This window comes from Saccopteryx bilineata, chromosome 3 (genome assembly GCF_036850765.1).
Source record: "Saccopteryx bilineata isolate mSacBil1 chromosome 3, mSacBil1_pri_phased_curated, whole genome shotgun sequence".
Lineage (NCBI taxonomy): Eukaryota > Metazoa > Chordata > Mammalia > Chiroptera > Emballonuridae > Saccopteryx > Saccopteryx bilineata.
Genome location: NC_089492.1, coordinates 295064768 through 295126310, shown reverse-complemented (window position 1 = coordinate 295126310; position 61543 = coordinate 295064768). Strand labels below are relative to the sequence as shown.

Below are 61543 nucleotides of genomic sequence, written 5' to 3'. Positions count from 1 at the left end.
AAAAACCTTTCAGCTTTTCACTGTTGAGTATGATGTGAGCTGTAGACTTGTCATATTTGGCCTTTATTATGTTGCAGTTGAACTATCCTTGCATTCCAGAAGTAACTCCCACTCAGTCATGGTGTATGATTTTTTGTTGTTGATAGCTTGAGAAAGACAGGAAGGGAGAGATGAGTCAACTCCTAATTGTGGCACCTTAGCTGTTCAGTTGTTCATGAACTGCTTTCTAATATGTGCCTTGATCGGAGGGGTTGGGGGGCTCTCAGCCAAGCCAGTGACCCCTTGCTCAAGCCGGTGACCTTAGGCTCAAGCCAGCGACCATGGGGTCATGTCTATGAACCTATGCTCAAGCTGGCAACCCCCCACTCAAGCTGCTGATCTTGGGAGTTTGAAACCTAGATCCTCAGGGTCACAGGCCGATGCTCTATCCACTGTGCCACCCCCCGGTCAAGCAGAATATGCAATACTTAAAACTAAAATAAGAGCTGTGCAGCAAACTAAGGCCTAAGAAGGCACTAAGTTTTTGGATTAATAATTTTAACAACAACAAAAAAAACCCCACTATATTTAATAATCCCAAACACTGAAAATGGACAAAAGAGGAGACAGGGCCCTGGCCAGTTGGCTCAGCAGTAGAGCGTTGGGCCAGTGTGAGGAAGTCCTGGGTTCGATTCCCAGTCAGGGCACACAGGAGAAGCACCCATCTGCTTCTCCACCCTTCTCCCTCTCCTTTCTATCTCCCTCTTCCTCTCCTGCAGCCAAGGCTTCATTGGAGCAAAGTTGGACCAGGCGCTGAGGACGGCTCCATGGCCTCCACCTCAGGCACTCTAATGACTTGGGTTGCCACCAAGCAATGCCCCAGATGGGCAGAGCATCGCCCCCTGGTGGGCATGCCAGGTGGATACCAGTTGGGTGCATGCGGGAGTCTGTCTCTCTGCCTCTCCGCTTCTCACTGAATTTAAAATAAAGAGACTGAAAAATACCTTATTTTTAACTTTATTTTTATTGTTGACACTATTACAGATAGATATAATGACCACAACCATATTAACAAACCAAAAACCTGTGCACAGAAACAAGATGAACACCATGATAAAGATCATTCAAGGAAACCAAGACGAAATATTTAACCGTAATCCCACAACCACATAACTATTTCTTAATTTTTTTCCGTATTTCTTCCCACCTTTGACTTGACTTATCATTAATGCCCTAACAATCACAGGCTGGTTGTAGACAGATGTTAACAGTTGTTGTTAGGTGCAAGGAATACGGATAATTTTCTTCTACTTGACTGAATTTCCCAAAATTTGCTACGAGTATGTATTAAATTTGTAATGGAAAAATACATACTTAAGATTCAGTTACCAAAACACTCACAATCATTCAAGAAATTTGAGACAAAATATTTCATCATGATCCCACAATGACATGATTTAATGATTTTTCCCTATGTTTTTCACCATAGACTTTATGCATACACATCTAACTCTCCTAATCACAAGCTTGCGCACTGAAACAGGACAGAAGAAACACAATCAAGATGTTAACAGTTGATGGGTGTTGGGAATACGAGTGATCTTTTCTTTCCTAATTTTCTGTATTTTCCAATTCTTTTCCTCTGGGTATATGTTATCCTTATAATTGAAACACAGATCATCAACTCTGTCATCAGAACACCATTAGGAAATGTTTGAAAACCTTAAGATGAAAGCACTGAACTGCAATTCCACAAGGATAACCTAACAACTGCTTTGAATAAATGTTTTGACAGTTATAATCATGAACCTGTGCACAGAAACAAGAAACTATATACTGAAGAAGGTTATCTATTTTTGGAGGTGGAAATATGGAGTATTTTTTTTCCTCCACTTTTATTTTCCAAGTGTCTGATACATGAGTTCATATTATGTTCACAATGGAGACGTGGCTATCAACTTTTTTAGTAACACTACTATAAAGAACAGCAGAGAATTTAAGAAAATAATGCTCAACTATAAGCCTACAACAACAACAACACAACAGCTGTTGACTATAAGCATACATTTTTAAACAGTTATAATTGTAGTATAAATATAATTCTGTGTCCTGCTTTTTCCACTTAATATTCTGTAAATATATTTCCATGTTACTACATAACTCTTCACGATTATCTTTTTTTTTTTTTAAACAGCTGCGTAAGAATCACGAATATGTCCACTTAATTGTTCGTTCTCCTATCGTTTGGCATTGAAATTGTTCCTAATTTCTCGCTAAATTGGGATGGACACCCTTATGTTTGGCAAAACGCTTTCCGAAAAAGTTCTACTGATTGGTACTGCCGACGGTGAGGAACCCAAGTTGACCCCGAGGTCAGCAATGGCTCCCGTCTCAGGGCCTGCCTCTGAGACGGGGCCTCACTGCTCCCGTTATCCTGGGTGTCCATCCCAACCTCTGGGCATTCCCACCGACGCTATGCCATCAAGATGACCCCTTCTAAACTGCCCAGGACACATTCTCACCAACCTGGCCTTATGACTGTTTCTGATGTGTCCTTCTGTGTGTCTCCCCACTCCCCTAAATCTGCTGCTATGTTGAGGCTCCCTTCCTTGGCTCCCTCCTCTCTCTGCCCAACAACCTCCCTTGGATGTGGGCATTCCCGGCAGCTCTGAGCCCAGTCATGCAGGATCTAGGGAGAGTGAGATGTGGTCATGTTCCTCAAGCATTTTAATTTCCTCGCTCTACGTCTCCGCTCTTATCCTTTGAACACTCCTTCAACAGATCCACTTTTTAAATTTTTTTTTTAATTTTTACTTTTTTTTTTTACCCCAGCGAACTCAAAGCCAACAACAACAAAAATGTCTCAAAAGTCACTAGGCGAGAGGAGGAGAGAAGAAAAAGGAAGAGAACAGGCATCAGTTATGAGGTCCCATTTGGGATTCACGGCCAACAGAGGCCATCAAACCAACGCGGCACTGATGGAGAGCTCAGAAATTCTCAAAACTGGTGAAAGAGGAAGGGATCAATAGTACCAACACAAAGTAAGACTGCTGGGGAGCCTGAGTCCTCCATGTCAAGCTTGGGTTGACGGTAAAGAAAGCTTTTTTAAAAAAAAATTTTTCTTTAATGCAAATGAGACTTGGGATTGAGGGTCAGACAGGTGAAGGCGAGAATTAAGTTCAGCAGTAGAAAGCGCTAATTAGGAGGCTTGTTCCTGGGCACCCAGGGGCAAACTAATGTATGCGGCGGCCAAGACGAATAAAGTCACGTTGCTACTTGTCACTTAAGGCAGGAAGCGCACAAAGAAGGGGTGACAGTTATATCTACATCCTTATGTACAAGATGAGAGCCTCTCCCTCTGGTTCTCAACCCTCATTAGGCACCGTCGTGATCTAGTGATGGTTGCAACCCAGTCTTTTTTTAAAGGCCAAGAAGATTTACAGGGAAAAGCTTTGGGTTTTGTGAAGTCACTACTAAATGCACATGAAGCTCATTCAAAGAAAAAAAAAACCTGTCATCTCTTCGCATTAGAATCACTGCAAGGTACAACGCGGCAATGGATCCACTCGGGTCACAGAAGGTCGATCCACATACTGAGGTTCCCGAGTCTTGGTGTTAGACAGCGTGGCTGAAAAGGAAGCTCAAAACTTCACTTTTCCAATAGCACAGAGTAAAAAGACAGTTTATCTTTCACGACTACACCTTTGTAGGAATATTTAAAGAGCAAGGAACAATACACGATCACTCAAAAAAGAAAAAGACACGAAGGGGCTAAAACAACGCACAGTAAATCAGGGGACCCAAGAGGCTTACAAATACATATATATATACTGGTTTGGTGCTCCTATCCTTTTCCATTAATAAAAAAAGTCAAAGTCAAAGCTTACCAGGTGAAGGTAGCTCTGCATAGTAAACTGTGACTGTTACTGTATTAATTCCCAATACTTGTAATGACCAGTATTGGCTATGATTTGCTATGTGACACACATCTCAGGAAAATGATATATATATATCATGTATGTGAATGGAAATGTCATTTACAGGTGGTTGGGGCTGTTTCTGTAGTCTCAGAATCTCCTAGGATTTTTCCCCATGTGCACACACCGGTGTTTGGCGGGGGGTTGGGGTGGTGGTGAGAGTTAAGAACCCAGGGAACCACCATTGTGCTCTACGTTCGGTTAGGTCCTTTCCGGTTCAAGCTGTCTGATGTTAAAAGTCGGTGTGTATGTACCTGCCACGCTAGGTGTCCCTGTGGCATTGTTATTAGGGGTTAGTCTGAATTCTCTGAGAGGGTCCAGTTCTCAGTCCAGGCGTTCCCGCCTTGACGCTTGTTCATCTCAGCCGGTGTGGGTATTCTGGTGTCTGGCCAGGGACAGGCGGTCACCAAAGACTTGCCCGCAGACATCGCATCTGAAGTACTTGTCGTCCTCTTCAGCCCTGCTGTCGGCGGCGCCTGTGCTGGTGCCGGCATGTGCGGGGTAATGCAAGCCCTCCCCGTGGACGTTGCCAGACTCGAAGATGATCACCCTGGCGTGGGTCTTCAGGTGCTCGCCGTAGGCCGAATTGGAGGTGAAGGTCCCGCCGCACTCCCTGCACTCGTAGTACGGCTCCTCCACCTGGATCTCCTCCTGGTCACCTTCCTCTTCAGGGTCTTCGATCCCAGCGCCGTCGGGCTCATCCGCGTCTCCCTCCTCCGGCTCCCCAGCTCTTTCTTCGGGGTCTTCGACCCCCGCGCCGTCGGGCTCCTCCGCATCCTGGTCGGGCTGCGCAGCCTCCCCATCGGGCTCTGCGGCCTCTCCGCTGGGCTCGCCGACCTCCACTTCTGGCTGGGCAGCCTCTGCGTGGGACCCCTGGATCCTCAGGACCTCCCGTGGGAGAAGGACATTGGCTTCCACGGCCTGGGCGGCAGCGGCTTCTTCCTCTTCAAAATGAAACGTCTGGTGTTTAGTGAGAACCCTGTTATGCACAAAGGACTTCCCACAGTCCTTGCACTCAAAGAAGGACGAATCTCTCTTGGGGGGGTCAGTGAGAAAGGAGGTGTGGACGAAGGCAGCCCCGTAATCATAGGGCTCCTCCTTCTTATGGACCTTCCTGTGGTCCTTGAGGTCTGACTGACTAAGGAAGGATTCTCCGCAGGTTTCACATTCATACTGCTTCTCTTCCGCCTGACTTCTCTGCAACTCAGCGAGGGCTAAGCCGGGGCTGACCACATCGTCACCTCCTCCCGGGCCCCGTTCCTGCGGACCCTCTCTCATGTGAAGGGCCAGATGTTCGTTAAAGACAGAGCCATGAATGTAATCCAGCCCACAGATGTGGCACTGGAGGAACAGCCCTGTCAGAGGAGGACTCTTCTGTGGGGCGAGGAACCTCGGGGGGTTAACAGCCCAAGGCTGCATAAAGGGCTCGTCATACCTCCTATGGCCATAAAACGGATCCTGCTCATGGACCTTCTGGTGCTCAAAGAGGAAGGAGCTATGGATGAACGAATCCCCGCATGCCCGGCATTCAAAGACCTGCTCTCCGGTGGCCTCCCTCAGATACTCACTGACCGAATGGGTGTGAATGACAGAACATGTGTACTCACGGGTGTAAAGGGGATACTCTCTGCTGTGAACTTTCTGGTGGTCCTTGAGGTCTGCACGGTAAGCAAAGCCCAGCCCGCAGTCCTCACATCCATAGATGGTGTCCTCAGGGTCGTCCTGCTTCGCCTCCTTGTCTGGCTCCTGTTGCTCATACTCTTCCTGCTCTGGCCTGCCCAGGCCTACCACCCTCTGAATAACGGAGTCTCCAGACAGCTTCACCCCGTGGAACTCCTCCTGGGCATAGATTTTCTGATGGGTGCTCAGGTCTTCAATGGTGGCGAAGCATTGCCCGCAGTCCTTGCATTCTTGCTGGACCGGCGGCAGCTGCTGGGCATAACTTGTGTGCGTGGCCTGGTCGGCGTAGCTCGATCCCTCTGGCTGCTGGGTGTAACTCGCCTGGCCTGGCTGTTCCGCGTGACCCATTTGGGCTATCTGTCCCGAGGAACTCATCTGCATTGGCTGCTGGGTGTGACTAATCACCCCTGACTGTTCCGCATAGTTGGTCTGCGCTGGTTGGTGTTGGGTGTAACTGGCCTGCGCAGGCTGTTCAGTGTTCTTGGTCTTGGCCGTCTGCTGAGCGTAACGCATCACCCCAGGCCAGGGGGCATTGCGCGCCTGAGGCTCGGTGGAAGCTAAGCTGCGAATCACGGATTGCTCGTAGATCCTGGTTCCGGAAGGCTTCTTCCGGTGGTGAATCTTCTGATGCTCCGTGAGGTCGGAGCTCCGGACAAAGGACTCACCGCACTCCGGACACTCATAGAGTTTCTCTCTTGGGCGAAAGGTCTGAGGCTCACCGAAACGCAGGGCATGGATGACTGAGGTCTCACTGTTCCTCTGCTCGATGTTCTTCTTCTTGGCACGTGCCTTCTGGTGCTCGCGGGCGTTGGCACTGGGAATTGACAGTTGGCCATCCTTCTTCAAGTCCCTAGTCGTGTCTTCCTCTCCAGTAGTACTTTTGGGGGGTTCAGGACAGGATACACTGCGTATCACGGAGTCCTTGTAGTTGCCGTTCTTCCGCGCATCGTGAGGGTTGGCTCTGGTGGGAGTTTTCTGTTGCTTATCACGAAGGTTTAAGGTGTACCGGGAAGGTTCCCCTTTTTGATCCCCCGGATTTCCACCGCGACTTTTGGGGACTTTGAAAGTGGCGACACTGTGGATAACAGACCTCTTGGTTTCCTTTCCTTCGGAGGTCTTCTCTCCGGCATGGGCTTTCTGGTGCTCCATGGCACGCGCGCTCTGAATGGTGGACACGGCCACCGCTTGAGGCTGAGTGAACCCCCCCGCGCTGTGACTTTTCTGAGCTTCTGCCCAGGCTAAGCTGTGAATGACTGACCTCTCATTTGGTTTCCTCACACAGACTTTTTCCTGAGTGGGAGATTTCCGGTTGTCATCGGGGTTCGAGTCGACAGTGAAGGCCTTCCCGTCCTCACCTTCAGGGGGTCTTGTGATCGTATGACTCTTCTGAGACTCCATGCGGGATACACTATGAATGACGGACTTGCTGGACCCCTGGCTCTCACAGGGGCTCTTCCGAGAGTTAACTTTGCGATGCTCACCGAGGGGCAAGCTTAGCTGAAAGGCATCCCCGCCTTCTTTAAAATCCAAAGGCTTCTCCTTCAAGTACATCTTCTGCCACTTCTTAAGGGACTGACTGGGCACAGAGGTCTCCTCGCACACCTGACCTTCGTGCATCTTCTCCTTAGCAAACGTTTTCTGAGGCTTGCCGAAGGTTGGGCTGGGTTGGGAGGCTTCCTCCCCCTGCTCCCCATCTCTGTTGTCACCCCCATGAGTGTTCTGGTGTTCAACCAGGGCCGAGCTGTGCAGGAAGGTCTCCTTGCACACCTTACACTCATAGAATTTATCTTTCCCGTAGATTTTCTGAAGCTCGCTGTAGGTGGGGCTGGGCATGAAGAGCTCCTCACACTCCTCCTCCTCTTCTTCCTCCTCCTCCTCTTCCTTACATTCCGAGAGACTCTCTCTTGAGTGGACTTTCTGATGCTCAGCAAGGGTGGTCCCGCTAGGAAAGGTCTCCCCGCACTTCTTACATTCCAGGCGTCTCCCACGGGCCTGGCTTTTCCGGACCTCACTGACGGCCACAGTGTGAATGAAGGACTCACCATACTCAAAGAGGTCCTCCCGTGTGTGCAAAATCTGATGCTCGACAAACTGAGAAATCATACCGAAATCCCGCCCACACTCATCACACACATAGGGCATCTCACTGAAATAGAGTGGCTGGGACTCGGCGCAGGGGGCGGCGCTGACGCTGCACATGCTCTCTGCTTTTCCCATGTCACTACATTCAAAGGGTCTCTTCTTTGGACAGCTTCTCTGGTCGTGAATGGAGGAGCCCTGACTATCGGCATCAAACTGATAGTGCCTCTTTCTCTCAAGGACTTTCTTTTTGGACACCAGGTTGGAGTGATGACTATTCCCCCCACCTCCGAACGCATTCCCCTCGCAACCCCTGTCCTGAATCAGAGATTCCCTCTTGTGGAAGGAAACTTCTTTCCAATCATTGTCCAGCCTTCTGGGGAACCTCAGGAACCGGTCATTCAATTCCCTGGCCCTTCCAGATTTGGAGTTGGGCGCAACATCCTTGGTGAATTTTTCCATGATCGCCCCATGGGAAGACTCCTCTTCACAGATGCCCCGGCGGTGAGTTGACTTTTTGCTTTCAGGCATAGCTTTCAGACCTGCAATGAAACATCAATGATAAACACTCCTTAGTACCCCAACATGGGCAAAGTGAATGGGGGGACTTCCATGATGGTGGTGTGAGTATCAACTATTCAAGGGTTATCAAGACAGCAGGTCCTCAAGTAACATTGTTTGGTTCGGCGCTGTTTCATTTCAATATTGAGGAGAGGCCATAGGAAGGTGTCTCTGTGCATGCCGATTAGCCTACGGTAAAACTGGTTTTGTTATGTCGCGGAACCTCTGAACAATGTTAGATGAGAACGGACTCCATGTATTTATAGAGCCCATCTCATTGATTCAAGCGGCCAGCGTACATCGTCTGCCTAGTGCTTACCTCGACTGGTGCTTGGATAGGCACTTCTCTTTGACCTTGAATGGCCTTGTGTGAGGTGGGAGTGGCCATCGTCTTCCGCAAGCTGAACCCCTGTTCACAATAATACGACAGCTCATACTCAAGTTGGGGACCGAGACTCCTCACTCTAAACTGATGTCTGCCTTCCTCCGAGCCACAGAACAAGCAGCTGCCCAGAGCCAGTCCTCTGGATATCTTCTGTCTGCAGTCTCCTTCCTCTCCTCTCATTCCTTAACCCATCCTAATCTGCATTTTAAACGATCTTCTTGATGCTGCCTACACATCTGTCCCGAGACCTGCACGTGTCCCCAAATCCAGAGCCTCCTTGCTGGCTTTGCCCTCTCATAACTACCTCCTCAATGGCTTGATACCCTTTTTCACTGGCCCCCACAGCCTCCCTCCTTTCCCCGCTTCTCTGAACACATGGCCTCCTCGGGCCCTGCTGCCTTATGGAGCATTGTTGGTACCATTCTGCATCCCCAGCACTGGACCCGCAGAGCCCATGGCCAGCTAGGACCAAACCAGTGATCTTGTAGGAGAGCCACACTGGAACTGAGGATCCCACTTTAAGTGTGTACTTAAAAATCTCTGCTGTCACCATGCTATAAAGAGCATCAACTCTTGTGGCAAGAGTCATCTCCCCGTCCCCCACACCCCTGTCCCACAGGGTCTCCACCCAGAGCCAGAGCAATTTCTTAAAAACCAAGTGTCTTTGTTGATTCTTCTGCTGGAAATCTTTCAAAGGCTTCTTATTGCCCTTGAAGCCCAGATTAACATGGACTCTCATATCCTGCAGTTGAAAAAGAGTAAGGTGGAGCCCTGGCTGGTTGGCTCAGTAGTAGAGCGTCAGCCAGGCATGAGGAAGTCCTAGGTTCAATTCCCAGCCAGGGCACACAGGAGAAGCGCCCATCTGCTTTTCCTCCCTCTCCCTCTTTCTCTCTGTCTCTCTATTCCCCTCTCTCAGCCAAGGCTCCATTGGAGCAAAGTTGGCCTGGGCGCTGAGGACAGCTTCATGGCCTCCACCACAGGTGCTAGAATGGCTCTGGTTCCAGATGGGCAGAGCATCACCCCCTGGTGGGCATGCCGGGTGGATCCCGGTCAGGCGCATGTGGGAGTCTGCTGCCTCCCTGCTTCTTTGGAAAAAAAAAAAAAAATAGAGCAAGGTGGCAAAACACTCTGATGATCAGAGAAGCAGCAGCTTACCCAGTGACAGCAGCTTCAGGTAGTTCTCCATGTTGTCCTGAATGGAGTTCTGAGCCTTCCTGTTCTCGGTGAGGTCCACGAAGTCCTGGTAGGTCAATGTATCCTGAAACAGCAAATGCAGACCTCTCAATGGAGTCTGCTCCCGGGGGCATCCACAGAGGAGAAGGCTGGCAGTGTGGGAGCTACACATACAAAGGCATGAGGAAAGTGCTCACAGCATTGGAGGATTTTGAATGGTCCAAATCAGGTTTTACCAGGGGCCTACTGTGTACCTACCTTAGCACTACTCTTTGAGGAAGGTCCAGAAAACGTATGACACATATTCCTTGCCCTCATGCCGCTTATAATTTGGTTGGAGAGAAAACACTCATGAAACAATTAGAGAACAGTCAACAACAAAGTGGGGTACAGATAAATCAGCACTCAACAGGTTTAGTAGAGGGACTGTTCAGGGTGGGCCAGGCTAGTCAGCAAAGGCTTTGGAAAGGGTCTTGGGTGGGGCTGCCTTTAAGTAGCAGGTAAGATTCTGATGTGGAGAGGGGTCCGTTCAGAGGGGGCTGGTGGGAAAGCTCCCACAGCCTAAATATCAACTGTATGTGGAACCCACGGGGAACAGAAGACACCCAGTCAGGAAGAGTGACCTAAGCCTCCTTCCTCGGTCCGTCTTCCCCCGCCCTGTGGTTTGCACACACATCCTTTGTGCCGCATGGCTACCCTGTGAGCTCCCCTCCACGGTTGTGGAAGTTCCACGTAACCTAGGAGAAACTTGAGGCACTGAGCACCTCCATTTTCTAGCTGCCTTTTCTGTGGGAATGGGTCCTTTCCTAAAAAGAACTTCTTCAACCCCTACATATAAGGTATTACAGAACCTTCTCTGACGGCTGCGATAGAATGATACTGCTTTCGGAGGGCAGTGGTCCTGGGGGGTATGGCACCAAGGCTGGGAGACAGACCATGGTGGGTGGGAAGCCCACAGGCTTCGGAGCCAGAGAAAGGGACCGTGCCACTTCTGAGCCACGCGGCCTCGGCAACAGAAGTCTTCCTGAGCCTACGGTCCATTTGTACAACAGAGAGAAGGGCCTCAGCCCACCATGCAGGACTGTGGGCGTGGCTGTTCCACCATGTGATGTGTGTTTTAAATACTGGGACACATTACAGAAAGAAAACAGGTATTTATTATTATGGCTCTTGGCAACATCATCAGGACTCTTGGATAACTTATTACAGTTCCATTGCTGGGATGTGACGTGGACAGGATAGCCCTGTGGACATGCAGCAAAAGCTGTGTCTGCACAACCAGGTGCGTGTCCTACTGAGAGTGACCGACCAATGAGCCTGCGGCCGGCCACCGAATGGCAAAAAACCACCAGAACTAAAGCAGGGCTTCAAAAACAGAACTCTAGGTGAGGGCTGGGAGTTTCTAGGACAACCAGCAATCTTCAACAGAAGCTTGGAAGGCCCCTTCCAGATTGGTGCGATTTTACTGCCTCGCCTGGCTAAACTGCATCACTTTTGCAGCTCAGACAGCAAGTTTGAGAGCAAGAAGTCCCCAGTGCGCTCAGGTGTGCAGCAGAGCTCTTCCCTGGCTGCTGTGCTGCCTTCCTCAGAAAAGACGCATTTGTGGGAGCGAGCAACAGGAGACCAGGGCTCCTCCCTTGAGGGCTGGCAGAGAGCCGCTGAGGTCATGAACTGGGGGGGGGGGGGGGCTGAGGGAGTCAGAAGGGTTACCATCTCTGGTGGTGACAGACCCCCAGGGGCAAAGGCAAAAGGGAAGAGGCATTTTTTCCATCTTTGTCTCCGTTTGCCTCGTCAAAGTAAAATAAAAGTATATTAAATTTGTTTTGTATTTTTCCAAAGTGAGATACAGGGAGGCAGAGAGACAGACTCCTGCATGCCCCAACCAGGGTCCACCTGGCATGCCCACCAGGGGGTGATGTTCTGCCCATCTGGGCTGTTGCTTTGTTGCAACCAGAGCCATTCTAGCGCCTGTGGCAGAGGCCACGGGGCCATCCTCAGCACCTGGCCAACTTTGCTCCAATGGAGCCTTGGCTGCGGGAGGGGAAGAGAGAGATAGAAAGAAGGGGGAAGAGTGGAGAAGCAGATAGGCACATCTCCTGTGTGCCCTGGCCGGAAATCAAACCCAGGACTTCCACATGCCGAGCCGATGCTCTACTGCTGAGCCAACTGGCCAGGGCTCATTAAATTTTGAATATTGTTTGAATGAAAAAATAAAAGGAAGCTGATGTAACACTATTCATCTGTTGCACACAGAGGGCTCTAAATCAGTGGTTCACACTTTGTAATCTATAATGGTACCTAAGTCCGCAGGAGCTAGGATCAAGTTCCAGGGGAATAGAGGTGATCCTGAGACCAGTGCCAGCACCTCCTCAGTGTCACATGACCTACATGCATGTACCATTACGAGATGTCCACCTCATGCTACAGGAGGATGAGAACTTCTTGTGTTGTACACCCCCTCCCCCAAAATGTAGTTTATATTTCAGCTGCTATTTCTACCTCACTGAGCTAACAGAAATCGTGGCTTCCAGACATGGGGCCAAACAACTCTGCCGTGTCAAACCAGGGCATTTGAGATGCAACACAAGAGAAAATCCAACTACCAATCTTCTATCACCTTCTTTTCATAAGAGTATTTTAACAACCCCTTCCCCCCAGTAAAGACATTTGTGTTCCCCGTTTCCCCACAGATCACCGAAAACGCAGTCATGGCTCACAGAACAGCATGCAGAATCCACCGGCCGGCCCTCACAGGGGGCACATGAACACACCAGGGAGCCTTTTTTTTCAAAATCATGTTTAGGAAAGTTTCTACCATTAATCTTTTTATGGAGACTCCTAACATGGTGATCAGTTTGGTTCCTCCAAATAAGAAAATCCATGACCAAGTGTGCTACAAACTGAGGGTAACGCCCCGAGACAACCAGAAAGGACATAATGCCCCCCTCCACTAGGGCTGGACGACCTGGGTTACCTCCTGCTCTGAACCCCTCCCCACCATGTGTCGCTGCTGCAGAAGCCCGGATGTCACCATCTGGACACCCCGGGCCACCCACGCGTGCACACACCTCTACAGGTAGGTCCCTGCCTGCCTCCTGGACAAAGAACAAATGACTGAGTTTTCAGAGTAGAATTCAAAGCCCTGCACATCTGACCCCACCAAACACATCCCACCGCTGGCACCGTTATGAATACATACATCTCAGTGTACTGCAGACAGACCTGAGCACGTTGCTGGGCGGCCAGGCGGCAGGGTACAGGCCCAACGTGCTTCCTGGCCAGCTCTAAGCTCGTACCCTCCATGTGTGAGCCAGTCCAGCGTACGTTCAGTTCCTGCTTCACGCCTTTACCAGGGCTCTCTCTCCATCTTTCATGTGTCAAGTGCTCCTGCCTTTAACCCTTTGAGCAGTGAGTTTTCTTTTTCATGCTTGCTGACCCCTGGGAGTGAGTATTTTTTCAAAACATGAAATTAGGGGCCCCGGCCAGTTGGCTCAGCAGTACAGCATCGGCCCAGCTTGTGGAAGTCCCGGGTTCAATTCCCACCTCAGGCGCTAGAATGGCTCCGGCCACAAGGGAGCAATGCCCCAGATGGGAAGAGCTCGCCCCCTGGTGGGCATGCCGGGTGGATCCCGGTCAGGCGCATGTGGGAATCTGTCTCTGCCTCCTGCTTCTCACATCAGAAAAATACAAAAAATTAGTTCTAGTTACAGTTTTATTAATTTAAAATCACGTTTGCTTGCTAACCAACTTATAGAAACAAGAAGTATATTTGCCTTTTTTTAATGTTGCCTTACACATTGTTAAAATAAAAATTTTTGTTATGGTCGTACTCTGGACAGTCAGGAGGCATGAGGACTTACATGAACATTCATACTATTCAAAGGGTTAAGATATTCCCTTTCAAATCCAAGTCAAGACCGCTGTGCCAATTCCTCCTTAGCCTTCTCTTTTTCTTTAAGAGCCTTCTGACCAGTCAGCAATCATATACACTATTTATATGGAGATTTATTCCTGCTGACTGGTGTAAGACAAGGCCTCCAGGGCAAGGACCCTGTCTTGGCCACTCCTATACTCCCCAGGGCCTGATGGAGGCAGGTACTTAAATGTGAAAAGAGAGATGGGTCAAGTGCACTGGGCTTGCTGTGACCTTCCTCCACAATGCCCTGCCACAAGTCACCTTCTCTTCTCCTGGAGGATCAGCTCAAATCTCATGTCCTTTTCCCTTCACCAAGTTCCCTAGCACATGCTTCTTTTTTTTTAAAGGTGAGAGGAGGGGAGGTATTGAGGCAGACTCCTGCAGGTGCCCCGACTGGTATTCACCTCACAAACCCCTTCTGGGGCCAATGCTCGAACACCAAGCTATATTTAGGGCCTGAGGCTGATGTGCTCAGACCAACCAAGCCATTTTCAGTGCCTGGGAAGACACAAGAATCAGTTGAGCCATTGGATAAGGAAAAGATGGGGGATTCAGAGGGAGAGAGGGAGTGGTAGAAAAGTGGAGAGGGAGGGGGAGGGAGAGAGGTGGGGGAGAGAAGGGAGAAAAGGAGAGGGGTGGAGAAGCAGATGGTCACTTCTGTGTGCTCTGATGGGAAACTGAACCTGGGACATTCACATGCCAAGCTGATGCTTTATCCACTGAGCCACCAGCCAGGGCCATCACATGCTTCTTAAAATGACTGCCATAAATAACTGCTGACATTCAGCATGTGCCAACCACGTGCTGAGCACTATAATACTCACTTCACACACATGTATGAATCTCACTCTTCACAGCAGCCCTGTGAGGCAATCACCGCACCCATTCTACAGATGAAGGTACTGAGAGGATCAGCTTAGCTACATCAGTGGTCCGAGGACACACTGCTAGCAAGTGGAAGAGAGAGCAGGACTTCAAACCCAGCCCCTACCAGCTCCTGAGCCTTTGCTCTCTCTTGCCAGGCTGCTCTGTAGGTGTGCACCTCTCCCAGTTCCGTGTACTAGAAAGTCTCCAGAACCGCTCTGCTTCCCTGGCCCATGGGGGGACAGCCACTTTGACCAAGCACAACGAGTAACACAAATGCCGAGTGGAAGAGTCACTCCAATGATGTGGACGAATCAGTAAACAGGTAGCGGTCATCCTGGCCACAGGTCGCCCCCCCCAAAGACAGGCCTGGAACCCTTTCAGGGAATGGAGTGGGGTCCCCCCATCCACCCAGGTGGGGTTTTAGGGATGGACGAGCGCCTGCAATCGGGAAAGCAAGGCATCTCAGCCGTGAAGTGGAGGCAACCTTACCAGGAAGAGAGGAAAGTTCGGCATACCTGGCATTGCAACTCGTAGTCCATCATGAGGTTCCTGCGTCTGCGCCCTCGCTCTCTCGGAAAGGTTTTGTCCATCAGAGGAAGGGACAGATCCCGCGGCGGGAATCCTGGGAAGAGAAAGGCACCATGAAGGAAAAGGCCCCGGGGAACCGGGCAGGCGCATCAGGGAACAAGCAGATAAGAGCGGGGAACTTACTCCTTCTGGGGCTCCTGCTGTACGGCCAGCGCTCCCGAAACTCCAGGTCCCTGCTCCGGCCCCGCCGGTCTCGCTCCCGCATCCAGTCCCGCCGCCAGGCCCGGTCCCGGATCCAGTCCCGGTCCCGGCGACGGTCTCGATCCCAGTCCCAGTCCCAGTCCCGGTCTCGAGCCCGGTCCCAGTCCCAGTCACGGTCCCAGGCCCGATCTCGATCACGATCCCAGTCCCGGTCTCGGTCACAATCCCAGTCCCGGTCACGATCCCAGTACTGGTACCAGTCCCGGTCCCCTGAGAAAAAAAGCCAGACATTCAAAGAGTGAATAAAGCACTCTGACATGCGTGTTCCACCTCCACGCACACCTCCCCCACTTGGGAAGACAACAACCATCCTTGCTCCTGCTTCTTTTTGAGGAAAAAAAGACCCCAGCCCTGGCCGGCTAGTTCAGTGTAGAGTGTCGGCTTGGTGTGTGGAAGTCCCGGGTTCAATTACTGGTCAGGGCACACAGGAGAAGCACCCATCTGCTTCTCCACCCTTCCCCCCCTCCTTCTTCTCTTCCCCTCCCACAGCAAGGCTCCATTGAAGCAAAGTTGGCCCAGGCGCTGAGAACGGTTCCATGGCCTCCGCCTCAGGTGCTAGAATGGCTCCAGCTGCAACAGAGCAATGCCCCAGATGGGCAGAGCATGACCCCTGGTGGGCATGCCAGGTAGATCACAGTCAGGTGCATGTGGGAGTCTGTTTTTCTGCCTCCCCACTTCTAATTTCAGAAAAATACAAAAAAAATAAAAACAAACAGAACCCACATCAAGGTCTCCAGATGCCCAAGAACGATCAGGACTCTTCCTGTTACCCTGTGCCTGGCACACTGTTTCCGGAGGCTCAGCCTAAGTGGGGCTTTGCCTTAAAGCCAGATCCAGAACTTTGTGGAGAAGAAGCCTGTTCCCCCTTCAGACCCTTCGGCTGGTTCCCCAGTTCCCACACGGTCAGGTCCAAGTCCAGGACAATGGCCATCAGCCCCTCTGCTGTCCAGCTCACCTCAGCCACTCTCACCTGCACATTCCTCTGCTTACAAAGCACATTCCCTTCCCAAAAGCAATGCTCCTTTTAGGAGTTCACTTAAGAACCCTCAACAAACGGATGCAAACAGCTCCGGAGGCAAAGGAGGAATGGACCCCGCCCCTCCTGGGAAGCTATGGGCATAGCTTGAAAAATACGCTGGGAATTGAACCCGGGACATCCACACAGCAGGCCGACTATGTGACTCCCATAACCTAACACACCTGAAAGGCCTCACTTACTCGAGCACATAACCAACAGCGTTAAATACTTCCACCACTCTCTCTCTCTCTCTCTCTCTCTCTCTCTCTAGTATTGTTTCCTCAGTGTCTGCTTTGATATAAAAACGTCTCATTTTGTAGTGAACTGGCACACTCCCCTGGTACAGCCCTCACTGAGGTCGTTGCCCACGGTCCCCGCACACCACATGTAAAGTGGGCTCAAGTCTGGACACGTGCCCCATGGCGGCGCACCCTGACTGGTTACTCACGGCAGATGTAGACAGAGCGTGGCGGGGGGGACTCCGCCCCCTTCAGGCTCAGGCTGTCTTCACTCAGGACGTCACTGCCATTATCTGCGAGGACACCAGACACCCACACTTAGTGCTGGACCGTCCCCTGTGTACACTTGCACAAGTTTCCCCCAGTGTCGACCTGCCACTGCACCCCACCTCTGTGAGAAGGAACACAGCTGTGACCACGGCTACCTGACCTCCAAGAAGGGCAGCCATGTACGGCTGCCCAGGGGACGCCGCACTTTTAGGTCTACAGAGGGGAACCAGGCCACACATGAGGCACGTGCGGGCTCCTCATGGGACCCCATGACTTCACACCTCAAGGCGGTGGGTGGGTGAGTGGTTGGTTCTTAATCAGGGTGGGCGATGCTGCTCTTCAGGGGACACTGGTCACACCACACATCTGGTTGTCATCGCTGGAGTGCCAAGACACCTCCTACAATAGGGTAGCCCTCCCACCGAGAGGAGGGTCTGGCCCAGAACACCTGCAGCGCTGAGGCCCCCAGCCTCACCTTCCGGCTCGTACATCTCCTTGTAACTCTCCAGCAGTGTAACGAGCTTCTCGCAGCTCTGGGGCCGATTGGCCCGCACCCAGGGCTTGATCCGCTCAGGGAGGATGGTCAGGTACTGCTCAAGGACCAGGAGCTCAACGATCTCTTCCTTGGTGTGCGTCTCGGGTTGCAGCCAGTCGAGGCAGAGGTTTCGGAGTTTGATCAGGGTCTTCCGGGGCCCGACAAACTCCACATAGATGAAGTTCCGGAACCTCTGATGAAAGAATTCCGAGTCGGCAGCGGCGGCACTGGCGACAATGGCATCCGGCTCCTTAGTCAGGTCACTATCAAGCTCGTACAGGTTGGGGGCCCAGTACTTCTTGGGTGTGCTGGTGTACAAGCACTTTGGAGGCAGCATTTCTCTAGGTAGAGTTTTCCGTGGAACAACCAAACATGAGTCAACAGGGAAGACGTGGCCGCCTGGGACAGTCAGTACTCAGGGACCTGTAGGTTATAAGGAGATACACAAGTGTCCTAGAAGTGGAACACCAGGCAGTAGGGTGAGGATGCCCAACAAGGGGTATCAACAATGCTTCTGTGAACAGGTCAAGAGGAAGTGGGGTCAAGGGGAAGAGATGTGTCCTATCCAATACACAGACACAGGACCCCAAGGGATAGGTATGATCTCTGGGCACCACGCAGACTAAACGAGTTAGCTCTGCTATTAACTGGTTTTGAGACCCTGGGCAACATTCAATGTCCTGGAGTCTGTCCCTACCCCCTGTACATGCAAGTAAGGAACCACACAGGCCCTGGCTGGTTGGCTCAGCGGTAGAATGTCAGCCCAGCATGTGGAAGTCCCAAGTTCGATTCCCAGCCAGGGCACACAGGAGGAGCATCCATCTACTTCTCCACCCTTCCTCCTCTCCTTCCTCTCTCTCTCTCTCTCTCTTCCCCTCCTGCAGCCAAGGCTTCATTGGAGCAAAGTTAGCCTGGGTGCTGAGGATGGCTCCATGGCCTCTGCCTCAGGCACTATAATGGCTCTGGCTGCAAGAAAGCAATGTCCCAGATGGGCAGAGCATGGCCCCCTGGTGGGCATGTCGGTGGATCCCAGTGGGGCACATGCAGGGGTCTCTCTGCCTTCCCATTTCCCACTTCAGAAAAATACCAAAAAAATAAATAAATAAATAATAAAGAACCACAGACCCACCTCCCATTCAGAACTATGAAGCTCCCATAATCTAACATACCTAAAAGGCCTCACTCACCCAATGCTCAGCAGGCACAGGAGGCTGGTTCAGCAGCTGGCTGTTACTAAACTGGGTGTCAATTTTTTTTCTTAGCAAAAATGGACAGAGGACATCAGGTGACAGGGGCCCATGCTGCCATCTCTGAGCATTTCTCCCCGTAACATAATGGCTAAGGCAGTAGGCATAGGAGGTCACACGACACATTACATGTGCTCAGCTCCGGGTAACGTGATGGCAGGTGCTCTCATTTTCTCTTTCTCTGCACCCGTGTTGCTGTGCAAACTGCAGCCAAATGAAAATTCAATAAAAATTTTTTTCTTTTTTTTTTTTAATTTTTAAAGTCCAGTTCCTCAGGACATGAACCACACTTCCAATGGTCTGTGGCTCTTCTACTGGATGACACATGACATCTCCACCATCACAGGAAGCTGCAGTGGCCGGAGCAAGACTGTCCAGTGTCTAAATGCACAGGTGTGCTCAGGACTCGCCCTCAACAGGGTGTACCCTTCTCAAAAGTGTGTCCGTCCGTCCCCAGACCCAGCCACAGGTTGGTGCTGACCACTCCCTAGGGTGTCTTTCACCTGCTGGGTGTTCCAAGCACCAATCACATTTAAATATCTGAGCCAACCTGCCTGTCTCCCCTCAGGAACTGTAACCCCACGAAGGGATGACAGGTGACCTTGTCCATCACTGTGTCCTCCAGTGCCTGACACGAGGCCAGGCGTCTACAGCAAGCTGAAAGCAACGAGCGCATACCCAACTTAAATCTGGTTTCAGACACCAACCTGCAGAACCAGAGCAGCGTCTGGGGAGAGGGGACATCCTGGCCAACTCTCTACGCCACTGTTTGCAGAGTGTACTGGGTCACCCTCACCGGCCCACCCTTCTGCCCGTACTTTCCTGGACACCTGTGCACAAGGCGCTCATAGGTCTGACGATGGGACTTCACCCCAGGGGAGGGGTGAGGTTGGGGGGTGGAATTAAAATGAAATACTGGCACTGACCTGGAAATGCTGAGGTCGCCGGATTGAAACCCTGGGCTTGCCTGGTCAAGGCACATATGGGAGTTGATGCTTCTTGCTCCTCCCCCTGTTCTCTCTTTATCTCTCCCTCTCTCCCTCTCCCCTCTCTCTCACTAATAAAAATGAATAATAAAAAATCTAAAAAAAGTTTTAAAATGAAATACTGGCGTCCAGAGAAGCCCTAGAGAAGTGGCAAACTTTGCTACGTCATTCACAGAAACAGTGGGAATATGATGAAGTGACCGTTGGGCCCCTTCATACCCCATACATGCCTCTGCCTGGGTCAGTCTTCCAAAGATCTGCTTTATCCATCTCCAAAATCCCTGGCTCTCTACTTTGATAATATTTTGTGTTATTTATTTGCTTAGCTTAATTTATTTATGTGGGTTTTTTTATTAAGTGAGAAGCGGGGAGGCAGAGAAACAGACTCCCACATGTGCCCCAATTGGGATCCACCCAGCATGCCCACCAGCGGGCAATGCTCTGTCCAACTGGGGTGTTGCTCCATTACTACGTTGCTCAGCAACCGAGCTGTTAGCAAGAGGCCATGGAGCCATCCTCACTGCCCTGGGTTGACTGGTTCCGAGCCATAGCTGCGGGAGGGGAAGAGAGAGATAGAGAGAAAGGAGAGGGGGGAGGGGGGAGAAGCAGATGGGTGCTTCTCCTGTGTGCCCTGACCGGGAATCAAACCCAGGACATTCACATGCCAGGCCGAGGCTCTACCACTGAGCCAACTGGCCAGGGCCTATATTTATTTTTAATTATCTGCTTCCTTCCTTTAAAATAAGGAACGTTTTAGGCATTATAGAAGCTGATTTTCAAACTTTCTTTTCTTCTCATGTAACCAGAAGGGCCATATATTTCCCTTCACTTATGTTACTTTTCCTACACACATGTTTTATCCTGTAGCCTTTCTACGACTGGTCAACCATAACTGGTGTAAAGAAACCAGACCAATCGGGGGAAAGTCTCGGTTAGGGAGGCTGAATCACCTTACCTGGCTTTTTGTCCTTGTTGCTTTACTTCTACAGAAAAAGAAAACTACATGCCGCAAAACTCTCTGCTTTTGTTTTCCAAGGAAAGCTAGAAGTTTAACATGAAGTTGTTTTTCTCTTTAATGGCTAAAGAGAAAATGAGTCTCAATGATTCCGTTTCAAAGTGGACTTTACCACTCAGGAGGAAAGGTAGGAAACTCAGTCCCGTGCCCTCCTTGCTGTGACTGGACTCCCACTGTCACCCCCTGGAGCTTTAGCCCCTGACCCTGCCCTCCCTGCCTGCCCTGTCTCCTTTAAGGAGGATATATGACAACCAAGAGGAGGGCACTGGATGACACCATGCTGGGGAAAGAACTCCAGAGCAGAGGAAAGGGCAAGTGTCCCCACTCTAGACCACTGGTTTGACATTTTGGACAATAGCACAGTTTTACCCAGGACCTGGCTAAGAGGGGCTGCCCTGAAAAGGGGAGTCCTCATCAGCCTATGCGCCTAAATGAGAGGGAGGGGGGCCACAGAGCTCATGCCTGCACTGTGGCATCCAGACTCATTAGAAAAATGTGGGTCCTCCCTACATGACACCAGCCCAACCTCTCACGGGCAACAGGACAGGCTCAGTCAGGTCATGGGAATCACCTGTTGGGCACAGGATCCTTTCTGAAACTTCAGAACAAGCCACTAGCCGCAGGAACAGAGTCAAAATGCCAGAGACTTGCAGATGTTTTAAAGAGAGAAATACATGGACAGATAAACACAGAAGGAATGTAAAAAGAGCATCAGAGAATTAGTTCTCCCGATGGCCGTGGACTCAGATATAGTAAGGGGTGTGGCCTTTTATGTCCTCTACAAGAGAATGCCAATTTCCATGTCAGAAAAACCAACCAGAGGAAAAAAAAACAGAAAGCTTTCAAGTTTTCTTTATGAAACCAGAATTCAAAACCCAAAGGCCAGCCCTGGCTGGTTGGCTCAGCGGTAGAGCGTCGGCCTGGCGTGCGGGGAACCCCGGTTCGATTCCCGGCCAGGGCACATAGGAGAAGCGCCCATTTGCTTCTCCACCCCCACCACCCCCTTCCTCTCTGTCTCTCTCTTCCCCTCCCACAGCCAAGGCTCCATTGGAGCAAGGATAGCCCGGGCGCTGGGGATGGCTCCTTGGCCTCTGCCCCAGGTGCTAGAGTGGCTATGGTCGCTGCAGAGCGACGCCCTGGAGAGGCAGAGCATCGCCCCTGGTGGGCGTGCCAGGTGGATCCCGGTTGGGCGCATGCGGGAGTCTGTCTGACTGTGTCTCCCCGTTTCCAGCTTCAGAAAAAAAAAACAAAAAAAAAAAACCAAAAAAAAACCCCAAAGGCCAACAACATGAGCACTAACAAACAGCCAACCAAACTCATTTATGAAAGTAGATATGTCTTAAACAGTATCATTACTGAAAACCATTCTAGTGTTCTAGTCAATTACAAAATGAGAAAAAACTAACCTGAGGCATAAAGAAACGTATAAAACTATCCTTCCTCTTATGTAAAGACTGTCCAATCAGATATTATGAATCAATGGAAACAGATCTTATAATTTAATAAAAAAATCACCTCTAACAAACTTCCTTAAATATGCATTAACAAGAATTTTTTTTAAACAGGAAGAACTCCATTATAAAGATAGAAAAAATTTTAAGAAAATTGCACCTACATTGAATAAAGTGATAAATTATATTGCAATAAAAAGGCAGTAACTAGAGGCATAGGATAGTCATGTAGGGATCCAGGACACTGAAGTTCTAAATCCTCCCTGAAATTAATCTCTATTAATCTAATGGAATTTCAAAGGGTATTAATGGGAACTTGACAATGGTTCTGAGTTGGCATGGAAGAATTTCATTTGGTTCAGTATCTTTTGAAAGTTCATATGTCAATAGGCCAACAAGCCAAATACAAAATTTAAGAAATATTTAAATATAATCATGGGGTAATAAAGTTGTTTCATAGTATGATGCTTAAAGGCAGAAAGATGAAATAAAATTAACAGATGATGGTCTTGTCTATACCACCACAGCCAAAGGAATAAAACAACAAAACATCACTTGCGATTTATGACCAAGATTAATTCATTTAAAATCGTAACATGAGCATTACCAGGCAGTGGCGAAGTGGATAGAGCATCACCATGGGACACTGAGGACCCAGGTTCAAAACCCCAAAGTCACTGGCTTGAGCTCGGGCTCACTGGCTTGAGTTGCGGGGTCACTGCCCTGAGCACAGGATCACAGACATGACCCCATGGTTGCTGGCTTGAGCCTGAGGTCACTGGCTTGAGCAAGGGGTCACTCGGTCTGCTGTAGCCCCCCGGTCAAGGCACATATAAGAAATCAATCAATGAACAACTAAGGAACCGCAACAAAGAACTGATGTTTCTTCATCTCTCTCCCTTCCTGTCTGTCTGTCCCTCTTTGACTCTGTCTCTGCCTTAAAAAAAAAAAAAAAAAAAAAAGCATTAACTGTTTAATGACAAACTCGGAACTTTCTTAGGGCTAAATGATAAAGGGTGATTTTAACAAACATGGACAACCTACATTTCAATTTCTGACTATTCAAGAGTGTATTTCCAAGGATGAGGCCGGCCTTGGACATTAGGAAGGACCACTAAAACCAGTGCTGTATGTCAACTACGCGTTACTAAAAGAGTAAGGACAATGATGTACACACTTTGTTTTCACTAATATAAATCAACGCAGTTCAACAAAATGAAAATAAAAAAATTTTCTTTTTTAAAGTGAGAAGAGAGGAGATATAGAGACAGACTCCCACATGCGCCCTGAGCGGGATCCACCCGGCAACCCCCCCTCTGGGGCCAATGCTCAGACCAACCGAGCCACTGGCTCTGAGAGAAGAGAGAAGCTAGAGAGGAAGGAGAGGGGGGAGGGGGGAGAAGCAGATGGGCACTTCTCCTGTGTGCCCTGGCCGGGAATCAAACCCGGGACTTCCGGGGCAGGCAGACGCTCTATCTACTGAGCCAACAGTCCAGGGCCAAAAACACAAAATTTTTAATAGAACCTTATGTTTGATGTTTCCAAGAAGTTTTGTGGCTTTATTCTCTGATTGTTACAAACATAAAATGTTCAAATATTATAGAATATTTAATGCAGAAACCCAAAGCACACCCACCCATCATATTGTTTTCACTAAAGTGAGACCAACAGGAGTTCTGCATGAGTATGTGTTTTTAAGCCTGGTAACCTATGATAACCACCCTTCCATACCAGCACATACAGATTTTTTTTTCTTTTTTGGTGACAGAGAAGACAGGAAGGGAGAGAGAGAAGTATTAATTCTTCGTTGCAGCACTTCAGTTGTTCATTGATTGCTCTCTCATATTTGCCTTTACCAGGGGGCTACAGCAGAGCCAGTAACTCCTTGCTCAAGCCAGCAACCTTGGGCTCAAGCTGGTGACCTCAGGGTTTCAAACCTGGGTCCTCTGCGTCCCAGTCCGACACTCTATCCACTGCGCCACCGCTTGGTCAGCCCCAGCACATACAGATTCACATCATTCTTTCTAAAGGCCTCTTGGTATCCCAGTCTATGGATATACACCAATTTATTTCAATGTAATGATGGAAATGACTAAAGTTAAAAAAATAAATAAAAAACTTGTTAAAGCATCAAATAGGGTATAACATCGTACAACACGTGTTGTGTTCTTACTGTAAATATACCCATTCATGTGTGCACAGAAAACACTGAGAAGGCCCAGACGGTGAATATAATATAATGCAGTTTTTAGAAAACAAAGCTACAGATGGAGATGTAGGTCTATGGAAATTCTTGCAGGTAATGTAAATACAAGCACACACAGACACACATAAATGGAGATGTAGACTAGAAAGTGGACACATGATATGAGCTCTCCAGATGGTACTGTCTGACCCCTTCATCCGGCCCTTGGCCACCCTGCGGTACTCCCAGAAATCTTACCCTCGGGAGCCAGTGCACCACCAACAGGGCTACACACTAGGCCCTGACCTCCCTGACAGCTGTCCCCTCTTGTCTCAACTCAAGGAGAGTTCTGCGCACATAGCAAACCCATCACCTTCATATCTTAGGTTGGAGGTGGGTTCTCACACCCCAAGTTCACTAAAACCCTCTACTGCTCCCTTTGGGGGAGAAATCCTAGGGTGAGTCAAGTAGTAGCCAAGGGCAGGATTCTTAAAAATCTGACCACGATTGGGGGACAAAGGTGGGAGACACACAGGGACCAGGTCCTAGAGGCCAAGAGAGAGGCCATCAATTCCAGGGGGAGGGACAAGTGATGGGAACCAGTGGTCAAGTCACTCTCTACGGGGGCGGGGTTACAGGTTTCCAGCTATTCTTCCATCAGAGGCACCTGTTCTTTTTTTTTTTTTTTTTTTTAATTTTTTTTTAAATTTTTTCATTTTTCTGAAGCTGGAAACGGGGAGAGACAGTCAGACAGACTCCCGCATGCGCCCGACCGGGATCCACCCGGCACACCCACCAGGGGCGATGCTCTGCCCATCCTGGGCGTCGCCATATTGCGACCAGAGCCACTCTAGCGCCTGAGGCAGAGGCCACAGAGCCATCCCCAGCGCCCGGGCCATCTCTGCTCCAATGGAGCCTTGGCTGCGGGAGGGGAAGAGAGAGACAGAGAGGAAAGCGCGGCGGAGGGGTGGAGAAGCAAATGGGCGCTTCTCCTGTGTACCCTGGCCGGGAATCGAACCCGGGTCCTCCGCACGCTAGGCCGACGCTCTACCGCTGAGCCAACCGGCCAGGGCGAGACACCTGTTCTTATATACATGGGACAGCCACGCAGGAAACCTGCTGTGCAGTTTAAGCACTATATGCAGAGCGGCAGGCATGAGTTGGCCAGTCGAAAAACACAGGACAGTGGCATTGCCTGTTGGACATAACACAGTGGCCCCTGTGGTGTGTGTGCAGTGGTATTGGGCCCATTGGAATATTTTCCAACACTCTGCTTCCATTTCATGAAAATTAGCAGAACACAAAAGCAGGGGTCACACGATGAATATAACTGAGACAAAGATGGAGGTCGTCAAGCACCCCTGCCATCATGGCGGGGGGGGGGTGTTAACGGCTCAAGCTTTCAACAACACCGGGAAGAATTCAATGAAGGACACGTATCAGAGGCTGCAGATATAGCTGGGAAACGTGAGAGACAAAGGAAGTCCATGACCCCCTGCTAACGGGCCCCAGGTTTCCCACATCCCATCGGTGCTGAGAAAAGCCCCCCACGTCCTATTGGTGCTGAGAGGCCCCCCACATCCAATCGGTGCTGAGAGAAGCCCCCCATGTCCCATTGGTGCTGAGAGAAGCTCCACACGTCCCATGAGTGCTGAGAGAAGCCTCGTGGTATGTCCTGCAACCCTCTCTACTTACTTACTCTAGTCCCTCACCACCGTGCACCTGGACTCAGCCCCTCACTCGGTCCACCTACCTCGGGGCCAGGGGCCGGCACTGAGCACCTTAAAGTCAGGACCTCAGGCGGTTACTGTCTCCGTTCTCAGGGACAGCATGGCATGCGGTCTCTTCTTGCTCCTAGTTCACGCCATTCTGCCGCCTCTTTCTGCAGACCAACGACCTTCTCCATTTTGGCACTCCGACCTGGCCTCCATCCTGGGTCAGGTGTCTGACATGGCCAGGCCACTCAGCCTGTGGCTCCGTCCACCCCCCTTCTCCAAAACCCCAGGAGGTGCACACCCCAGACCACCCCGTCCTTCCAGGACAGTGGCTCTCACGCTTGGGGATGATGTTAGCACTTATGAAAACTACACCTGCCCTTCCAGGTGTGACCCTGTCGGAATCTCTGGTCCCCTAACTAAAGGGGCATTTCAACAAGCCTCCAGGAGCTGTGTGTACTTCGAGAACCACTGCTCCAGGCTGGGGTGTCCAGTCTAGTCCGATCGACTATCAACAGGCACAGAAGGACAAGAGGGGTTGTTGGGATAACAATCTCACGTGGGAATGTGAGGAAGTGGTCAATGACCACAACCCTACCGCGCCAGCCACGGCCTCTGCCCTCTGGTCCATGCAGTAGCTCCTCTCAGATCAACTCCATGTCACCCTGGACTCCGCTGACCATTTAAGCTGAGCACTTACCAACACTGCTGCAATGTTTCCTTATTGCTGTTCATTCCTGAAAGGTTTCCCTGATCAAACCTATTTGGCATGGATTGGGGAGCGTGAGGGGCTGAAGACAGGGGCTTCTGGTCTCATGGTAACCCTTAGCAAAGAGCTTGACTGCACACCCAGACGATGGCCCCGTTACCTGACAGCCGCGGTGACTGAAGTCTGCCCATGCACCCGCGTTCCGATCCCATACTCACCGAGACACATTCTGTTACAGTTTCATGTCCCACGTAGGTGTGCCTACAGGGAGAGGATCTGCTTATGATGACACCTTAGAGTATCTGGGTCTCTGGGAGAGTGATCTCCCACTGTACATCTCAATAAAACCAAAACCAAGCCAACTCTTTCCACATCAACCATTGCGCCAGTGTGGTTCACTTAAGTCCCCTGGGCTACATGCCTGTGGATCTACCAACAGAAGAGGAGTCCTTAGGAGAAGGAAGGTTTCCAAGGCTCCACGGGCTTGAGAACTGGACACTGGATACTTGAAGCATGCACTGAGACCAGGAATAAAACAGCCCATCCCCTGGGGGCCCATTTGGAGCCACAGGTTAGCCTCTGCCCAGGTGGTGACACATCGTCGGCACAGCCACCAACCCCTTGGTTTCTTACTCTACATTTAATTGGAGATCACATTTAATAGACACCGAGGCCAGGGGCCAGATCGCTCACTTCCGGAGACCCAGAGTCTAGCACGATCCTGTCCGGGATCAGGCCTTGTGTCAATGGTTGCTGCTAGAACGGAGAAGCTATTCTGATCACTTCCCCAGGGAACACACATCACTGAGTCAAGTCCCAGTCGGTCAGCAAGCCATGAACAAAGAGCACAGTCGTCCTGTGCCTCTCTCTTCATGACCTAACATACATCTGCTTCTAAGACCCTAATCCAAGCCACCATCTCTCAACCAGAGCTGGGGGGAGGGTATCTTCCTGCACCTGCTGTTTCTACCTTCCCCTTCTGAACCTTGCAGCCAAATGACACTTGAACAACAAAAATCTGATGATCATGTTATTTCTAAGGTTAAAGAACCTCAATGGCTTCTCTCTGTGCTGCAGACCAAGACTGCAAGGCCTTTCTGACCAGTGGTGAGTGGCTTAGTGGACAGTGTCGTCGACTTGGGACACTGAGGTCCTGGGTTTGAAACCCCAAGGTCTCCGGCTTGTGTCCAAAGGTCGCTGGCTTGAACCCAAAAGTCTCTGGCTTGAACCCAAAGGTAGCTTACTTGAGCAAGGAGTCACTGGCTCAACTAGAGCCCCAGCCCACCCCTGGTCAAGGCACATATGAGAAGCAATCAATAAACAACTAAGTGATCCAGCTATGAGTTGATGCTTCTCATCTCTCTCCCTCCCTGTCTTCATCCCTCTCTCTTTCTTAAAAAAAAAATGAAGTCTGCAAAGCCTTGCTCAGTGGAGCCCCAATTTACCTTCTCCCCACCTCCATCAAATGCCACCTTGTTCTTTCCTTTGCTCTAGGCACCTTGAGACTTTCAGTTCCTCTCTGGACCCCTTAGAAATGTCCCCTCTCCCACAACACATTACCATCCACTACCCTTCAGGACTCAACCTGAATGTCCCTGGCTCTCTCAGAGCGGCTCTATGTGGCCTCTCCCAGATTAAGGTAACTGCCTGTAGTGAGTGAATGTTCTCTTTGAAGGGATGAGTCACAAAATTATGTTTTCCATGTCTTTCAATTACTGAATATACCGTTAGCTCCAGGGAAGCAGGTCCTTTTCCCACTTGGGGCTACGTTTATAGATGAATAATGAACAAACAGGTCTGAAACAGTAAGTAGCTGACAGCTGGGAAAAAGACTTAGGACACTGGATAGGATGGCATGAGGCCAAGAAGAATTTCTGGTGAACACACGCTCCACAAGATGAACCCGGCATTCTCAGAAAGCACACAGCATGTGGGGCCATGGCCACATGGACAGGACACACAAGTGCCAGGATGAGGTAGCACGTACTCACCCCAAACATGGGTGTGTAACTGTGATAAAGGGGTTTCAGCTCACCTGGACTCTGCCACCTGGTGTTTGGACCTGGTCCCTCTTCTTCCTGCCAGTCGTCTCCAAAAAGGGTAGAAGTTCAAAAAGGCAGAGCTGGGGAAGGAAAGACACAAGACATCAAATTTTACTTTGCAATGACTAGATTCCACAGGCTGGAGGTGACCCCACAAAGGGGAAGCTGTACCCTACATTCAGTAGACACTGAGGACTGACAAGAGGTCCAGTGAGACCGGGAAGAACAGCTTCACTCCCAGGACAGCAGGGCTAGGAGGGCGTGGCTCCTTGAGGTCCATGTTGCACCCTAGGTTGTGGTCACAGCCTTTTCCCAATGGGGTTATGTCAATGGGTGTGTGCAATTCAACCTCCAGGTGTCTTACATAGAACTTCCTCTCACAAGCAAGGCAAAACAGTAAAGACACAGGCCTGGCCTGTGGTGGCGTGGTGGATCAAGCTTCGACCAGGAACACCAAGGTCACCGGTTCAAAACCCCAGGCTTGTCCAGTCAAGGCACATAGAGGAGTTGATGCTTCCTGCTCCTCCCCTCTTCTCTCTCTCTCACTCTTTCTCTCTAAAATGAATAAATAAGATCTTTAAAAAATAATTTTATAGACACAGGGCTTTCAATTCAGAGCACCATTTCCCACTTATTAGCTATGGGGCTCTGGGCTACCCTCTAAAGGCAAGGGACACACGTTGCAGGTTAAAAACTAAAAAAAAGTGCTAAGGTACAATTACGGACTGCTAATCACACTCCATGTACACAGTGCTTAGAATCTTCCTTTTATTATAGTCTCTGTTGGTCCCGACCAAGGCGCTATTCATTTCCTAGCTCTCACTGCACAAAAAAGCAGAGGCTCTGAGAACACATTCTAGGAGCTGGTGGCCAACTATTGAGCAGATCAACCTAATATCCTTCTGGAAAAAAATAATACATCGACAAAATGTTTTCCAACGGATACCCTATGGGATCATGATACAGGAGCCCCTTAGAGAAGTTAGGTGCCACTCCAGTTCCGACACTTCACAGCCCCTGTGGTGCATGGACCAGACACCTAACTGTGGCACCTTTCCCTAAGGGGAAGGAACTAGCTGACGTCAGGACCTGAACACCCTTGTCCCCGTTAACATGAGATCGAGGTTATCTTATGTCACATTTTGCAGGTGCTGGGTGAACATTCCATGTTTCAAGTCCCTCTGTGCCTCGGGCGTGCATTCCATCAGGGCCCCTTGTTGGGGTGGGGGAGTAGCCTCAGGATACGACTTTAGTTGTTTATGTCATCAGTCACTGGTGGATGCAGATCGGAAAAAATAAAATTCAGCATTGGAAACTACCATTCTCTGGAGAACCCAGTCACAGCCGCACCAGAGGCTCTGCGCATTCGTCGCCTTGGCCGCCTCCCCCACCACACCAGCAGAAAACCCTGCCCGCCCCTCACTGTGTACCCCCCCACACCCACTGGGAGTCCCCCTCCTCAAAGCGCTCCCCACGCCCCGCCCCCTGGTGGCCATCCTCAGCTCAAGCATTCTGTCCCCCAGGATCCAGACCCTTTCCTTCCCGTGCATGACCCCTTCAGTCCACCGAGCCTCCAAACCCCCCAGATCTTTACATCTACAGCCCCCCCACCTCCTCTCCGTTTTCTCAAGATGCTGCCTTTCCTCAAGTCTATTCTATACCTCAAATCTGAACCCTGATTCTCTGACCGCCCAGAACTGCGTGTGCGCAGTTGCACCTGGTCCCCCCCATTTTCCGATAAGGCTTTAGTGCCTGCGCAGTCACAGCAGAGAGGATAAGGTAGGGGGCAGAACATTGGGACACCAAAGCCCCCTTCGCCCACCCCCACGGCCTGCTGTCACTCAAGAAGGCTCCTGGGTGTCGTGAGCCTCGGCGGTGATGTCCGCTCCACCTCCTGCCCTTCTGCCGTCACCCAGGGTGGCACCTGTGCTGTAGAAGCCTCTCTGGCCCCCACAAACTTAGCACGAGGGTCCGCGGGTATTTTCTTCAGCCTCAGCTGTCACTCAGGACAAGGAACCACCTCACTTGGGCCCGCCCCCGGCCCCCACTGTCATTCCAAAGTGGCACTGGTGCAGTGAGCCTCGGCCGCCACCTACTGGCCAACGTGGTACTGTAGTGGGCGTGGCCTCAGAGGCTCTACCACAGGCCTGCCGCTCCCCAACCCCCGCCCCTGCTCGAGGAGGGGGGGGGTGCAGCCCCCTTTCCGTCACTCAGGACAAGGCAGCCCCAGCCTGGGGTCCACCTCACTGGAATTCCGCCGTCATGCAAGACGCCACCTATCGGCCAACAAACGCTGCAACAAGATAGGCAGGGGTCTGCATTTGCCGCCATTAGTCACTCAACATACATTATCCTCTCCCTCAGGCGGGCCCCCTGGACTTCACAGTCATTCAATTGGCACCTGCAGAGTATAAGCTCCTACGACCACGTATCGGCCAACATAGTGCCGGCATGGGCAAGGGACCGCAGCCTCCACACAGCCCTCCAGGATGCCCTGCAGCTGCACCATCACTCACGGTGGCGCCTGCACAGTAAGCCTTGGATGCCCCCTATCAGTCCACCTATACAGTGACAGAGTGGGCGAGGCTCCGCAGGGCTGTCAGTCCCCCAAAGATCATACACGGCCCCACCTCTTAAGCCCCCTTACAAGGGCGCCTGCGCCATACAGGACTGACTGCGGCCCGGCCCGTAACATCTCCACCCCCCCACCCAGCACAATGACAGTGGGTAGGTAACCCTGTCCCTGCAGACAGTTCTACTGCGGCGACAGCTACAGCCAAGTCCAGGCATAGGAACTGGCTTCCCAAAGGCACGTGAACCCGGCCTATCAATCAGTCCAGAGTCAGTGACACCAATGCGGCAAACCTCTGCGGCCATACACACAACCCAAAAAAGACAAAAACAAAAGAAAGCGCAAGATAGGCAGGACCCCCACAGAGCTTTCAATCTCTGCAAAGACCACAGAACCACTGAAGCCCCAGCACCGCCCCTTAGAGCCAGCCAGCCAATACTGCGCATGCGCGGCAAACCTCAGCTGCCCCTATTAAAGATGGCGCTGGGGCAGGCGGGGCTCCGCGAGATCACAGCCCAAAGGGTCTCCTAGAGACGACAGCCCTCGATCCCGCCCCAATCCACTATCAACCAATTAGAACAGCGGTAGGCGGGGCCTCACAGCCCATCACCTCCCAGAGAAAAGACTCCATCCAAACAACCTCCACCGTCAGCCGCACCCCTCCCAACCCTTGGCTCCTCCCACCGCCACTGCGGCAAAAAAAGCCACACCCCCAAATGCGCGGTAGGGATGCAGGACGCTCGAGGACCTAGCCAAACGGGGATTCTCATGGGGATGGGGGGGGGTCCAGCTCTGCAGCCCCTGGACTCAGCCCAAGAAAGCGGGCGGACCGAGATAGAGACGGCGCCACGCACGCTCGTTAGGGACCGACAGCCACTGAGACGCCCGCACCCCCTGGCAGGCTGGCAGTGACACGAGCGCGTGGCCTCTGTGGCTATGGCGAAAACGCCCACCCCTTACCCCACATCCCCGACTCCTCTGCGGGGGCTGCCTCAACCGGGCTGCCTGCCGCGCGAGATCGCGCCATGGCGGCACGTGCGGCAGCCCCCGCCGCCTGCCTGCTGAGGACCCCTGCCCCGCCCGCCCGGCCGCTGAGGGTCCCGCGTAATACGCAGACACCGGTGGGGCAGCCAGACTCACCTCACCCCACCGCACTGCACGGCACGGCACGGCACGACCCCGGGCTGGACAGCCAGCAAGGCCCGCGTGCGAGCTGACTAGAGCACCCACGCGACCCCCGACGACCCACGCCGCCAGCCGAGCCTGGACGTGGACATCGCTGCTTCTCTCCAGCTCCAACCTGCTCCTCCGGTTCCCAGCGTCTGCAGCGACCCCCGCTTCCCGCGACTCCTAGTAAAGGCTCTCCACAGGGGCGGGGCTCCGGCGCAGGCCAATCAGCGGCCTCGCGCCACCCTGAGTCCCCCCCCTTGCCCCGCCCCTGAGCCCTGCCAATCAGGACACCGTTGCTGTGGTGACGGCTTGGCACCAGAGGTTGGAGGTTGACGTCAACTGAGCCCACGCGAGGGGGCCCAGAGAGAGGGGGTCTGGAAGGGGGGTGGGGTGTGCGACCCCAGACAAAGGAAGTGGGGGCACAGGGAAAAAGACTCACGAACGACTCCCCCCAATGCAAAACTGAAGAAAAGGACAAGAAAAAACAACAAAAATACAGACATTTGTCTAAAAATGTAAACCGACGAGCAAAAAAACCTCACGTATGTTGGAAGTCGAAAAACAAAGAAGAAAATAGGAGATGATATGTCTCTGCCTGGGACGCGCGCAAAAGACATGAGGCTCGCCTGCTCCTACGTGAACCACTCTTGGACACCACCAGTAACAGAAAGACCACAGCAAGCCAGGGGAAAAAAATGGGCAAAAGGGGTGGAAACGGACAATTCACAGGAAAATGCAAATGGCAGACAGACCTAAAGGGACAAACATTCCGCGACTCGGCTCTTAGAAGAACCGCTAACCACAATCCGGACAATTGCGGTTCATGGGACCCCTCTCCACAAGCAGGGTAGCTCTGGCTGTGCCTTTTTGCAGGAACAGAGCAAGAGACTGAAAAGTGACACGAGGAAATCGTATTAATTCAGGACAATAAGGAGGTACAAGTGACTAATAAAGACCGACGGCTCTATCAGAGAGTTAGTGAGATACACGAGTTGATGAAATCTATAGACATGAAGGGGTGTTTCCGTTTGTTCAGAATGAACGTCTATGCAGGTAAAACGTCGGGAAAAGTATACAAGAAATTGTTAATGAAGGAGGTGGTGGTTTTTCCCTTCTCCAATCTATCCTGTTTGAATGTTTCTTTCCCAGTAGTAAAAAATCAATGACTTATAAAAAGCTCATTAATGTAGTCTCTGATCTAATTATTCACTCTCGGGGAACTAAAGCAAAGAAAAGAAGTAGAGCCTGACCTGTGGTGGCGCAGTGGATAAAACGTCGACCTGGAACACTGAGGTCGCCGGTTCAAAACCCTGGGCTTGCCTGGTCAAGGCACATATGGGAGTTGATGCTTCCTGCTCCTCCCTCCCCCTTCTCTCTCTCTCTCACTCACTCTCTCTCCTCTCTAAAAATTAATATAAAAAAAAAGAAAAAAATTAAAAAAAAATTTAAAGAAAAAAAAAAGAAAAGAAGTAGAAATGTACAAAAATTATATGTAGACATATTCATGGAGCATTTTTATTTTTAAAAAGAAAATGTACTCCGAAGAATTACATTGTATTCTCGTAAAACCATACATTGCAATGTTATGTGGCCAATAGATTTTTAAAAGAAGAAATTAATAGAATAGTTACAAAAACAAGTTACGAAAGAGCACACAGAATATGATACCCCAAATTGCAATTTATATTTAGTTACGTTTTAACTAAGTATAAAGTAAGATGTATACTTAGTAAGTATAAATATAAAGCAGTCATTGCTTGTTACACTAAGAATCTCCTAGCAGGAGGTGGGGGTGTTTTAAACAGTCTCTTCTTGCATAGCAATGCCACAGAAATTTTAGAGGCACCCCTAAAAGTGAATGTGGCTCTACCCTGACTGAGGTCAGAGGTTTTCCAATCTGGCTACACATCAGGATAATCTGGAGAGCTATTCATCCCTGTAGATGCCCAGGGTCCCAAAGATGTTTGGAGCTCCCCAGATGATACTGCCTTGGTTACGGTTCTGGAAGTTATTTTAACACATTCTATAGAACACCCTCCCCCTCCTTTTCAAAGGCCTCTATCTGCAATTCATTTCTCTTTGGAGCCTGACCAGGTGGTGGCACAGTGGATAGAGCATTGGCCTGGGATGCTGAGGACCCTGATTCGAAACCCCGGTGGGGGGTCACCAACTTGAAGCCCAAAGTCTCTAGCTTAAGCAAGAGGTCACTGGCTCAGCTGCAGCCTCTGTCTGTCTGTCTGTCTCTCTCTCTAACAACGTTTCTCTTTGGATCGTGGATTGTTCATTTTTAATCAGATACCACATGCTTTCACATCTTCTCTAGCTACCACCCCCTTTTTTCAGCACTAACCCCCCCAAATGAAAACTCTCTTGATAGAGTCACCTTCTGTCACTGACTCAACAGCTTTACAGCACATTCTCTCCCTACTGTGCCATATGGGCCACCCACTCATCAATTTTGCCAATTCTCTATGAGGCTGGGAAATTTGTCCCTTTATTTCTTCTTCTTTTTTTTAGAGAGATAGAGGGGGGAGGGGGAAGACAAGGAGAGAGACAGTTAAGGAGAGAGATGAGAAGCATCAACTCATAGTTGTAGCATCTTAGTTGTTCATTGATTGCTTTCTCCTATGTGCCTTGGCCGGGGGACTCCAACTGAGCCAGGGACCCCTAACACAAGCCAGCGACCTTAGGTGCAAGCTAGTGACCATGGGGTCATGTCTATGATCCCGCATTTATGCCTGCGACCTCAGGGTTTCCAACCTGGGTCCTCAGCATCCCATCCAACCCTCTATCCACCACGCGTACCACCTGGTCGGGCTTAATCTCATCTTGATCGTTTAGTAATGCTCAACATCTTTGTTAAAACAAAGAAGCAATGGTCACACAAGCCCATGCTATTACTCCTAGTGATAATACACTGCTTTGGTATTCCTCCCACATCCATGGCCTCTTCTCTGTCACCTTAGCTGGCTTCTACTCTGTTTCTTTTTTCCTTTCTAAGTGAGAGGAGGGCAGATAGTAAGACAGACTCCCACATGCGCTCTGACCTAGATCCACCTGGCTTCCCCTGTCTGGGGCCGATGCTTGAGTACCAAGCTATTTTTAGTGCCTGCTGATGCTAGGACCAACCGAGCTATCCGCTGTGCCCAGGGCCAGGCTCAAACCAATCAAACCACTGGCTGTGGGAGCAGAAGAGGGAGAGAAGGGGGAGCGGGAGGGTGGAGAAGCAGGTGGTCACTTCCCTGTGTGCCCTAACTGGGAACCGAACCCAGGACGTCCATACACCAGGCTGACACCTATCCACTGAGTCACTGGCCAGGGCCTGCTATTGCTTCTGACATGTTGACTTTGTAACCAATAAAACTGCTGACCTGTCATGTTACTTTTAAGAGTCTGTTGATAGGTTTTCCTGAATTTTATAAAATATTAACATTTTTGCCTAACCTGTGGTGGCGCAGTGGATAAAGCGTTGACCTGGAATGCTGAGGTAGCCGGTTCAAAACCCTGGGCTTGCCCGGTCAAGGCACATATGGGAGTTGAAGCTTCCTGCTCCTCCCCCCCTTCTCTCTCTTTCTCTCTCTCTTTCTCTCCAATCTCTCTCTCTCTCTCCTCTAAAATGAATAAATAAAAATAAAATATTAACATTTTTATTACTGACAGGTTTTTGATTGATTTGGCAATCATACCTCATTTCATCATCATAATGCATTGGCTAGGACCTCTGGGATGATACAGAATGAGTCTCATTCTAGACTTAGAAGGGAATACTTCTTATTTTTCACCCTCAAGTTAAAAAGTTTCACAACAAGCTCTTTTGCAGAACCTCTTTACTGAGGCTTAAGAAAATCCCCTTACAGAGAGATATATTCGGGGGTACACTTGTAACTATGTAAACACAACAAATTAAAGTCAATTTAAAAATCCCCTTAAGTTATAGTTTTCTCAAATTTTTATCTTAATTTTATAAATGTATTTTCTACACTGGGCTATCTGGATATTGTGAGCCCAAGGATTAGCTCAGACATTAAAGCATACAACTATCACAATAAATGCTTATTCATCCATTTTTTCAATACAGGATGGGGGCAAAAATAGGTTTACAGTTGTTCATGTGGAAAACACACAGTAATTAATAAATAACAATACAAGAATAGCCTGACCAGGCAGTGGTGCAGTGAATAGAGAGTCGGACTGGGGCACAAAGGACCCGGGTTAAAGACCCCGAGGACACCAGCTTGAGCCCAAGGTCACTGGCTTAAGTGTGGGATCACAGACATGACTCCATGGTCTCTGGCTTGAAGCCTAAGGTCGTAGGTTTGAGCAAGGGGTCACTCGCTGTGCTGTAGCCCCCTGGTCAAGACACAGATGAGGAAGCAATCAATAAACAACTAAGGTGCTGCAACAAAATAATTGATGCTTCTCATCTCTCTTCCTTCCTGTCTGTCTATCCGTATCTGTCCCTCTCTCTGTCTCTGTCACACACAAAAAGAAGGAAGGAAGGAAGGAAGGAAGGAAGGAAGGAAGGAAGGAAGGAAGGAAGGAAGGAAGGAAGGAAGGAAGGAAGGAAGGAGAAAACCAGTTCTTCATTATTTCGGACTCTTGTGTATATATTCAGTACTAGATCAGTAAATATCTTAGTATACAAATTTATATATAGTTCCTCACTAATTCAGATCTCACCAGTTTTCCCTAAGGGTGAACTTACTTTTTATTTTTGAACCCTCTCAAGGAATTTCAGGACAACAGAATGCCAAACATTCACATTAAGGAACTAAGGACAACCCACTCTTGCGCCAAACTGCTTCTGATTCAAATATCGAAAGAACAGTCCCGAAAGGCAATTAACTCCCTGCAGGATTAAAGATAAGCAAAGGACAACTCTGTCACAAATCAGATGTTGTAAAAGGGAAATAGGTCACGTATTTGGCAGATCATGGTTCAGAATGAGAGTTTCTGTATGCTAGAAGGGCTCAACAACCCAATGCTCTGCTCGCTTGTCCCTATCCAAAAGGACACTGGGCACCTTCTATCTTGGGAAGCAAAAACATTCAGAAGTCAAGTTTTCACATGCTAACGAAAATACTTATTTAGAAAATGCAGGGTTACTGCCCTGGCCAGTTGGCTCAGTGGTAGAGCGTTGGCGCAGCGTGTGGAAGTCCCAGGTTCAATTCCCGGCCAGGGCACACAGGAGAAGCGTCCATCTGCTTCTCTACCCTTCCCCCTCTCTTTTCTTCCTGTCTCTCTCTTCCCCTCCCGCAGCCAAGGCTCCATGAGAGCAAAGTTTGACCGGGCACTGAGGACGGCTCCATGGCCTCAGCCTCAGGTGCTAAGAAGAGCTTAGTGGCTGAGCAACAGAGCAATGGCCCAGATGGGCAGAGCATCACCCCCTGGTGGGCATGATAGGTGGATTCCAGTCAGGCGCATGCGGGAGTCTGTCTCTCTGCCTCCCCACTTCCAATTTCGGAAAAATACAAGAAAAGAAAAAGAAAATACAGGGTTACTCACGTACTTGTTTCCCCCACACATTAGTTACCAGCCACAGAGCTCTAATCCTGAACTGGCAAAATGGTAGAGGCTCATTTAGTCAACCATTCGATAAACAGACATTGAATATCAACTCCATCTAGACACTAAAGATACAACGATAAACAAAGGAGACTCCGACACTCCCTTCACGGGCTGTTAAGTCCATGGATGAGGCCAAACCATCAAACAATCTACAAATAATATGAGTCGAGAGGCAGTAAATGGAATGAAGACAAATTGTGCTGAGCATGTACAAAAAGAGAGAGCCGGACCTGGACCAGGGGCTTCCCAGAGATGTTCCCTGCCTAATGAACAGCACGCACACGGTTAATTAATACGAAGAGCAGGGAGCTAGAATACAGATGGCATAAGTCAAAGGCTGTAGAGGCGTCAGACCTTACAGGGCCTTGTTGGCATTTAAGGACTACTGATTCCTGACAAACAACTTCTAGTGGCAGAATTCTTGCTGGGGGGGGGGGGGGGGGACCAGGACTCTGATCTCACTTAGGTCTCTGATAAATGGTGTGATTTTCACACATACTCAGGTCAACTGCTCAAGGCTCAAGATGTGACTTAGAAAGATAAGCAGAGGTGATTTGGCTTCCACCATGCAGCCCCTCGGGGCAGGAGTAAACCACCTTTCTTATTTGGTATCTGGTGGGTTTTGAGATAAATCTAAAGAAAACAGGAGAAAAAAAAAATCATCACTGAGTTAAAAGTAAAACACGAATCAGAAAGCAGAAATAGCCTGACCAGGCGGTGGCGCAGTGGATAGAGCGTCGGACTGGGATGCGGAAGTACCCAGGTTCGAGACTCCGAGGTCGCGCGCGGGCTCATCTGGCTTGAGCAAAGAGCTCGCCAGCTTGGACCCAAGGTCGCTGGCTCCAGCAAGGGGTTACTCGGTCTGCTGAAGGCCCACGGTCAAGGCACATGTGAGAAAGCAATCAATGAACAACTAAGAAGTCGCAACGCGCAACGAGAAACTGATGATTGATGCTTCTCATCTCTCTCTGTTCCTGTCTATCTCTGCCTCTGTAAAAAAAAAAAAAAAAAAAAAAAAAGAAAGCAGAAATATAGCTGGAGATCGAGAGACACAGAGTTTACAAATTTCATACGATAGAAAATCCACAGCCCTAGAAAAGCATGAGAACTATCTTCTGGCCAAGATGCTAAACACCAAACAATATGTTTCTTTTATTAAATAAAAAGAAAAAAAATATGCATATACTGTATTTTTCGCTCCACAAGACACATTTCCCCCCCTCAAAAGTGGAAGGGAAAATGCCCGTGCGTCTTAGGGAGCGAAAAATACAGTATTTTATTAAATGTTTTAACACACCATTTGGTTTAGAATATTTTTTTTCTTATTTTCCTCCTTAAAACCCTAGATATATCTTATGCTCAGGTGCGTCTTATGGAGCGAAAAATACGGTATACGTATTTGCTTCATTTAGTAAGCATGGAATAACTTTGGAAAGATGAGTCACAAAAGTAGTGACACCGGTTATCTAGGGGAAGGAAACTGGTGGATGGGAGAGGAAATGTGGAAGGGACATGGTCACTGTACACCCTTTCCTCCTTTTTGAATTCTGACCCACACAAATATATTACCTATTAAAGGTTCATGCAAACGTGTTACTACACTAGTAAGTAAGATTTTCGAGGAATGCCTATGAAAATTTTAATAAAAAGGAACATTTTCAAGAAGCATAAAAATGTCCAAAACTGACTACCAAAAGAATAGGGGGAAAAAATAGGAAAAAAAATCTTCTTATGAAGAATTCCTGTTAAGATGATCCAGTATAGGCCCTGGCCGGTTGGCTCAGCGGTAGAGCGTCGGCCTAGCGTGCGGAGGACCCGGGTTCGATTCCCGGCCAGGGCACACAGGAGAAGCGCCCATTTGCTTCTCCACCCCTCCGCCGCGCTTTCCTCTCTGTCTCTCTCCTCCCCTCCCGCAGCCGAGGCTCCATTGGAGCAAAGATGGCCCGGGCGCTGGGGATGGCTCTGTGGCCTCTGCCTCAGGCGCTAGAGTGGCTCTGGTCGCAACATGGCGACGCCCAGGATGGGCAGAGCATCGCCCCCTGGTGGGCAGAGCGTTGCCCCTGGTGGGCATGCCTGGTGGATCCCGGTCGGGCGCATGCGGGAGTCTGTCTGACTGTCTCTCCCTGTTTCCAGCTTCAGAAAAATGAAAAAAAAAAAAAAATAGATGATCCAGTATATTTTAATAACTAAGCATAGGGATTTTCAACCATACGCTCTAGGTTAAAAGCTCATATCCCCTGAGTACATCCCATGCAGTAGAGACTGCATCAAGCATTACCTGTATTTGCAGCTCATCCTGACGATACCTGAGAACGGTGTCCTAATCACCCGTTCACACTTAAGGAAGCTGTTGCTCATGGAATCTCACTCAAATTTACCTGTCTACCTAGTCCATGACCCCAGAAGTCAGACTCTTAGATTAGGCTACATAATTCTACGCTAACACATGAGAAAACCTTTTCTAGGGGGAGCAGAAATTACTTGAAATTCCAGTTTGACTTGGAAGTATCCTCCAAATGCCCGAGGGGGGGATTATTCTTAGTCTGCACTAATTGTTCCAGGGCATTAAAAAAAAAAAGACAGAAGGCTGGCCAATTCATTTAACTTGGTTAGAAGAATGGCTTTCAAGAACATATTTCTCACAAAGAATACGAGTTAGCAGAATAAGCTATCCTGGTTGAGGCACTTGTGCTCCATGTCAGACACTGGGTCAAGGGTTTTAAAAACAATCCATGTGCCACTTGGAAAACAGCCTGGCAGTTCCTTAAAAGGTTACACAGAGCCACCACAGGACCCAGGAGTCCCATTTCTAGGTGAAATGCAAACATGTGCACACATACAAACTTGTATATAAATGTTCACAGTTGCATTATCCTAACAGAAAATGGTTGCGACCCAAATGCCCATCAGCTGACAAATGGATGAATGAAATGTGATCTACTATTTGGCCATAAAATAGAATGGACCACTGACACGTGCTATAGAGCCATGACAGACTCTGAAACCATCAGGTTCAGTAGCAGAAAATATTATGCGGTGGTGTCAACCTGGAGTGCTGTGGTCGCCGGTTCGAACCCCTGCGCACCATGGCATGGTCAACGCACCTACGAGAAGCAACTACTACAAGTTACTGCTTCCCACTCCTCCCCCCTTCTCTCCTTCTCCTCTCTCTAAAATCAATTAAAAAAAACATTATGCTAGGTGAAAGGAGCCCATCCTAAAAGCCCACATGTTGTATGATTCCATTTACATGAAGTGTCCAGAGTAGAGGTAGGAAGTAGATGAACTGTTGTCTTGGGTTAGGGGAAGAGGAAAATAGAGCGTGCAGGAAAGAAGTAAAGAAAATGTTCAAGCCCTGACCAGGTAGCTCAGTTGGCTGGAGTGTCATCCAAATGCACTAGAGTTACTGGGCACATACAGGAAGTCAACCAATGAATGCATAAATAAATAAGTGGAAGAACAAACCAATGTTTCTCTCTCCCCCTCACTGTCTAAATCACTTTTTAAATATTGACTGTGGTGCCTGACCAAGTGCTGGCACAGTGGCTTGAGTGTTAGCCCGGGACACTGGGGATCCAGGTTCAAAACCTCAACGTCCCCAGCTTGAGCGCGGGCTCATCCAACTTGAGTGCGGGCTCATGAGCTTGAGCATGGGGTTGCAGGCTTGAGCCCAAGTTTGCTGGCTTGAACAAGGGGTCACTTGGTCTGCTGTGGCCCCCCCAGTCAAGGCACATATGAGAAAGAAATCAATGAACAACTAAGGTGACACAACTACAAATTGATGCTTCTCATCTCTCTCCATTCCTGCCTGTCTGTCCCTGACTGTCCCTCTCTCTCTCTCTCTTAAAAAAAAATTTGATGTGGTGATGGTCACACAACTTCTGTAAATATATTAAACACCTGCACACAATGGGGGAACGATATCATATAGGAATTATATCAGGATAAAGTCATTAAATATTATACTGGTTTTACAGAAGAGAAATCTGAAGCTCAGAGAAGATGTCATCTACTTAAGGCCATAATCTATCTGGCTGAGAAAACCACGATTCAAAGCCAGGTATTTCTGTGTCCACCACTTACTACATACTTCCCAACACTACCCTATAAAATACAATGAAAATCTTTAAGAAAGGGCTTCCCTCTCTTTTTGAAAACATACTGATAACTAATGGGCTCAAGAAGGTAATCTTCTAAGGTCCTATTATAATTCCTATAGTACTATTAAGCATTCCAAAGCTAGAAGAAGAGGGAAGGCTGCCAATGTAGAACCCAGCAGGTGGTTTTCAATCTTAAATGGGTCTTTTAATTTTAAGAGTGCCCTGGGATCATAAAATACCTTTCCTGTATTAGACTTTTATACAACTTGCTAGGCCTGGTACCAAGCACTTTATGTGCATTCTGTTTGACCCTTGTAACAACTATGGCTATGAGGTAGATACTATCATTGTCTAAGTTTCACAGATCAGAGGTGACCCTTGTGAGGGTAAGTGTCCTATCCCAGGTGACCGGCCTGCAGGTGGTAAGTCAAAGGAATCAAACCCCCATCAGTCAGATGCCTGAGCTCTCTACCACCACTGGGTACATTGCTAGGCTACTCAATTTGAAAGCCATGGTGAAATGGATCATTCTTGGAAGGAAGGTAGATGATAAAAATAAAATGGGCCAATATCAAGGGAGTGCTTTTTTCAAGAAGTGCTCTAAGCCCTTGCCGTGTACAGGCAATTTCTTCACACTTCCAAGGAACAAATAATTCCTCTGCTTTATGAATCGTACCACTTCAACAAGAGACAGGAGTCTTTCACTTTAACAACATAGCACAGGGTGGTTTCAATCCCAAATATATCTTCTTGTGAAATATCAACAGCAAATGTGAAGAATTCTACATGCCAGGGATTTTGCTCAACACTTTTACAAAGTGTGAGCTTATTTCACCTTCAAGACAACTGTCTGAAGTAGGTCCTATTATAATCCCCGTTTTAGGGATGAGGAAAGGGAAGCAGAGAGAGAAACTTGGATGAGCTGCCCAAAGTTACATGGCTAATAAATGTCCAGGATTTAAATCGAGGTCATCTATTTCCATCCTCTAGCAATTATCCTATTTGACTAACTCTCAAAAGAGAATTGAGATAGCTAGTATATGATTTACCACACTCCGACAGTGTGCAAGACCTTTCCCACAAATTATCTCAACCTAACAAGCTGAGGAGGTAGGTATGTTAGTATAACGCCTGTTCGCAAGATGAACTTGAGGCTAAGAGTACAAGGCAACTTGCCCAGCTACACCCAAATAACACGTATCAGAATCACGTTTTCTGAGTCCACCCACAATACTAGTCATCGTGTCATGATATGCTATCACCAGGGTCAGCAAGCTACAGCCTGCAGGTCAAATCCAGCCTGCTGTCTGTTTTTGTCCAGACCACACACAAAACAGTTGAATTAAGAGCAGTTGAACGGTTGAAAGAAAATCAAAAGAATATTTTCGTGACACATGAAATCCAAATTTCAATGTCCATAAATACAGTTTCATCGGACAAGCCACACTCGTGTCACGCTATCTGTGTTGCAACCCAACAGCTGGGTAATTTCAACAGACACCGTATATCTCAGAAAACTGGAATGTTTCCCCTTTGGCCCTTTGCAGAAAAGGTTTGCTGACCCCTGTTCATTTCGTTTTAACTTTAAAACTCTTATGGAAAGGGAGAAAGAGGAGATAAAACATCCTCCTCCGAAAGGAAGAAAAAAAGCATGGCTTTCAAGTGTAACTGGAGCAAAATGGAAACGGGCTTCCAACTTTCAAGGAACAAATTAATTTCTCTGTTCCATAATGTGTTCCAAGGCCTAGAAAACAGTGGAGGGCTTCCCAGTTCCTTTTCGTGAACTGGTTCACAGAGTTTTACAATCTCTAAGCTGTTTTCCTTGGCAAGAGCCCTCCATAATGAACATAACAGCTGACAGTTATGGAACTTTCCCTGTGTGCTGCCAGGTGCTGTGCTAAGGAAAAGATTTCCATCTGATCCTCTTGACAACCAGGGAAGGTCATAGGCACCCGATTCTGTAGATCAAATTGGGTCCTCAGGAGGTTAACCATGTTGCCCAAAGCACCAAAGCTGGTAAGAGCTCAAGCCTCTAACCCTTGTTTCTCCCTTCAGAGACTGTATATTAACAACACACCACTTAATTTTAACCTGATGAACCTAAAAATATTAAGAAAATGCATAATTTTCTGAGAAATTATAAAGTACCAAAACTATCAAAATCATCTGAGGCAGGAGGTATAAACCACCTACCAACTTCAACTTCCAGGGAGCAAATAATTATGTGCCACAAATTGATCTGAGTCATAAAAAACAAAAACAAGCTTCTCAAAAATTTTATACCCTAGCCTAGTGGGTTGCAATAGCATCCATCTCTTTAACCCATCATCTTCTCTTCCCAAAAAAAGAATCCCTGTAAAATAATGCTAGCTAACATTTTTAGACGGACTTTATGGGCCAGGCACTATTCTAAGATTTCCCACGCAGTAATTCATATAAACTAACAATTACCCCCTAGAAACTGAGACAGAGAAGTTGAAGGGAGGTCCAGTCTCAGCACGATCAAGTGAGTGAACCTGTATCCAAAGCCTGAAGCCAGGCAGCAAACAAAATCAGCCTCCTTAACAGATTCTCTACGGCGCTACAGGAAACATCTAAAAATCCTAAGTCAGCATGCTGGAAAACAAAAATTGGCAAAAGCCGAGCCAACGTTATGGGGTAAGGGAACAACAGCAGTCCTCTAGAATATAGTCCACACAGTCTTCACAATGCATCTCACTCAAAGCAGAATAGTTCTGAAGCCAAACTATCGTCTTTCCAAAGAGAGGCGGCAGCACGCAACTCCTGGTCAAAATGCCACAACACACATGAACCTCAAAAGCGTGGTGCTAACTGTAGGAATCCGGCCGCAAAACACCACATATTTCACTAGTCCGTTTTCATAAAATGTCCAGAAATTCTGTCTCATGGGGACGTAACACACATTAGTGGTTGCTTTCGGTTGGGAGCCACCACGACTGCAAATGGGTTCGACTGCAAATGGGTTCGAGGGAATTTTTGAGGGGTGATGGAAACATTCCAAGATGGGATTGCAGTGAAGTTTGCATAAATGTGCTATGAGAGAAAAGAAAGGAAGGAAAGGAAAGAAAGGAAGGAGGGAGAAAGGGAGGGAGGGAAGAAGGAACGAAGGAAAAAGGGAAGAAGGAAGGAAGGAAGGAAGGAAGGAAGGAAGGAAGGAAGGAAGGAAGGAAGGGAGGGAGGGAGGGAGGGAGGGAGGGAGGGAAGAAAGAAAGAGAAAGAAAGAAATGAGGGAGGGAAGAAGGAACAAAAGAAAAAAGGAAGGAAGGGAGGGAGGAAGAAAAGAAGGAAAAAAAGGAGGAGGGAGGGAGGAAAGCAAAGCAAAGCAAGAAAGGAAGAAAGCCAGCCAGCCAGGTTGTAAGTTCACAATGGAGAAGTTCTAGCGTCAAAAGAAGCTAATTATTCCAATAAATGGCCATCTCCTAGGTGCTTCGCGTCTCACAGCTTTCTCCTCTTCCAATCAGTGATAATTCACAGTCACCACAAAGCTGAGAAGCAATAAATACTTGTGTGTGGACCGGATGTGTGTGGTGGGGGGGCAGGCCTCGGGGGCTTCAGTCGCTCTTCCTGCAAGTTTCTGATTCTTCTCACCCCCCATCATTTAGCACGACTGACCATCTGCGCATGCGCCCCAACCCTGCCTTCCAGTTTAGGGCCAAGCCATGGCGTCGGAGTTCTAGGATTCACCCAGACCTGTGTGCTACTAACTGCGTCTCTCTGTGGAAAACAATCAGTAGACCTATGGCTTCCATTCTGTACCGTGTTCGACTCACAGCTCTCCCAGCCAGGTTCCACTGGTGGTGGTGGGGGGGGGGGACAGCAACAGGCATTTCCTGGTCAGAGAGCATGCACGTACGTGCCTAGTGCCTACATACATAAGTACGTAGCTCTCACGCACACTGCGCAAGTCTCTGCGCTAAGGCTCCTGGGAAACCCTCAGGGCCGGTGAGAACAAACCCTACCCTTTTAAGGAACATGAAGCCGGAACCGGAAGCAGATAACGAGTAACAGGCCTAACGGCTTAGATTATCCATTCATTCTCTGGACGCAGCTATTATATATCATATTAGAGAGCTTGGTGAAAAAGTGTGTGTGGACACATGACTTTTATATTGTGATCTAGGCAATGAGCTCATTCTTTTTTTTGTTGTTAAGTGTTGGGGAACGTTGTGAACACTGGTGAAAAAGTGCGTGTGGACACATGACTTTTAATTATTTAGGTGACCACCTTTTTTTACGATGAAAAGAACAAAAATAAATGGAAGAAAAAAATCATAAATAAAAGAAACATTTTATTCGTGACAACAATAATACACTAGAATATGATCAATGCATAATAAAAACGTGTCATATTTTATATTATCATTATGCTTACATGCCTATTAATTTTTAATAATAATTGTAAGAAAAAAGTACTCATTTAGATACAAAGACATCACATTACACGCAATGGATCGACTCTGCATCGATCGAATCTGGACATCGACAAAAAGGAGGACAGGTAGGAGGACACTTTTTGAGGGAGGATGGAACATAAAAAGAAGGCCTGTCCTCCCTAAAGGAAGATGGTTGGTCACCTTAATATTATGATCTAGGCCAGGGGTCTCAACCTCAAGGCCCACGGGCCGCATGCGGCCCGCCGAACAATTTTGTGCAGCCCGCAAACTAATCCACGAAGTTCAAAATATTTTGGATAAAATTAAGTAAGCCTAGGGGCCTACTTGTATTTTGCATTTCTCTAGCATCCTAGCTAGATATTAGCTTAGTTAACAGCAGTTGTGATGCGAACTACAGTTTCTGGTCGTTTTGTGACACTGAGTAAACTGCATGTACGATTGTGCTTGTTGTACTGATTTTTTTTTTGTTTTCAACTGCAGTGAGAAAAGTGTTGCGTAACAGTTGCCTTTTGTAGACCTAGTGCGGCCTGCCTAACGGTTGTGATCTTGCTCTGCGGCCCACATGCTGAGTTGAGTTTGAGACCCCTGATCTAGGCAATGAGCTAATTCTTTTGTTGTTGTTGTTGTTGAGTGTTCAGGAAAGTTGTGAACACTGAAAGAGCTAATTCTTTTAAAAATGTTTTACGTCTTGAAGGACTTACTGAGAGATTTTGGGGGTGGGGGGACAGAAATATCTGAGGGTCGCAAAGTATACACGTATGTAACATAAAATGTATTCAGAAATTGGATTTATTCTGGGGCTGTACTTTATGCATGGACTGGGAAGGTGTTGTTTTTTTTTTTTAATCATTAGATGTTAAGGTGACCAGCTTCCTGTTTGTGACCAGGTCATCAGTGGCCGTGGTTCTCAGGCTTTGGCCTCCATTGGGTGAAGATGGCAGGGTGGGCGGGGCTGGACGCTGTCTGGCTCAGAGCCAACTCCTCAGGGATACAGCCTTGGGAGGCACACACCGCCGCAGAGACCCCTAGAGCGAAGGAATCGAAGGAGCACCCCCATCCTCCAGCCTCTGGAACCTTGAGGCAGACCAGCGAGTCCCTAAGGGGTCCCTGGTTTACAATTTCTTCACTTCCAGGAGCAACAGAAAATGCACGAATTACGGGAAACCTAGACTCGGATCTGTCCAAACTCTTCTTCTGGATTCTGAGTAAATGCAAGACTATGATCCCTTCTCCAGGCTGAGCAGAAGTGAGGAATAGAGTACATCTCCAAGAAGATGCTGTTGTTCATCTCTGCTGCCAAGCACCATGGAGTTTGGTCCTTCTAATCAGGAAGGTTGTAAGCCTCTGATGCCATGGTCATCCAACCTGGCATCCGGTTAGAAGGATTCAAGCACTTGTGACTGCCATGTGTGTGCTTCTCCTGGAGAGCAGGGGTACAGGAGGTCTCCTGCCACTGACTCAACAACCTCTGACCAGCCTTCAAAACTATCCTCAAGTGTCAGCATCATTCTCTACCCCCTCTGCCTTAGATGCTGTGTTATCTCCATTCTGAACTTGAGGTATGTTGGGCTCTCTCCTTTCTCATTCCTATTTCAGAGCATAGTCTAGTGGAAGAGGGAGGTGACCAAGACATTTGGGGGAAAGCCGAAATGTTCAGACCTTACAAGAGTAAGTGTGTAAAAAAAGGATCCCAGGTACATTGACTTGTTGGATTAAAAGTTACTTTAAACCACTCAAAAAATAAATAAGATGACCGTCTCTTCTATTAAATTACAGTAAACGTTTTAGACCATTAAGATCAAGCCTTTATTCCCTTAGAAAGTTTTCAGCATAAATTGATGGAGCTTCAGGCTTTACAAAGTTTATACTTGTAGAGATTATCTTCACAGTTCCTCAGGGAAACAGGAACGTGCCACATTTTGTTTTTAGTACTAGATAAAAACGGGGGAAATTTTTTTTAATTAAGAAAATACCCATCATTGAAGTTGGATTTCACCTGATTGTGGTGGCGCAGTGGATAAAGCGTTGACCTGAACACTGAGGTTGCTGGTTCGAAACCCTGACTTCCCTGGTCAAGGCACATAGGGGAGTTGATGTTTCCTGCTCCTCCCCCCTTCTCTCTCTCTCTTCCTCTCTTCTCTCTAAAATGAATAAATAAAATCTTAAAAACAAAACAAAACAATAAAGTTGGATTTCATTTACCTACGTTAAAATAAGTTTCAGAATTCTGTTAGATCATATTTGGAATAGATTTCATTAGGTTCTGGGAAGAAAAGATGTGATTCTGTGACAAGCATGAAAGTAGGCGCTGAGAGGGCAGGCACTTAGGGCAAATATGCTCTGTGCCTTTAAAGCCTTGAAAGGTGCCTGAGGCAAAATGGATGGTCCATGAATTTTTTTCAGGTGAATGAATGAAATCTTTAAAAAGGGATACTGCATCCAGAGTTAGAGTTACTGCTCAAGTTAATCATCTGCTAGATTAGCTGATACAACCACCTTTTCATTTGTCACCAAGTAGCCCAGTGTGAGAAGTAGGGTTGCCAGATTTAGCAAATAAAAAATACAGGATAACCCAGTTAAATTAGCATTTCAGATTAACAAATGATTATTGAGCATTAGTATGTCCCATTAGGGCATACTGGGTTTCCTATATTTTATCTGGCACCCTAGCGAGAAGGCCCTGTGTTGAGGTGGGGTGGAGAGATGATTTCATTCCTCTTAGAGACCCGGAGAATGGGAAAAAAATGGTGTCTGGAATTCATAAGTACCTGAAAACCATTATGAAGCAGGTCTGCAGACCACACTTGTGAAAATTTTGACGTATAAAGTACCTGGCCCTGTGCCAAGGACTGTATTTACGTTACCTTGATGGAAACCTCCGATATCGTGGGGTAATTGTTATTTCTTATCTTACCAATGAGCAAAGAGCCTCCAGGATAGGAGGACACTTGTTGAAAAGTGTCCACTTTTTCAGTCAACCCCCCCAAAATGTTTATTCATCATCTATCAATGTTATTACTGTACGGTGGTCTGGCCTTTTGATTCCACACGCAGAGTCTGCCTCCAGAGCTGGAAAATTCCGGTCTCTGACCGGTCCCCAACCTCTTCCCCGCCCCTCCCCCGCCGCAGCTGCCGTTTCTGTGGTAACAGACTGAGCCTGCCTTCCAGGGCTAACAAGAGTTTTAAGAGCACTTGAAGAGGGAACAAGCCAGAACTGTGGAGTTGACCTAGCCTGGCTGGGGGTGGGGAGGACTGAAGCCCTAAAACCTTCTGCCTCAGTGGTTTATGGAAGTGTTAAAATCTGTCCTTGATGGGGTCTCTATAGGACGGAACAAAAAGTTGGCTAAGTGAACCTCTGCAGACTCCACGAAGTCATAGATCTTCAGAAGCCGCTGCAAGCACCAGTGACACAAACATTAGGCATATTGACCGTTTATTTATCTATTCGATCACTCAACCAATGAATTCAACACTGAAGGAACTGGCCTTCTGTGTGTCAGACAAGGTTAGATCCTGAAGATATTGTTGCTATCCAAACATTCAGGGTCTGTGGGAAGGAAGACGTTTTTATCTACCCTTATAGGTTCTTCCAACTAATCTAATATTTAATTAAACCAACATGGGACAGATTAAGAGAAAATAACCACATTTAACTACCATATTTTTTGCTCCATAAGACGCACCTAGGGTTTTAAGCAGAAAAATAAGAAAAAAAAAATATTTTTTGAACCAAATGGTATGTTAAAATATTTAATAAAATATACCACAATAATATGTCAACCATGGAAACTCAACAGCAGTATTAACAATGATTAGCACTATTAACAAATGAGAAGAGACTTTAATGTTCAAATACTCTTCTAGTTGTCCGGGAACCCACAGCACCTAAAAAAAAAAAAAAAAAAAAATGAACATTTGCTCCAATAAGATACACGGGCATTTCCCCCTCCACTTTTTTGGGGGGAGAAAAGTGCATCTTATGGAGCGAAAAATACACTACATATATACGTATGGGAACCACACATAAATGAAAGAGTGAGTGAGCCTACATACAGGAAAATGATTCAGGGACAGAAAAGTAAACTGAGGTATAAATGGCATTTTGGGCTAAGGAATGAGGTAAGGTTTCCTGGGGCTTCAGAAGGGAGGAAGGTTATTTGCAGGATGATAAGAGCAGATGTTGGCTCTGGCTGAATAGCTCGGTCAGTTAGAGAGTCATCCCAGTTTACAAAGGTTGTGGGTTCAATCCCTGGTCAGGGCACATACAGGAATAGATTGAAGTTTCTGTCTTTCTCTCTCTCTTCCTTCCTCTATCTCTAAAATCAATCAATATTTAAAAAATAAATAAACGAAGAGCAGATGTTTAGTCCTAAGAAGTTTGCCTTGTCCTATAGATAGATCACAAAAACTTATTTCTGGTGATCACTCTTATGATGAGCAACGCACCCAATTTAGATTCTCCTCAGTAGTAAAAGGAAGGGCAGAAGTTTCCCCCCTGCCTGCAGGGTCTCAATTGCCTTCAGCTCAAAATAATCTCCATGCCAAAGTGGCACGTTTTGGGGAGGCCTGTTCTGAACCTCTTTTGCCTCCACCTTCCTGGTTTTTAGGGTCCAGCAGGAGAGACTCTAAAAATTATATGTTTTTTCAGTATGTTCTGAGGGCCCATACTGAAGTGAGTTTATCAAACTAAACTGTGGAAATGACCCCAGTGAGATTGATGTCAGATGTTAAGCAGATCATCACAAACACAGCACACATTTACCATTGGCGCCAGGCAGTGTTTTAGGCAAAGAGACTTCATCTGTGAACCAAAGAGACTTGATACCTATTCTCACGGAGCTTACATTCTGGTGGAAAGAGAGGAAAATACGTAAATGGATCAGGTCTTGTTCCTTCAGTTAAAACAAACAGGATATTCCACTCAAATGGGTTTCAGTTAAAAGGAGAATTTATTGGCCTAATTCATTGAAAATGCCCGAGGTAGTCGCATCAGGATTTATAAATGTAATTTATATTATTGCAGACCTCTAGAGTGTTTCTGCTCAATAGTCCTTTTTCCTGCTTCTTGCCAAAGAAACTCTCTTTTCTTTTTTTCTTTTTCACTTATTTTAGGAAGAGGGAGAGAGAGAGAGATTGATTTTTTGTTCATTGGTTGACTCATACGTCTCCTGACCCAGGGATCGAACCCACAACCTTGGCGTATCAGTTATGAGACGCTAACCAATTGAGCTACTTGGCCAGCACAAGAAACCTCTTTTATGTGAGGAGCTAGTTAGTATCTGACAAGGGCCTGCCCACAGCATTGGCTCAGGGAGGACCACATGACTCTAGATGGGCCATTCAGAGACATAACCTAGAACTTTTCCCCAGGGTGCTGGCTATGAGGAATAACATTCTCTTTTCTGGGATGCTAAGCTGATCAGAAAGGTGCTGGAGCTACAAGCATCTTGTCTGCCTATTAGGGAATAAAACCAGCGAGTTAGAACTCCCTACTGTCTCTGCTGATACTTAGATTATGTATGTGATACATGACGAATGCATGGAGTATATGTAATAGGGTTGGCATAAACTAAGTGCCTAATCAATGGAAGCCACTGTTGTTAGCGATGTACACAGAAAGCAATGAGAAGAAATTCTTTGTAGGGACTGGAAGACTGTGGGTGTGTTGACCACTTGTAAATAAAGATAAATCAGGGGGTTTCCTGGAATGAAAGTGTACAAAGGATCACAGAGTAGAGAAATGTTTCCTCCGGACCACGGTGAAGTTCTAGGAGCAATCGACAATTCACTGCAAAACACCATTCCCTGGACTCAGGATAGATGGACGAACACATTCAGACGGTTACTGATACTGTCTTAATGCATTCAGGTTGTTATAACAAAAACACCATAAACTGGGTGGCTTAAAAACAAGTAAACAAACAAAAAACAACTATTTTTCACAGTTCTGGAGGCTGAGAATTCTAAGATTATGGCAGCAGCAAATTCAGTGTCTGGTGCAGGCATATTGACTCGTTTGTACTTGACCGTCTTTTTGCTGTGTCCTTTCATGGCTGCAGGGGCAAGAGATCTGTCTTAGGCCTCTTTTATAAGGGCACTAATCCCTTGTGAGAAGGCTCCACCTCTGATGACCTAAGCACCTCCCCCTAAACGCCCCACCTCCTAATACCATCACTTTGGGAGGTTAAGATTTTAACATGTGAATTGGAGGGAGCAAACACAAGTATTCCAATCTATAGCAGATACCTTCCCTGGGGGAGACTTTACCAAAGAGAAGATGCAAAAGTCATGATCCCAGGCATTAAGGACTTCACCTTAACCAGGGCAGCAGAGAGGTCGAGGACTAGTGATAGATAACACAGTTCCTCTGATCCTCGATGACATCTCCCTTCTATAAGACTACAGGAAGCCAGGGCAAGCCCCATCTATCTTAATTCCCAAAGAATTAAGTGGATCGTATATATATAATATGCAAGGCATGGTTACAGGTGATGGAAGTATCATCCAAGATTCCTAGAGCCTGTGAATGTCAGTCACCTTATTTGGAAAAGGGATCTTTGAGGATAAAATTAAGCCAACGGTCTTGGCATGAAGTCAGCCTGGATTACCTGATGGAGTCCAATGACCAGTGTCCTTACGAGAGTCAGGCAGAGGGCGAGTAGATGTTTAGACGAGGTGAGATGGAAATGGAAATGGAAGCAGGGTGCATTCATGGTCAATCTGTTGAGGACTCACCCAACCCCCCCCCCCAGTCAGACCTGTGGAAATTATCGCCCACCTAGTACTGGGGTGGGGAGGAGAAATGCCTGGTTTGCTGCCCTTGCCCTGCCAGGGGTTTGATGCTTCACTGGGGCTCCAATGGGAGAAGGGACCTAGCCATTAGTGGGCTCTGCACACATATCTGAATCACGGGAGTGATTTCCAATGGCCTGGAAGGTTATGCAGTCACCCCACAACTCTCCCTGTACCCTAGGGCAGTGGTCCCCAATCCCCGGGCTGCGGACCGGTAACGGTCCGTGGGCCATTTGGTACCGGGCCGCAGAGAAAGAATAAATAACTTACATTATTTCCGTTTTATTTATATTTAAGTCTGAACAATGTTTTATTTTAAAAAAATGACCAGATTCCCTCTGTTACATCCATCTAAGGCACACTCTTGATGCTTGTCTCGTAAGTTTGACAATTATATTTTAAAATACCACAGTTTTTACGCCGGCCACATAATTTTATTTTGTGCATTTATCCATCCCACCCTAAAGGCCAGTCCGTGAAAATATTTTCTGACATTAAACCGGTCCGTGGCCCAAGAAAGGTTGGGGACTACTGCCCTAGGGAGCACGGCATTAACTAGCAAAGGGAAAACATCAGGAGAACCTGACCAGGCGGTGGTGCAGTGGATAGAGCATCAGACTGAGATGCAGAGGACCCAGGTTCGAGACCCCGAGGTCTCTGGCTTGAGCATGGGCTCATCTGGTTTGAGCAAGGGGTCACTCACTCTGCTGTATCCCCTGGTTAAGGCACATATGAGAAAGCAATCAGTAAACAAATAAGGTGCCGCAAGGGAGAATTGATGCTTCTCATCTCTCTCCCTTCCTGTCTGTCTGTCCCTATCTGTTCCTCTCTCTGTCTCAGTCACAAAAAAATTAAATTAAATTAACTTTAAAAAAGAGAGAGGAAAAAAAGAGAGAGAGAGAGAGAGAGTGAGAGAGAAACACCAGGACAAGTCATGAGAGAAACTGCACTAGCAAGAAAAAAGTGTTTTATCTTAGTACCTTCATGCACACATCTTTTGAACAGTTTGCACTTTGCTCTAAGTTCCATACACAATGTAGCTAGTCCCGTGTTCAGGAGTTAACCTCTTTCTTCCCAAAGGGTAATCGTTTGTCACCTATGCAGGCGCTCACACACACTGACGTCCCATGCTCGGCTCTGCCTTTCTCACGAGCTTCTCTGCTCAGTCATGGACATGAAAATATGACCCTGGTCTTGTACAGAGAGGACTTGCCATCCACTTGTATTTATGTAACTGTGACTCTTCTCAGGGATCCAGGACAGAAAGTTGGTGCCCTTGCCAGCCTCCTCCGCACCTGACATATCCCATCCATCACCAACCTGGCCAATTCTGCCTCCTAACATAGCTCTTCACTCAAACCTGGTTGTGCTGTTTCCAATAACACAAAGGCCGCCCCTACCCTCAGCTTGGATTCCTCTAGTCACCTCCTATCTCCTTGCATTTCTACCCCTTCAAACCCATCCTCCATGGCCTGTTTTTTCTTTTTCTTTCTTTCTTTTTTTTTTTTTTTTTTGTATTTTTCCGAAGTGAGAAACAGGGAGGCAGAGAGATACACTCCCACATGTGCCAGATCGGAATCAACCCAACATGCCCACCACGAGGTGATGCTCTGCCCATCTGGGGTATTGCTCCATTGCAACCAGAGCCATTCTAGTGCCTGAGGCAGAGGCCATGGAGCCGTCATCAGCGCCCGGGCCAACTTTGCTCAAATGGAGCCTTGGCTGCAGGAGAGGAAGAGATAGATAGAGAGGAAGGTGAGAGGGAGGGGTGGAGAAGCACATGGGCGCTTCTCCCGTGTGCCCTGACCAGGAATCAAACCTGGGACTTCCACACACCAGGCCAACACTCTACCATTGAGCAAACCAGCCAGGACTCAAAGTATTGATATATTTTTTTAATGGCAGTCATCTTCTGATCCATTGGCCTTGCTATACCTCAAATTTACTAGATTGTATTTTCGGACATATCCTTTCTAAACAGCTTCCACTCTCCTTATGCCCCTAAAACTTCTCTGCTCAAAATCCAAAATGTTGGTCCTGACCCGGATGCTTAGTAGATAGAGCATCACCTCAGCATGCAAAGGTTGTGGGTTCGAACTTCAGTCAAGGAACATGTGAGAAACAACCCAATGAGTGCGGAACTAAATGGAACAACTGAGTGGAACAACAAGTTGATGCTTCTCTCTCTCTTCCTTCCTTCCTTTCTCTCTCTCTCTCTCTCTCTCTCTCTCTCTCAAGTCATGGAAATAAATTTCTTAAAAACGCACAATGCGGCCCTGCCTGGTTGGCTCAGCAGTAGAGTGTCGGCCAGGCATGTGGAAGTCCCGGGTTCAATTCCCAGCCAGGGCACACAGGAGAAGTGCCCATGTGCTTCTCCACTCTTCCCCCTCTCCTTTCTATCTCTCTCTTCCCCTCCCGCAGCCAAGGCTTCATGGGAGCAAAGTTGGCCTGGGTGCTGAGGACGGCTCCATGGCCTCCGCCTCAGGTGCTAGAATGGCTCTGGTTACAACGGAACAACACCCCAGATGAGCAGAGCATTGCCCCCTGGTGAGCATGCCGGGTGGATCCCGGTCCGGCACATGCGGGAGTCTCTCTGACTGCCTCCCCACTTCTAACTTCAGAAAAATACAAAAAAAGAAAACCCACAACATTGTCAGATCCAATGGTCACTTCTCCAGCCTCAGGTTCTGTGGCTTCACCATGGCTGCCAACACAGTTGACCTCTTGCTCCTCCTTGAAGACATGTTCTTCTAGTGCTTTCTTTGCCCCCTTCTGTTATCCTGGTCTGGCCTCACTCTCTCCCAGTTCCTGCTCTTCTACTTTTAAGTATCGAAGCTGAAGATGTGCAGATGTTCAGAACTGGCCATTCCCAGTGAGCAGCCAAATGTCTGCCTTCAGAGAAGAATAACAACACTGAGCAAAGAATAATAACAATTTCCAGTGTTTATTGAGTGCCCACTTTACGTCAGTCATGTTTGAGTTATGGGGATACATTTATTTATTTGTTTGTTTATTTATTTATTTATTTATGACAGAGAGGGACAGACAGACAGGAAGGGAGAGAGATGAGAAGCATCAGTTTGTTCATTGATTTGTTTCTCATATGTGCCTTGATCAGGGGGCTACAGCAGAGCAAGTGATCTCTTGCTCAAGCCAGCGACCTTGGGCTTCAAGGCAGCAACCTTTGGCTCAAGCCAGCAACCATGGGGTCATGTCTATGAACCCACTCTCAAGTCAGCGACCCCATGCTCAAGCCGGCGACCTCAGGGTTTCAGGGTTTCGAACCTGAGTTTTCCTCATCCCAGTCCAATGCTCTACCCACTGCACCTTTGCCTGGTCAGGCATGGGATACATTTAGATGAGCAAATGAAATCACATTCCTGTTTTCTTGGAGCCGACAGTCTTGTGGGGGGCCTCAACTGTCAGACAAGTTGAGAATAAGAAAGTTTCCACAAGCTCAGGAAAAGACAAAGTGGCCTGCGGCCGGGGAAACAAGTAGCCCTCAGAATCTGATGTAAACCTGTTCAACTGATCGCTGATAGCTCGCCTTGTTGCACACACTTTCACAAGCCAAACAATTCGTGTCGGCGCTGTGCTTTGGAAAGTCCCCCGATGAAGGAGTCCATCAGGGATGGACTCGCTCTGATACACACGTCCCCTGAGTCCCAACCACGCAATAAGGGTCTCACGAGAGACCCCAGGTGCAGAGAGGATGTCTATCTGTTTACATCACTGGAGGCCTTTTGACCTCTGAACTCCAAACATTAATAAAAGCAGTCTGGCTTCACAGAGAGATGACCTGACTAGCATGAATTTCCCTTATTATGGAAGAAAAAAGAGAAAGGAAGGAAGGAAGAAAGGAAAGAAGAAAGGAAGGAAAGACGGACGGAAGGAAGGAAGGAAGGAAGGAAGGAAGGAAGGAAGGAAGGAAGGAAGGAAGGAAGGAAGGAAGGAGAAGGAAGGAGGAAGGGAGGGAAGGAGGGAAGGAGGGAAGGAAGGGAGGGAGGGAGGGAGGGAGGGAGGGAGGGAGGAAGGAAGGAAGGAAGGAAGGAAGGAAGGAAGGAAGGAAGGAAGGAAGGAAGAAGAAAGAAATGCAGCACTATGTGTCCTCTCTCCCATGGCTGCCGTAACAAAGTGCCATTGATGGAACAGCTTCAACAAGGGACATTTATTGTGTCATGATTCTAGAACCATTGTGTCATGAGAACTAAGAATGCTGACTTCAAGGTGTCAGCAGGGCTGGCTTCTCCTGAGGTCTCCTCTCCCCTTGGCTTGTGGATGGCTATCTCCTCCCTGTGTCCTCAGGGAGGGCAGACCACACGAGGGACTTCCTCCCTCTGTGCCTGTATGTGCGCAAATCTCCTGTTCTTATAAGGACGCCAGTTGTTGGACCAGCGCCGACCCTAATGACCTCAGTTTACCTTAACTATCTCCAAATACATTCTGAGGTCCTTGAGGGGATGGGGGCTTAGGGCTTCAATGTATGAAATTTGGGGGGAGGGATACTACAATTCATCCCATAAAAGAGTAGTGGTCTCCTCATATTTTGTTGACAAAGTACAACTACATATATGGTTCCAGATTATGTCTGCGTTTCTAAGTCATCCGTGCTTTCCTGGGAGCACATTCTTCTCCTCCAATGAGAGATGCCAAGTCCTTGTTATCTCTGGTTTTGGAGGGCACTGCCATGAGTTCTTCATCTGAGCCAGATTCCTTATAAATTCTCTATATTCTGGATGGCCCATCCCCCGTCCGACCTGCCCGTCCAACCAGAGAGTGTATCAATTTGGGAAAGCTAGTGTTCCTTGAGCAGAGATGGAACGGAGGATCGTGAACCTTCGACTCTACCATGCTCTAGCCTTCACCTCCATGTTAACAAGCCCTGGAAAGCCGGGTCCTCCCTCCCTGCATGTCCTGTCCTCCCAGTTGCAAAGTAAGAACCAGCGCTCTGCCCTTCTCCGGGCATTAGGGTTTGGGCAGCCATGAGGCGGGTCTCCCAAAGCTTAAGGAGACACCAAAGAACTCGGTGATGCAGATGAGCAATATTCTAAACACTGCTTTTAGAAATCACAAATGAATTAACTGCAAAGCAGGCCTTTGGGTCACTCAAGCCCAGTAGGGTGGCAGTAAGAACCCTGGAACCTCTGTGTGACCAAACCTGGCTCACACTTCCAGGAGAGAGTGATCACTAGCCCTTTTCCAATCTCCTCCCCAAATCTGCCCCCAGGGTAAAGGGGAGCCCTTGCAGGACAGAGAGCAGCAGCAATGGCCTGAGCTGTTTCCAGCCCTATCCTGTTTGAGCTGGTCTGGTCTTCCTACTCCAGAAGGCATTGATTTCTTGGTCTCAGGGAGCACGATCTTGGCTGCTTATTAACTTCCAAAGCCCATGTGAATCAAAGTCCTACCCCCACATCTCTTGGGGGGAGGGGAAGGCCCATCCCCGTGGCGAGGCAGAAGCATGGCTGTCAGCACAGAACCTGTCCACGGTCTCCCCCATCCCACCCGTGGCGAGCCCTGTTGACTCTGCCCCCAAAGCACCAGTTCTCTTCACACCTCCTTTGTCGACCCCCTGGTCTATTCCTCCTCATCTTTCTCCTGGTTTACTCCACTGGTCCCCTGATGGTGCCCTGCTTCCCCTTCCTGCCCACCCCCCAATCAATCTCCCACACAAATAAGCATCTCCCTATTGCTCTTAGGAAAAAGCCAACCTTCTTCATTCAGAGCCATTAGACTCATAAGCTTTGGGAGCGCTGGACCTTCCTTGAAGCTATGTTTGTACAGTATTTCTAACTCTGATACAATGCAATTCATTGCAAAAACAGACTATGGCTATGAGCATTGCTGTGCGTGTGTTTGTTGAGGTGTCCATGGAGCTCAGTGGGTCCACCTTCGGTACTACTGACATTCGGGACCATTCCTAGTGGTGGGGGCTGTTCTGAGGCTGTGAGCAACCCTGACATACACTCACTAGATGCCAGCAGCACTACCCACCCTTAGCTGTGCCACCAAAACTGCCTTCAGACATTGGCAAGTGTCCCCTGGGGGCCCAAACTGCCCCCTCCTCAAGCTACTACCATGGAAGGTGGTGACACAGTCATAAAAGCTTGAGCAGCCTCGTCTATAGACTTTTTCTGTTCTAGTACATTCAGCACGTTAGAAAATGCTGGTGTAAGACAGTCAGTGCCCTGAAGATTGGAGGGAATTTATTATTATTATTATTTGTATTTTTCTGAAGTGAGAAGCGGGGAGGCAGAGAGACAGACTCTCGCATACACCTGACTGGGATCCACCTGGCAAGCTCACCAGGGGGCGATGCTCTGGCCATCTGGAGCATTGCTCTGCTGCAACGAGAGCCATTCTAGCACCTGAGGCAGAGGCCATGGAGCCACCCTCAGCGCTCAGGGCCAACTTGCTCCAATCGAGCTATGGCTGCGAGAGGGGAAGAGAAGAGAAGAGAGAGAAGGAGAGAGGAGTGAGGGGGAAGAGGTGGAGAAGCATATGGGCACTTCTCCTGTGTTCCCTGGCCAGGAATCAAACCTGGGACTTCTACACGCCAGGTCAATGCTCTACCACTGAACCAAATGGCCAGGGCCTGGGGGAACTTATTAAAACCAGGAACCACATTTGATCCCAAGGTTGCAAGTTGAAGCCATGATCTGGGCACGTATGAGATGTAATCAATGGCACAACTAAGCAGAATGAGTTGATGCTTTTCTCTCTCTCTCTCAAAAACAAAAAAACACCCACAAATGTAATTGCAAGACAGACGGTTGGTCTTCACACTTTTTTACATTTTGTATTTTGCAAATGGGCATTTTCCGGAATACTGGTCACACACTGCCCTTCCAAGGAAACAGGTCCCTTCATTCATGATTAGACATTGGTGTATACATAATTTGGGCTCCAGCCAGCAGGCAGTCAGCTCATGAATCAGGGGTGGAAATTCCATGGAAGGCTGTTGACCTGAAATTGTCATTGGGACACGGGGCCTCCTGTTCATGTTCTCGTGAGACTTTCAGCCATAAATTTCTCTCCCAACGGCTGTCTTTTATTCTATCCCTGCCATCAAGATCACTCTCAAATCTCTTCACTGCTGTTCCTCCCCACCCTCCTCCTCTAGAGCCAACTGCCATCTTTGCCACCTTCTCTCCAGCGACGGCTAGGATAGAATCCTGTGGCAGCATCCTCCCCTACCCCTCAAAGCCATTCTCCCATCCGACACCCAACAAATGTGAAAGCACAGGTGTCTCTCTCCCATCTTAAAACCCTTCCACAGCTGGTACTTCCCCAAACCCTCATGCCAGCCATAGGGATAACTACTACTATCAAATCAAAACAAAACAACAACAACAAAACCATCAACAAGTGTTGACAAAGATATGGAGAAATTGAGCCCTGGCCAGTTGGCTCAGTAGTTGGGTGTCAGCCAGGCATGTGGAAGTCCCAGGTTTGATTCCCCGTCAGAACACACAGGAGAAGCACCCATCTGCTTCTCCATCCTTCTCCCTCTCCCCCTTCTCTCTTTCACTTCCCCTCCCACAGCGATGGCTCAATTGGTTTGAGCCCATCGGCACTGGATGCCGAAGATGGCTCTGTCTCAGGCACTAAAAATAGCTCTGTTGCAAGTATGGCCCCAGATGGGCAGAGCATCTGCCCCAGACGGGGGTCGCAGGGTGAATCCCAGTCAGAACACGTGAGGGAGTCTGTCTTTAAATCTCTCTTCTCCTCTCACTTAGAAAAGAAGAAAATAAATAAATAAGTAGGATATGGAAAAACTGGAATCTTTGTAAAGCCAGTCTCAAAAAGTCAAATACTGTATGATTCCATTTATATGAGGTACTTACAGTTGAAACTAATCAGAACAGAATATGTACTGTATACTTAGCTTTTTGGGGGAGAGATAGAGAAGAGTAGAGGGGAGATAAACAGTGATGGACAAAGATTTGACCTCAGAAGGTGAACACACAATACGGTGGACAGAATGTGTTGTAGAATTGGGCACCTATAACCTGTATAATTATGTGAATCAGTATCACTCCAAGAAATTCAATTTAAAAACGTAAAAAAAAAAGGATTTAGCTTTTAGTTAAAATGAGTAGATTAGCTCC

At 48.3% G+C, this 61543-nt stretch overlaps 1 protein-coding gene across 7 annotated transcripts; it reads right to left on the bottom strand.

The window, feature by feature from the left end:
• Positions 1-984: 984 nt before the first annotated feature.
• On the bottom strand, positions 985-32744 carry PEG3 (paternally expressed 3). Of its 7 annotated transcripts, XM_066270899.1 has the most exons (11): positions 32536-32744; positions 28812-28898; positions 26995-27037; positions 18656-18919; positions 17409-17891; positions 16873-16956; positions 15329-15616; positions 15133-15239; positions 9817-9919; positions 8596-8685; positions 985-8257 (listed from the first exon to the last, which is right to left on the bottom strand). In XM_066270899.1, the coding sequence occupies exons 5-11, from the start codon at positions 17803-17805 to the stop codon at positions 4317-4319; spliced, it is 5010 nt and encodes a 1669-aa protein (XP_066126996.1). In that variant the 5' UTR covers positions 17806-17891; positions 18656-18919; positions 26995-27037; positions 28812-28898; positions 32536-32744; the 3' UTR covers positions 985-4316. The 7 variants fall into 7 exon arrangements, with proteins under 7 accessions (XP_066126996.1, XP_066126995.1, XP_066126993.1 ...); XM_066270898.1 differs by lacking the exon at positions 18656-18919 and having other exon boundaries at positions 32531-32744; XM_066270896.1 differs by lacking the exon at positions 18656-18919.
• Positions 32745-61543: the final 28799 nt, after the last annotated feature.

What these genes read in the sequence shown, in the direction of transcription:
- PEG3 (XM_066270898.1), bottom strand. Translation starts at nt 17,805, where the DNA reads ATGCTGCCTCCAAAGTGCTTGTACACCAGCACACCCAAGAAGTACTGG. An exon ending in ACTACGAGTTGCAATGCCAG is followed by an intron (nt 9,920 to 15,132) that starts GTATGCCGAACT and finishes TTGCTGTTTCAG; the next exon opens with GATACATTGACCTACCAGGA. An exon ending in CCTGAAGCTGCTGTCACTGG is followed by an intron (nt 8,686 to 9,816) that starts GTAAGCTGCTGC and finishes TATTGTGAACAG; the next exon opens with GGGTTCAGCTTGCGGAAGAC.